This window comes from Panicum virgatum, chromosome 7K (assembly GCF_016808335.1).
Source record: "Panicum virgatum strain AP13 chromosome 7K, P.virgatum_v5, whole genome shotgun sequence".
Taxonomy (NCBI): domain Eukaryota; kingdom Viridiplantae; phylum Streptophyta; class Magnoliopsida; order Poales; family Poaceae; genus Panicum; species Panicum virgatum.
This window is the reverse complement of record NC_053142.1, coordinates 30,463,923-30,533,277: the sequence shown is the minus strand read 5'-3', so window position 1 is coordinate 30,533,277 and position 69,355 is coordinate 30,463,923. Positions and strand designations below refer to the sequence as shown.

At 45.1% G+C, this 69,355-nt stretch overlaps 4 protein-coding genes and 2 pseudogenes across 5 annotated transcripts; 3 read left to right on the top strand and 3 right to left on the bottom strand.

The window, feature by feature from the left end:
* Positions 1-8,753: 8,753 nt before the first annotated feature.
* LOC120640101 lies at positions 8,754-10,901 on the bottom strand (annotated as a pseudogene).
* Positions 10,902-21,873: 10,972 nt separating this feature from the next.
* On the top strand, positions 21,874-25,292 carry LOC120640870 (chloroplastic import inner membrane translocase subunit HP30-2-like). The gene is made up of 6 exons (XM_039916791.1): positions 21,874-22,359; positions 23,426-23,541; positions 23,927-24,053; positions 24,315-24,463; positions 24,839-24,901; positions 24,983-25,292. The coding sequence occupies exons 1-6, from the start codon at positions 22,024-22,026 to the stop codon at positions 25,008-25,010; spliced, it is 819 nt and encodes a 272-aa protein (XP_039772725.1). The 5' UTR covers positions 21,874-22,023; the 3' UTR covers positions 25,011-25,292.
* Positions 25,293-25,462: 170 nt separating this feature from the next.
* On the bottom strand, positions 25,463-31,086 carry LOC120640869 (chaperone protein ClpD2, chloroplastic). The gene is made up of 12 exons (XM_039916790.1): positions 30,130-31,086; positions 29,452-29,621; positions 29,128-29,357; positions 28,921-29,029; positions 28,703-28,833; positions 27,984-28,085; positions 27,616-27,897; positions 27,404-27,525; positions 27,018-27,312; positions 26,681-26,914; positions 26,179-26,409; positions 25,463-25,970 (listed from the first exon to the last, which is right to left on the bottom strand). The coding sequence occupies exons 1-12, from the start codon at positions 30,738-30,740 to the stop codon at positions 25,659-25,661; spliced, it is 2,829 nt and encodes a 942-aa protein (XP_039772724.1). The 5' UTR covers positions 30,741-31,086; the 3' UTR covers positions 25,463-25,658.
* Positions 31,087-34,092: 3,006 nt separating this feature from the next.
* LOC120640868 (heparan-alpha-glucosaminide N-acetyltransferase-like) lies at positions 34,093-41,657 on the top strand. 2 transcript variants are annotated; one of them, XM_039916787.1, is made up of 13 exons: positions 34,093-34,282; positions 34,401-34,606; positions 39,240-39,377; positions 39,509-39,590; positions 39,699-39,775; positions 39,883-39,989; positions 40,079-40,190; positions 40,305-40,421; positions 40,512-40,603; positions 40,693-40,759; positions 40,861-40,939; positions 41,028-41,263; positions 41,395-41,610. In XM_039916787.1, exons 2-13 carry the CDS (start codon positions 34,427-34,429, stop codon positions 41,419-41,421), a joined length of 1,314 nt encoding a protein of 437 aa, XP_039772721.1. In that variant the 5' UTR covers positions 34,093-34,282; positions 34,401-34,426; the 3' UTR covers positions 41,422-41,610. The 2 variants fall into 2 exon arrangements, with proteins under 2 accessions (XP_039772721.1, XP_039772723.1); XM_039916789.1 differs by lacking the exons at positions 34,093-34,282; positions 34,401-34,606 and adding an exon at positions 38,636-38,686 and having other exon boundaries at positions 41,395-41,657.
* A 1,575-nt stretch (positions 41,658-43,232) lies between these two features.
* LOC120640867 (acetyl-coenzyme A synthetase, chloroplastic/glyoxysomal-like) lies at positions 43,233-48,554 on the bottom strand. Its single transcript, XM_039916786.1, has 18 exons — positions 47,935-48,554; positions 47,415-47,561; positions 47,168-47,323; positions 46,941-47,063; positions 46,688-46,856; positions 46,342-46,424; positions 46,026-46,127; positions 45,860-45,948; positions 45,659-45,749; positions 45,437-45,550; positions 45,016-45,092; positions 44,864-44,942; positions 44,703-44,771; positions 44,447-44,622; positions 44,299-44,355; positions 44,096-44,186; positions 43,898-43,996; positions 43,233-43,721 (listed from the first exon to the last, which is right to left on the bottom strand). The coding sequence occupies exons 1-18, from the start codon at positions 48,235-48,237 to the stop codon at positions 43,536-43,538; spliced, it is 2,211 nt and encodes a 736-aa protein (XP_039772720.1). The 5' UTR covers positions 48,238-48,554; the 3' UTR covers positions 43,233-43,535.
* Positions 48,555-61,236: 12,682 nt separating this feature from the next.
* On the top strand, positions 61,237-69,156 carry LOC120640866 (annotated as a pseudogene).
* The last annotated feature ends 199 nt before the right edge of the window (positions 69,157-69,355 follow it).

Here is a 69,355-nt window from a genome sequence, read left to right as displayed (position 1 = left end):
GCTCATATCAGCATGAGCAACCTCAAGAAAGCCCACAAGAAAGGGATGATCACCGGCTTGAAGGATGTCACATTTGACAAGAACAAGCTATGTAGTGCATGTCAAGCCGGAAAGCAAGTTGCAACACATCATCCCATCAAGACGATGTTGTCTACCTCCAAGCCGCTCGAGCTACTTCACATGGATCTCTTTGGACTAACTACATACAAGAGCATTGGTGGTAACCTCTATTGCCTAGTAATTGTTGATGATTTTTCACGTTACACTTGGGTTATGTTTCTAGGCGATAAGGGTGAAACTCCGGAACTCTTCAAGACATTTGCAAGAAGGGCTCAAAGGGAGTACAACTCCCCAATTGTGAAGATCCGGAGTGACAACGGCACCGAGTTTAGGAATATGAGAATTGAAGAATGGTGCGATGAAGAGGGTGTCAAGCATGAGTTCTCCGCCACCTACACGCCTCAACAAAATGGAGTGGTGGAGAGAAAGAACAAGACATTGATCACTCTAGCAAGAGCAATGTTGGATGACTATGGCACGTCCGAGAAATTTTGGGCGGAAGCAATCAACACGGCGTGCCATGCGTCCAACCGGGTGTATCTCCACCGACTCCTCAAGAAGACGCCATATGAACTCCTCACCGGGAAGAAGCCAAACATCTCCTACTTTCGAGTCTTTGGTTGCAAATGCTTCATTTATAAGAAAAAAAGGCTCGGTAAGTTTGAAAGTAGATGTGATGAAGGATTCTTTCTTGGTTATGCATCAAACTCCAAAGCATATAGAGTATTCAATCAAACCTCCGGGTTAGTTGAAGAAACATGTGATGTGGAGTTTGATGAATCTAATGGCTCCCAAGAGGAGGTTGTTGGCTATGACATTGTAGGTGATGACGAGATTGATGAAGCTTTGAAGAATATGTCAACTGGGGATATCAAGCCGGAAGAGGTGCATGAAGGCAATGATCAAGGGGGAGGACCTTCCTCATCTACACCAAGCACCTCCATGGCACCCCAAGTGGATGAAGATCAAGACAAAGATGATACACAACCTCAAGAAGATGTGCCAACACCAACACCCCAAGTCCAAGAACAAGAAGAGCAAAGTGTTCCACCACAAGCACAAGTCACCCATGATCCACCCCAACAAGCATCCACTCAAGCACCGCTAGTGAAGCATGGTCGCATCTCCAAGGATCATCCAATTGGTTAAATCATTGGTAGTCCTTCCAAGGGAGTAAGAACTCGCTCCAAGCATGCTTCATTTTGCGAATATTACTCGTTTGTTTCTTGTATTGAACCCACAAGCATAGAGGAAGCGCTTGAGGACTCGGATTGGGTGATGGCCATGCAAGAAGAATTGAACAACTTCACCCGCAATGAAGTTTGGGTCCTCGAAGCTCCTCCGAAAGACAAGAACATCATTGGCACAAAGTGGGTCTTTCGAAACAAGCAAGATGAACATGGGGTGGTGATACGCAACAAAGCAAGACTTGTGGCAAAAGGGTTTTCTCAAGTCGAAGGTTTGGATTTTGGTGAAACCTTTGCTCCGGTCGCAAGACTTGAAGCTATCCGCATCCTTCTTGCTTACTCTTCACATCATAACATTAAGTTATATCAAATGGATGTGAAAAGTGCATTCTTAAATGGCGTTATTAACGAACTTGTTTATGTTGAGCAACCTCCCGGGTTTGAAGATCCGAGGAATCCTAATCATGTTTACAGGTTGCACAAGGCACTCTATGGGCTCAAACAAGCTCCAAGGGCTTGGTATGAGAGGCTTCGTGACTTCCTAATCATGCAAGGCTTCAAGATTGGGAGGGTGGACACCACGTTGTTCACAAAAGACGTCAACGGGGATCTTTTCATTTGTCAAATTTATGTTGACGATATTATCTTTGGCTCAACTAATGATTTACTAAGCCATGAGTTTGCTACCATGATGTCTAGGGAATTCGAGATGTCCATGATTGGCGAATTGACCTTCTTCCTTGGTTTTCAAGTCGAACAAATGAAGGAAGGGACATTCATCCATCAAGAAAAGTATACTAAAAATATCTTGAAGAAGTTCAAGATGGATGAGTGCAAACCAATCAAGACACCCATGGCAACTAATGGGCATCTCGACTTGGATGTGGACGGTAAACCGATTGATCAATCCCTCTATCGTTCTATGATAGGGTCTTTGCTTTACCTTACCGCATCTAGGCCCGATATAAAGTTTAGTGTGTGCTTGTGTGCCCGCTTTCAAGCAAACCCAAAGGAATCACACCTCTCGGCTGTGAATAGGATCCTTCGGTATCTCAAGGACACCCCAAGCATAGGCTTGTGGTACCCCAAAGGCGCAAGCTTAGATCTCTTGGGATACTCGGATTCGGATTTTGCCGGAAGCCGTGTGGATCGCAAGAGTACCTCCGGGGGTTGCCACTTGCTTGGGCGTTCTCTAGTTTCTTGGTCAAGTAAGAAGCAAAATTCTGTGGCTTTGTCCACCGCGGAAGCGGAATATATAGCGGCCGGTGCATGTTGTGCCCAAATCCTATATATGAAGCAAACCCTTTTGGACTTTGGTGTGAAACTAGATAGGATCCCACTCCTTTGTGACAATGAAAGTGCCGTAAAAATTGCCAAAAATCCTGTTCAACACTCTCGCACAAAGCACATTGATATTCGCCATCACTTCTTGCGTGATCACGAAGCTAAAGGAGACATATCTCTTCAAGGTGTGAGATCCGAGGAGCAATTTGCGGATATTTTCACAAAACCTTTAGACGAGAGTACTTTTGTTAGGCTAAGGAATGAGCTTAATGTATTAGATGCGGCAAACGTCATGTAAGTTGCCTTGTCATATAGAAAGATGCATACATATAGGACACTTGTCTAACCTTGTCAAGATAGTGATGAACGTGGGTCTTGCATGAGCCGGTGGTCTTCGTTTCGCTCATGGCATGAAGAATGGTTCATCATGAAGAAGCTTGCCAAGGGTTCAAACTTAACAAGATAGATTTAAATTTGTGCAATGCATGTGCTTGTCATATAGAATGCATCCATGTCTATTTCTTGCTTTGCATTGGCATTGCATCACGTTAGTAGTATCACAAGGGAGCAAATCACACTTCGAGAAAGATATTCATGCTAAATATGAAATATCATCTCTACAAGGGTGATAAGATCAATGTTGCGCTTTCATGCCTATTGAGTCACGTCCTATCGAACTTAAAGGTTTAATCTCTAAGTTCATAGGCAAAGTGGCTCATACATTTAGTTTTTGTGTTTAAACCTCGCTTGGATCTTAATTTGCCTAAGTTAATATAAAAGCTTGCGAGCACTTAGTATGAGTGTTTGAGGGGTGAGGTTGTCTCTCGAAAATGGTCCAAAATTGAGTGTTTATGGCTTTGGTGTTGAAATTTTGGTTCAGAAGTAGAGTTTGTAGTTCAGCAGAAATTTTCCTTAACCACCGGTTAAACCGACGCCCTGTGTTTATTCTTCATCGGTTCAACCGGTGCTTAAGTCCTAGTGGTTCAGTTTCTGCATCGTCTCTGGAACAACCTCCGACCATTACACCGACGGCCACCGGTGCTTCCGATGGTTTGCGGATGAACCGACACCTAAGCATCGGTTCAACCGGTGCTACTGCGTGGAGAAATGGCCCTTGCAGTGTCTCTGGACCTTACTCCTGCCGTTGCACCGACGCCCATCGGATGTTCCGATGCCTAAGTAACGGTTCTTCCGGTGCCCCTGTTGACCATGTTTTCTTCTCAATCAGATCTGGTCAAAGTTACACCGGTAATTACACCGATGCTCTTTTCTCTGAACCATCGGAACTTCCAGTGCTTTAGGGTTGGCGGGCCCGCGTGTTCTGTTTCACTTATCCCGCCCGCGGGCCCCGCGTGTCAGCCTCTTTTCCTCCTCTTCTCCACGCGAACCGCCGCGCCCGGTCTCTCTCTCCACCACCCGTTCGCCGCCGCCGCCGCGCCAGTGCTCGCCTCTCCTAACCGCCGCCGCCGCTAGTCCCCTGCGCCGCCGCCTGTGCACCGCTCCACCACCTCACGTGCGCCGCTGCCGCGCCTCGCCCGCGCCAGGCCAGCGCCTGCGCCGCCCCGTGCCTGCGCCGCCTGCAAGCCCGCGCCGCCGCTTGCCTGCACTGCCGCCGACGTGTCCTCTTGGATCTCACACGAGTAGCCCCTCTTGCTCCACTCCACGCGCGAGGTTTAGAGCCCTGTTCTGAGCTCTCTCCACCCTTGTTTTGGGTGCACTCAAGGTGTTCGAGGAATTGCCTCTAAGGCTGTTTCTTCAATTTCTTCCCTGTTTTGCAAGGGTATGACCTACACACTCATTAGCATGTGAAGTTCTTTTGGTTCATCATCTTTTGCACACATGCACATATCACCCTAAACCCTAAGGATCACTCACATCTAATCTCGTCACTTCAGTAGTCCTTTTAGAGTATTAGTGAAGTCGTTATCCACTAGATCTTACCTTGTTAGGCTCATATCATTCCGTTTTATGCCTCTTTGATAGATGGCTGGTGACAAGAAGGGCAAGGGCAAGATGGTTGTGCAAAAGAAGAAGAAACGCACCCGTGAGGACCGCGAGAGAGAGCAGGCTGAGGCAGTTGCTGATGCTGCAGACAGGCAGGGATCACTTCGGATCAGGGATCCTCAGACTCAGGGGGAGCCACAGCAGCAGTTACGTCGTTCAGGACGTACTCGTCAGCCAGAGATGGCACAGACCACACCTGAGTCCCGCTCTCGTCCACGGACTCGAGGTGGTGGTACTCAGAGGGGAGCAGGCCATGCACAGCAGCAGCACACCGGCAGTGACACTCAGGTAGGAGGTCAGGACAGTGGTGAGGAGCTGCCCGAGGTTGAGCTATTTGATCTCAGGGGTATTCCAGGACCTAGGGTCAAAAGACTGAGATACGTGACCCCGGAGCAGTGGTTTCCCGAGCAGAGGGATATTGGAGTTGACCGTCGCTTTCACACTCTGCTCCAGGAGTCTTTCTACCACGCTTATACCCAGATGGATATCAAGATCAGTGAGCACAAAATGCTCCACTGGGTGGCTATGCGCGTGGCAGCAGGAGGCACTCCTATCCTCCCCTTGTTTGAGAGATATGAGGGTTTGCCAGCTCTACTGAATGAGAGGTCTCGGTACATCAGAGAGTGGGTTCACGTTTTCTACGCCACCCTATTTGTTGAGGAGGACCGACAGTTCATAGATTTTATGTTCCAGCAGAGGCATTACAGATTGACTCGAGCACGTCTAGCTACACTGCTTGGAGTTCAGATTGCCGAGGAGCCACACTTCGTGCACTATCAGGCTTATGGCAGCACAGTGCCTCCTCGTCGTCCTCATGAGTCTCACGTCCCATCTGACGAGGAGATCAGCGTTCTCTTTGAGCAGCCTTTCCTGCCTGGCACACCGAGGACCCCGGACAGACTTACTCACGTAGCTCACTCAGTACATCTAGCTTTGAGGAAGAGTCTGTTGTTTCGGATTGGATATAATGAGGGGATCACAGCTCTGCAGCAGTGGCTTCTACTTTATATCATGACAGGTCGTGACTTTGACCTAGTCGACTTCTTTATCTGCGAGCTAGAGGATGTGATTCTGGATGGGATGACAGTTCACCGTCGCCATCCGTTTGCTCATTGGATCTGCTGGATTCTGGCTCAGCTCAGTCAGAATGAGCATATGGATGAGCTGGAGCACTCGAGGACACACTTCAGTTTTTACTCACCTGCTACTCCTCGAGACGGTCGTCGTGGCTCGAGAGGCCAGCGCAGGGCACAGCAGATACTTGATGAGCGTGTCTTGGCTGAGGGCAGAGTTGCAGATGATCCGACAGCAGCCGAGGACGCTTCACTAGCAGCAGCAGAGGCCCAGCTCCCACACTACCTGATCACTGACTCAGAGGACTCGGAGGATGACGAGGACTTCATTCCCACTGTTACCCTCCCTCGAGGAGCTCATGATGATGAGGCAAGATCTTCTGGTGCAGCACGAGCCCCTGCTCCTCCAGTCACCACTGCTCAGGTCACTCAGCCCGATGCACTTGCTGTCATTCTTACTCGGCTATCAGATCAGCAGGACCGGTTTGCTGCAGCTCAGCTGAGCATGCAAGCCGAGCAGGCTCGCCAGCAGGAGGCCCAGACACTTGTTCTTGAGGGCATTCGGCAGCAGCAGGAGGCCATGAGACTACAGCTACAGCAGCAGATGTTCACATTCTTCTCGGGATGCTTCGGTCAGCTGTATCGTCACACTGGACTGCCTGAGCCTCAGCTTCCTACACCCCAGCAGCTCCAATTCGACCCCACTGCTCCCCCTCCACCTGTTGGCGGATTTGTGCAGACACCCTTGTCATCTTTCCCGATGTCACCACTTCTTCAGACCGGGTTGTTTGCCAGTCCTGTTCCTACTGCTGCTCCGGCTCCTGCTCCTCAGCCTAGTGTTTGGACTGCCGAGCAGCGTGCAGAGTTTCACAGACAGCAGCAGATCCTACACCAGCTCCAGCACCCCTCGGCTCAGTCACTCACATTCGAGTCACCTTCACAGCCTGAGGTGCTCCGTCCGTCCGTCGTACGCTCCACTCAGCCAGACCTGACTCCCGTCACGTCTGCTCCTCCGACGGACTCCACGGTCGTCGCCGCGCCAGCTTCTACCGCTACACCAGCTACTTCTGCTGCTCCGATGACTCCGGTCGAGCAGAAGTCCTCTTCGGTCGACGACGACTGGACGGACGACGACGCCGACGACGCCGACGACTCTGCCGCTCAGTTCTCCACCGGACCCAGCCGGAAGACTCCGCCTTCTCCAGCTCAGGATTAGTTTGCCTTCCTTTTTGGTGCTTTGTTGCCAAAGGGGGAGATAGATAGGGGGAGTAGAGATAGGGGGAGCTTGGTGGTTTGTGGCGTGATTGGATCTTCATGGATTTTGTGTATGGACATGTTAGTTGGATTTTGTGTATGCTCTGTGTTGACTTGTCCCTACATGTGCTTTATTTCAAGTATTGCATGCTTGTTTATCGCTTTCATTTTCTTATAGTATGTATCTCTACTTTGTGTTGTCATCAATCACCAAAAAGGGGGAGATTGTAGCGCATCTAGGCCGATAGATGCTAATGGTAAGTTTCGGTGATTTATGACAACCGTATGTGACTAACGTGTGTTTTAAAGGAAAGCTAAATAACTGGATTAGTCTCATATGAAATATGAAAGGAGACCCCTCAATTCGAAACAATCATGCGTACCAAGGACTCGATATGAAAGATTAAGGGCCTTTCTAGTCTCAAGTGTCACAAGGAGTTGAAGGACACTTGATTTAGTTAGGTTTTATAGTTTCTAGTTCTTGATCGTACTATTAAGAGGGGTTCATGAGTTAGTAGCTTGATCAAAACTTGAGTTGGCCTTAGAAATCTTGCACAGTCACTCAAAAACAGCAAAATATGGTCAATAGAAGTCAACACAACTCTTGGAAGAAGAAACAATCAAAGTCACATTCAAATCCAAGTCAAAATAGCTGAAAACAAAGAAAATCGGCAGCACCGGTTGAACCGGTGCTCTAGCATCGGAGCATCCGATGCATGGCGGAAGGACCGATGCCCTGTCGGTCTATCTTCTCTGGATGAAGGCAGAAATCAAGTATAGCACCGGTTGAACCGATGGTCAAAAGATAAGCACCGGTGCAATGGAAGTTCTTTGTTCCAGAAAGCATGTTTTGGTGGACTTCAACTTCTCTTCAGCATCGGTTGAACCGACGCTTCAGAATCAAAGCACCGGTGCATTGGATGTACTTTATTCCAGAACGCTTGTTTGAGTTGATCAGTGAACCTCTTCAGCACCGGTTGAACCGATGCCCCTACAGAGCATGCACCGGTGCAAATGACGCAAGCGTGGATACTGTGTCAGAACTCCAACGGCTACTTCTTTGACACAGAGAGACCGGTTGAACCGATGCCTATACTTTCTATACCGTCGGTTCTTCCGGTGGTCACGGTTTTTCTGCAGAAAACTTCCAACGGCTATGTGACCTCCTCCACTCTATATAAGGGTACCCCCTGGCTCATTTCAGTTGCCTTTGACACCTTGAAAACCTGAGGCCACCCTTGAGAAGAAGAGAAAGAGCTTTGAGCAAAAGAGAGAAGATCTAGTGCTTTGTTTGTGCTTCAACCTTGAAGATTTCATCCTTTGCAAGTGTAGCAAGTGTGCTTGAGCTAGGGCCAACTGAGTGTAGGTCAAGTGAAGGCTTAGGAGCTTGTTACTCTTGGTGTTTGGCAGCACCTAGACGATCTTGGTGATCGAAGTGTTTCTCGCGGAGCTTGCCAAGGATTGTGGGAGCCCGGAGAAGAAGATTGTACGTGACTTGAGCTCCACCACGCCGGGATGGTGAACGGAGACTCTTAGTGAGCGCCCAAGTCTCGGTGACATGGGAGGTGACAAGACTCTTAGTGAGTGTCACAACGTGGATTAGGGGTGTGTGCCAACACATCGATACCACGGGAAAAAATCCGGTTGTCTCTTGCACTCTCTTTCATTTCAAGCACTTACTTTCATGCATTCTTTTATGTGCTTGACCTTAGAGATCATAGCTTAGCTCTACCTTGCTTAGTTTCATATCTTTGTTAGCTTGTGTAGTTTGCTTTGTTTAGCCGGTTGGTGAATTGAGCCTTACTAGCTTTGCATAGGTTAAGGTTGTTTTATCTATCTTAGAAATTTGAAAAAGACCCAATTCACCCCCCCCCTCTTGGTCCATCGATCCTTACACCATAGCCTTGACATCTATGAAGTGAGGAGTTGCTGAAGATGAAGCCTGAAATTTTTTGTAAGTGATTATAACTTCAAGCAACAAATTTTAGCTTAAGGAATATAATTATTTAAATTTACCTGATCTATCTTTTTGGATGATGTTATTGTTACCAGTGGTGGTAGATCTGATGTGTCCATGTTTGATGACACAGATTCAATGTTCGCAATGGTTGGTAGTGTTGCTTGCTTTCCATGTCTTTCTTTGATCATAACAACCTCAAAAGAAGGATCCAAACTTCTGGCGCTTTTTTTTATAGAACTTTTACTATGAAGGTGAATTTATGATTTATCCATTGCGCTATGTCAGGTGGGGTGGAAGTTGGTTCATACTGTTTCCTTAGAGTTTCTGCACTTTTCCCAATGAGTTCTATGCCTTTTTTCTCAAAGAACATAAACTCAAGGCTATATGTGTCGTCTGCTCCTATGAAACAGATCTTGTACCTGAGACATGTAGAAAATATAGTGAAAATATGATTTGCATAATATTACATGAGCTAAAAAAAATTGCATAGTATAGAACCTAAAATTCAGATTCAGCGTGCTACCAACAGAAACAATAAAACGGTTGGAAATTTGCTAAAGGATCATGGGTATAGGCAGCAAAAAGTAGACCCAGACATGGTGGCATTGAGGTTACAGATTGAAAATTGCTCTATTTATTTGAAACTGTTGGTAGGCAGGTATGTGTCAGATTACCATAATTGTTGTACCAATGTTTAGAGTACATTTTAATGAGCTTGGAGCCACTGCTGACAGGAGGTAGGCTGCCACAATGCTTTAAATAGATGGTGGTAATCAGGAAAATTATGTAAATTAGAGAAGCAATTTTTTCATTGTATCATTAATAGTATATATTTAAACAATGGAATGTGTAATAATTGCCTGCCATTGGCTTGTCTAATCAAACTCATACTTAGTATTAAAGTTGATTAAATACGAGATAAATTAGCACCATAATTGCAACAGGGCACATAACAAAAAAAAATGTTTCATGAGCTTTTCTTACTTCCAGTCAAATTGTTTGCAGGAGCAACCAGTTGCCTTTGTACATTCATACCCATCATGACCTGCTACCATTTTTTAGTTGCAAACTTTACAAGCTCTGTAGCACCACTGTTGCTTGTCTGCTAGAGAAAGCAGTGTAACTGTGCACTGGAATCTCTTGTCCTGGTTTTGCATAATTAGGACAGTAGTGAAGTAGTGAGCTAAGCAGCATGTACTACACATATGGGTAACTGTTAATAATGTAAGGATGTGGTTTGCACCTTTTCTGTATAAGGATCAACTTCTTTGAGATCGAACAAAGTTTTTTCTTCGACACCTTGTTCCATGTAGTCTTCGCTCTGGAGTTCTAGCTTTTGAATTGGCGTCACTCTGTAGGGCAAGCTGTTAGCATAATATAATATATTTACCATAAGCATATAGTTTAAGAATTGTCGGCTGTATCAAAGAAAGAAGATTGAAATTATACCCTCTCTGAAATGTCCTTATTGCTGGTATTTCATTTTCATTTATGTACCAACGACAAGCTGATGTTCCACTGAGAAATTTGTAGTTTTCTTTATACACCTTCATTAAAGTGCCCACAAAGATTGCAATTACGTGATGGTTCTGACCAACATCAAATACAACCTCTGCATTGAATTCGAGAGCCCTTTGTCCTGATAATGATAAGTCAATTGTGATCCCCCTGCATATTGATTAGATAATCTGAGTATTAATGTAACAGTTAAGAATAAAACCAGCATCTGAAAAATGAGTAAACGTAGTAGTTTGAAATCATACTTATGATCTTGGAGTTTTATGATTCTACGCATCATGAGATCACCAGATGTGTTGCGCACAATGGCTGCGTTTGAGACGGCTGTAATTTTCCCAAGCACATATGTATGGACAATTTAGGGAATTAGACACAATCTATATTAGGATATTCAAATATTTGGTATGAATTTTCAGAATAAGTATTATTACCTAGGAAACGATCTGTCCTTCTGGCATATTGTGGTAGCTGTTCAATTGGAGTTAATGAAAACACATACTTGAGAAAAGCTGGGTCATCATTGGCTTCCAAGATTTGTGTTCGCTTGTTGAACTTTAGCATGTAAGGGGCATCTACCACTCTGTAGCGAGGCTTAGCTTTTTCAACAATTGGCTTGGAGATATAAAGAATTTTTCCTTCCTGTAGGTGCTCCTTGAATTGGGCGAGTATGTCTTTTGGCACCTCACAGTACATTGCATAACCCTACAGTTTTAAACATTGGAAGAAAATTGTCAACATTAAATTAAAACTGCAGCTGTCATCATGGTACTTGGAGTGGCTATGCTGTGCCTTTGTTGGAGCGCAGCAACCAATAGGGGCCCTATCATTAAGCACAATATATACTTAATTGAAAATATAATTTAAAACAATAGAGATAGTAAAGCTGAATGACTACTTAGAATATGCATAAATATGAAAGTAGTAGCAGACCTGTTTGGAAAATGGCTATGTCAACAAGCTGCTGAGGTTGTACACTAACTGAAGACCATGGATAATGGGTGGTTATCCTGCTATACTGCAGCAAATGCTACTACAAGTACTGAACTGGTTGCGTAACAAATAATTTTATAGTTATCTAAAACTGTGACCCAATGCATATGCTCGTAGAAGTAGTGAATTGGCTGTCTCATAGGACTATGCAAGCATAGAATGAGTAGATATGCTGCCATCTATTTGTAACCCAATAAAAACGAAAATATATTAATCTTATTTCTGTCATGTAAAAAGACAGTGAAAGAACTAATCTAAGGTTCACAAAAAATAGTCCATCTTCATCATTTTGTGTCAGTATATTATTGTTGGCATATTTGATGAAGGAATAAGCTCTTATACCTTTTGGTCGATGAGCACCACGTCAAAATGGATCAGATCATTTTGTTCACTCTTGCCTCTGTATTCCCAGGTTCTTGATACTCTGACATGAATATTATACAGAGCATTTATTGGACGCAGCTCTGAGAGTGGAGTGATATGTCCCTGTACCTGCATTGTTACTGTACCAATGCAATGGAACCTACAAGTAAATAACCGAAAGTTAAATACAAGCAAAGAATAGAATAATGTAAATGATATAGATTATAATAGAGGAATCAAATGTTTTAATCAGACATTTTTGCAATCTGTTTAACGCACATCGAATATTTCTTTATATACAATATTTGTTGTTTTGTTTCCACATGTTCCATCTTCATTTTCAATTAATATTTTAAGGCCTTTTCTCTCTTTTACTTGAGAAACTGCTACATATAGTTGGCCATGCGTGAATACTGGTTTCCTTAAATACACTCCTGCATTTGATAATGTTTGTCCTTGGCTTTTATTTATTGTCATAGAGTAGCATACTTTTATTGGAAATTGTCGACGGCTTAAAACGAATGGCCAACGACAGCCTTGTGTAGTTAGGTTTATTCTAGGTATGTATACCTTTTCTCCGATATGTGTTCCTGTTATAACAACGGCTTCGATCACATTGTGTCCAAGATTTGTTACTATTAATCGTGTTCCATTGCATAGTCCCACACTTTGGTTAAGATTTTGTGGTAGCATAACCGGCACCCCTATTTTCAATTTAAGTATATGTGCGGGAAAATTGTTTGCGCTGAGACTATTTAAATATTCAATAGGATATAATATGTTGGCATCATTGCAAGTATCTATACATTTAGATATGGAATCTGCACTGTAATACTCTATCTCATTCCCAGGTAGCAAACTAAGCATGTAGTCATTTATTTCATCGACTATTTCATCGGTTGTTGATAAGATAGCTCGGTCTCTTAGGTATTCAGCATTGTTGTAGTTTAAGGTGAAATTGGGGAACGTCGAATCTACAAGAGCTTTGATTTTATTGTCAGCTTGCTTTATCAATAGATCATCTGGGATTTCAACTATGTCATAATCTGGATTATCATCCACAGTGCATGAAGATTTATTTTGTATAGTTCCATTTCCTATTTTTAGAATCCATTCACTAAATTCGTTTAATTCATTGTATTCCGATGTCGTTGCATCTAATTTTTTTAATTGTATATTTTCATTTAAGTAAAGCCTCTTTATATCTTTCCATAGGTACGAGCGAAATATTGATGCATTAATTATTTGTGCTCTCGTAGTGTTTTCGATTACCGGCAAGATTTGTTTCGGGTCCCCTCCTAGTACAAGAACTTTTCCTCCGAATGGTATCTCTTGAAATCTTGGTTGTTTTTCAGAAACTATATCTCTAAGTGATCTATCAAGAGCTTCAAAACATTGTCTATTTGTCATCAGAGCTTCATCCCAAATGATAAGGTCTGTGGTAAGTATGAGATCGGCAAGCTTTGTTCCTCTTTTGATGTCGCAAATTGAGAGGTCATCCAAATCGATAGGAATCCGAAATCTTGAATGTGCGGTTCGTCCATTGGGAAGTAGTAATGATGCAACTCCTGATGAAGCTATGGTGAGTACAATTTTTCTTTGGGCTCTTAGATACGCAATTATAGTGTTCCATAGAAATGTTTTTCCAGTACCGCCATGTCCTATGACGAAGAAGATATTGGGTTCTTTAGCAAGGATAGCTTTTATTATAGCATGAAATGCATTTTTTGCTCATTATTTAACTGTTGGTATAATTGGTTTGATTCCTTCTCTAGCATTTCACAGTTGTAACTAAGTTCTTCTTCGATCAGCTTGTTGTTTGTATCTGTAATGTATTGTGCTGATTTGTGTGGGAGGTTATAATTGTACATGTAAGTTTCGTTTTTGGAAAAGATGTCTTCAAGCTCTTCTAATAGCAAATCTTGTAACTCGGTATCTGTTGGGTTATACATAACTGGATGATATTTTTTTATTAGTTGTTGTTCAATATCATCCGTCATTTTTCTCCAGATATGCTCATAAAATTTCCGTTCATCTTGTAAGTTACAATATAGCACCATGGTGAAAAATAGGTATCTCAGTTGTCCAGCAGTTGCCCAATTAGCGGCTTCATTAAAGGTATCATACCATTCTTTATCATCCTTTAGTAGTCTGCGCGCAGCACAGGCTTCTTTGAATGTCGAATATACTATTCCGTTATATGTTCTTATATCTTTGTAGTCCTTAGCTCCTCTAACTATCATCAGTAGCATTCATAGGTAAAAATGTTCTCCCTCTATAGGGTTCACATAGTATAATCTACCCATCTTAAAATTGTGTTGTCTCTTTGTCCATTTTCTATTTTTGTCATCCCATGTCCACTCTTGTGGAAATTCGCAATATGTAAGTTTCCTTGCATCTTCATGCAACTTATTTGCTTTAAACCATTCTGTTAATTTTGTTTTTTTGAAATTTTTGATCTTTAGCAATTGATTTTAATTTTGTGCCCTCACGTAAACATATGGTGTTTTGTAGCAGAAGATGTACCGGTAGTCTTTCAACTGGTGGCCAATGATAATGTATGTCATATTCTAATAATCTCCAAAGTGCATCTTGTTCACATATGTATCGACAATCTAGGTATTCTTTAATTTCATCTCTATCGTTAGTTTGATCCATTGGGTCTGCATGTTGTCCTTTTCGTATGCGTTCAAACATGATTGATGCTTGGTCTGGTCCTTTGTTTACATATTTGCATAGATATTTAAGTAGTTTGCTTTTGTTGACATATTCTACATTTATATGTGCTTGGTATTTTTTTAAGTAGCTTCATATTGTGTGGGACAACCCATCTGTTATCTAAGTTATGATTTCCTTTTTGTATGTAGATGTTATTTTGTCTTCTAGGATATAGAGTGAATCCATTGTCAGTAAAAGTTGTCTCTTCGATAAAGTCTTTTGGATAAAATTTTGAGCACTTTCCCTTTTTCATACAGGGGCATTTTTCATTTTTATGACCACATGGTCCATGTAGCATATGTTCAGATACGAGCACATATCCAAGAGGATCATCTTTTGGATCAGGAATTTCAGCCGATATCCATGAGTTAATTACTTCTGCGTTAATTATGATATTTTTTTATCTATCCATATTATGATGTGAACATGGGGCATGCCTCTTTTTTGGAATTCTATTGAGTATAATATGGCCAAAATTGGTCCAAATAATTGGCCTGACTAGATATCTTCTATTAGTTCTTGTAGTTTCATATGGAACACTCCTACTATGATATCTGGTCTATCACTGGGTTGTTCACCTTGTTTTATAGTATCAACTATTTCCTGCCATTTTGGATTGCATGTGAATGTTACAAAGAGGTCAGGAGGTCCATATACACGGCAAATTGCGATGCCATCATGGTAATTTTGTATGACATATCGTTTGCAACCTATGTGGCTCGAAGGGAGCAAAGTTTTTTTTACCTATTTGATCGCTCTCAGTAAGTCCTTTTTCGATGGCGTCAAAAACTCCTTGCAAATATTCACACCTTAATTTGTCCTGGTTTCTTGCAATATATGCCAACCTATCTTCATCCTCCATTGCCCTAGCGTCTACTATAGCTTGTTTTGAGAGTCTGCCATAGCACAAAAATGGATTAGGTTGATTTGGTCTATAGTGTACTTGGTATTTGTAATATTCATGCATTGTCATCATATTTCTTTTTGTAGGCTTATTACAAGAGGCTTTGTTTTCATGATATGGAATGCCAAGTTGGAAACCTCTTTCTCCATAGGGGAACAGCAATGGATATTGCAAAGCCATGTACGCAGGATGGAAAATAGTTATATGTTGAAGACCTTTGCTTCTACTGCTGATGATAATATCTCTCTTGTGTCGTTCTAAAGTGAGGTCACCAACTATTAACATTGCTAAATCCTCGGGGTGTGGCATTTCATATTGTACTGCATCACCTTTGTCAGCACCTAAAATACGTATGCTTATATCTATGCCTTTGTGTTGGTCTAGCAAGTCACGGGCATGCCGAAATATTTTTACTAATGGGTTACATTTATCTAGCATATTTTTAAGTTCTTCTACTATCCTTGGATCTATATCTATTTCTTGAGGGTCCTCTCTGTGTAGCGCCTTTATTCTATTTTCGATTTCATTTTTTGTGTTAAAAATATATAGCACAGCATATTGGAGTGGTTGACCATTTTCAGGAAGCAATGATTCTATCCGATGATGTATTTGTCCGTTGATACGAAATAAATATGGTCCTTCACCTTTGTTGATATCTTTGATTATATTTGCACCCATTAACGTGAATGCAAAAAGGCTATTATATTGCCTTATTTTTTGCAAGAAATGCTTTGACATTTCATCTTCCTTGTCGTTAACTAAGTGCCACAGAAATGCGGGAGGTTCTTTATATGGTGGTATTTTAATCTTGCCATTTTTACAGCAATTTGTATATGTAGGATGTTTGTTTCGATAGGTTTCTTTTTTGTTACATTCATTGTACCAAAACACAGCTTCACAATGCTTGCATTGATAAGTTGGTAGGCCTAGATACATCGTTCACTATATGATTCTTTCAGTTGTTGAATATATTGTGGTGTAAATGATACCATACCATAATTTGAATTGATATATGTATCACTGTTATACATTTGTGATAGGCATCTTTGTTTTGAGTCTCTTTCTTCGTCTGAATGTTCTTTATTTTCTGACATTCTTCTTTTTCCAAGCAATGATATTTTTTCTTGCCTAATCTTTTTACAGTATGGGTGCACATCGATAGTAGCTATAGGCTGATATTTTTGTTTTGTAGGGGCCATATTTGTCCACTATATATTAGTAGTTATATTTTTGTATTAATATATATATATATATATATTATTTAGGTATATATATGTATATATATTTGTGTGTGTGAATATATATAAAGACTCAACCAGGGGGAGAGACGCCCCCCTATTTTATCTTACAAAAGGGGAGCTTATTAGTATATATAGTATGTATGTATTTTTCTGCAAATATCAATAGCCTTTTAAATTGAACGAAAATGTTTGGAACATAAAAGTTAGTAGCTGCCAATAGAATTGGAGAATCATATTTAAATAGGTAAAGCTAAAAGAGGTAGGTATAACCAAACATAACTTTATGAAAACATCTGGTACTACTTCATAGCTTTTTGGATACATACCTGTTCTTCACTATTATTTCTTTTCAACTTCGTTCGGTTACTGTCCTGGTTTCCTGAAAGTACAAGGCAAATGTGAATCAGTATATCTTTTACAGTTAACAAAAGAATTATATAAGAAAAATTTTGCTTTTGGGTTTCCGGTGCATAAATTGAAAGGAGCTGATCTATCACTGATTGTATTCCTATGTAGGAGCTAGCGGCTAAAGCTGAACCATGTTGCATACACAGAGGTAAGTTATTTCTATATCCGCCAAAACATACCAATTTTATCTTTATTTGGCTTTGTCCTACCTAAGTTTTAACCAATGCCAATGCCATTAAATTGATCCTAAGTGATTGTCAGGGGCAGCAAGATTTAATCGTGGGCGAAGGTTGCACATCCACTGAATAGTAAACTGAGTGTTGATGATATGGACAAATTGTGAAACACATAGCATGCACATACATCAGTTTGATTTTTGTTAAATAGGACCAATTCCAGGCTATGGGAGTTATTAGGTTGTAAGCGAAGCGAGACATGGAAGCTACTCCAGCTAATTAATCGCGCAACGCGAGGGTCGGACCGAACGCTCCTCCACACCCAACCACAGAGAGATATGGTAGTTACAGCCAAAAATCTAGAGAATCAAAATGAGCACGTATATCAGTTAACCAATCACTGCAATGGAACTGACGATGGAGTGGTATAAGTGAATTGTGCTAGGAATCATGGTATTTGTGGTTAATTTTTGTAGGCTGAAAAAAATCCTAAATCTGTTGATGGAGGAACTATCGGAGATGGGATGAGCGTTGCAAAGATAGTGCACTAATGTTCCTATAGCTGCTGCAAGAACTTAATATCAGCAGGGTGACTCTAATGTTCATCAAAGATAGTGCACTAATGTTTTTTCAGTCTGTGCTAATGGAGGTGGTTACCATGCTGCATGGGATGAGGGATGTATATTTCACAGGAAGCTGAAGTGAGCAGTTTTGTTACTTCAGAAGGCATTTCATCGAGTGGTTGGTGGGCGGCTGGGTGTCACATTTTTTTTCCCACCAGTAGATGGTGCATGGAAGGGGCTTTAGGGTGTCGGGAGGAGTACTGGAGGCGAGCAAGAGAGGCAACAAGGTTGAGTGCGGCCGGGTGGACAGCTAGAGGGGTCGGGGTGTTCGGGCTCGACATGGGAGGAGGATGGAGGTCTGAGGTGGAGTGGAGGGGAGCATTGACCGGTAATTTTAGGCGCATGGGCCGGCCTGAAACTCGGGAGCCGGTGGCTCCGTGTCCGACGGTGATCTGGCGGCGCCGTGGCTCTTGACCAGGCGGTGGGGTAGTTCGATGTCGCGCCGCGGCTCTGCTCTATAGGGGAGTCCATCATCCGGCTGTGCACATGGAGATCCAGGCAGGGATACGGGACCGCCGGCGCGGAGGAGCCGAGTAGGCGGGCGTGAGGCCGGCCGCGCGGCCTGGCAGAGTCGCGGCGTGGACACCGGGTAGCAGAGGAGTGTGGAGGGAAGGGGCTGAGCGTCCGGCTCGGAGCACAGGGCCGAGGCATGGACACCTGGGCGGTAGAGGAGCGTGAGGGAAGGGGCGGAGCGGCCGGCTCAGTGCGCGGTGGTACGGCGGAGGAGCAGGGGCGCCGCAGGTTCTGTTCCCTGGCGGCAGTGGTAAGGACTCTAGGATTTAGGGAAAATGTCCCCTGTCAGCGGTGGCGAGCACTATGTCGTGTGGGAAAACTTAGATGGATCTTATTCGAACTTCAGAGTTTTAGTGCAGTAATAGAGTAATCGGATCCAGGAGCAAAGAACACCATTGTAGCAAAAGAAGAACAACATTACAGCAAGGAAAAGAAGACCAGCGAGATGAAGTTACCTGGACGTCGACACCGGGAGACGAAAAGGTACAGGGAAGGCAAAGGGCCCCAGTGGAGATAAAAAGCAGAGGGAAGGTGAAGAGATGTAGCGGCCCGTTACTTGGCACGGTAAACCGTAGAATTCTTTGGACTATTTTGGAGACCCCGTTTGTACAGATGAATCATGGGACGCCCGATTCTGATCTGACGATTTTTAAAAGCTCTATGACGTGGCACAACTGCAGCCCGTTTTATTAGCCACGAATCGTTCGTAGAGATAGTTCATCATTTCCTCACTCATTGTCCTTCATAGATAAGACACTTGGTCACTTTAGTTACACAAAATATCTAGGGTCAGTTGGATCCATGCCACTCCAATTTCTTGAAATTGGATCTCATGTTGAAAATCATGCCATTGAGTGGCATGATTTTCAACATGACACCCAATTTCACGGAGTTGTGGTGGCATGAATCGAATTTTCCCAAATATCTAAGGAGACAAGGCAAACAATGCGGTGCTGCTTTGTGTAGCGCCTAATAAACTCTAAACTTAGGTCATGTTTGGATCACTTAAGATCGAATTAAGGTGCCTAAAAGTTATGAGGTGATTAAAATTAATCCATACCTGTTTGAATCTCAAGACTAAAAGATAGCTCGAAGATACAGAAAGTTCATCTGACCCTTTTCTTTTGCATATTTGTGAAGGAATAAGGTGGAAGAGTAATCTTGTCATTTTTCAAAATGGTTGGTTCTTTTTAGCTGTTTTTAGTCCGAATTAGGTGGATTTGGAAAGCTAGTGGACTAATGGTTAGTTGGGATATGATTAAAGTTTAGCCTACCTTTTCATTTTTATTATCACCAATTAGATGAAATTTAAGACAAAATTTGGTCTAGTATCAAACATATAACCTAAACAAAGGACGCCAAACCTTAAGGCTCTCTACCAACCATCCATTCATCATGTGAAATGTCGTATACGTAGAGAAGGTCGTCCAAAAAAAATAAACTTGGCTGGACTTTATATATAAATACGGTATTACATCTTGGTCCATCCAAGGTAGTCCTTGAAATAAAGAAATATTATATTAAAATCCTTGTGAGCACCTCCTAATCGCCGTCGTCTTCTGCGATTGTAATTGTTACTCACTCAATGCTTTATAGAAGGTGTATCTAAGGGTCACCAATTTACACCTGTAACACTTTGCACCCCCACTGCTCGATAGAGAAGAACGTCGAGGTAAAGGCATAAAGCTGATTCCCATAGTGATGAAGAAGCATCAAACTTTGTAATAGGCACGAATGGTTCACCGAGCACGTCGGTCAGTGGGTGGTATACACTCTTGAAACATTAAGGCCTCCTTTGGAACACAGGAAAGAAAAAACACAGGAATAGGAAAAACATAGGAATGCCATAGGAATACAGGTGCAAAACAGAGGATTTAGAAACATAGAAATTTTGTAGGAATGATTGTTTGGATGGGCTATAGGAAAAACACAGGAATCTTAGTTGAGTGTTAGCCATAATGCCTTGTGTTACTTTATTAGTTTATCTAATCAGTAGTAACTATTTCATTTGATGCTCACTGGAAAATGGGCCCATGAGCAAGAGGCATGATTAACCGCAGCAGTAGCAAGTAAGTTTCTCGTTCCTTGTGCACAGGAATTTTACAAAGAGGTTCGACTGGATGCTAAAATTCCTATGGAATTGGTGTGCAAAGGGAAAGATTCCTATGGAATGCTAAGCATCGTTCCTGCAATCCAAAGGATAGGAAAGGAAAAAAATCCTATGTGAACAGCATTCCTCCAAAAATCCTACAAAAATCCTATAATCCAAAGGAGGCCTAAAACCTCTAACAGGCAGCTTCAACCGTCGCGGGAAAGGGTTGGAACACATCAAGCCTCCATGGAAAGCTTCTCCGTCCCCGTCTGAACACGCGGCCCGATGACTCACCGGCCCAGAGAAACCGGCCCACGTGATCCACGGGAGGGCCGGGGGGTTTGGTGGGAAGTGGGAACGTTCAGCTCGAGCCCGGAGTTTTTTTTTATTTTTTTATTTTTCAAAATTGTTTTTTTATAAAAATATATTTTCAGTTTCACAATTTACAGGTTTATACCCGCCCCCGGGGCCTACCGCCCGTCTGCGGGGCGGCCGGCCCCCTGCCAGGCGGTAGACCCCCTGCCGAGGCTTATATGTAATTAAAATTTATGTTTTATCGCATGGAGACCCCTACCGCCCGGCAGGGGGCGGCATGCTCCCCCCAATATAAAAGCCGAGGTCCCCACACCACACCTGCATTTGCAGCAAACAACATCCATAGAGGGAAAAAAGAGAGACGTGGGGTGAGGGAGGGAGTTGCAACAGCGAAGTCACCATTTGTTTCCCAGGAAGTCACGGTATGAACCGTAAGCAAATAAGTCTTTGGATTTACATTGAACTTCCCGTGAAGCTATTTGCGTATGGAACCAAAACTCCTCTCTAAGGGTTTATCTAGACTGCACTGTTTTTGTTCCAATGCTAATAGATTTACTCCATAGAAATCACGAGTAATTCTATAGAAATCACCGTAATGAACTTGAAACGCCACCTTGCTCGACATATCTGGCCATCCAAAGACTTAATTTTAATTAAACCAGTTTCTAAAACCATGGTACGGCTTCAATTATAACTACTAATCCGAACACTAAGCGGTTACAATTATAAAAAACACTAATTGTAGAATTAAAAATATAAAAAATTTAGAATGATAAAGTTGAGAAATATTGGTTACATGCGGTTCGGATCCAAAATCCGGCAGGGCTTCGCTGTTGCAACTCCTCCCCTCACCCCACGTCTCTTCTTTTTCCCTCTATAGATGTTGTTTGCTGCAAATGTAGGTGGTGGGACCTCGGCTTTTATATTGGGGGGAGAGACTGCCGCCCCCCTGCCGGACGGTAGGCCCCCTGCCGCCCCCTTGCCGGGCGGTAGGAGCCTCCATACGATAAAACACAAATTTTAATTACATATAAGCCCCTACCGTCCGGCCGCCCGCCCCGCAAACGGGCGGTAGGCCACTTGTAAATTATAAAACCGAAAATATATTTATGTAAAAACGATTTTGAAAAATATAAAAATAAAAAAATGCTCGAGCCCGAGCGAATTTTAAGGCGAGGCCGACGGGCTCGCAACTCCCTCACTCCCCAAGATTCCTTCCCAGCCAGGCTCCCAGCGCCGGAGCATCCATCCAAGGGGAGAGCACGGCATACACCACCAGCAGACCAGCAGCTATCCTCCCCTGACCTGCTCTTCCTCACCCCTTTCGACGAACCGGGGAGATGGAAGGGGCGACGCAGAAGCGGCGGCCGCTAACGGTGATGGCCTCCTCCTCGTCGCAGGTGGCGGCGGCGCGGGGCATGGGCATGGGCATGGCCAACCCGCTGGCGGAGTGGAGCGGCCGCGTCAGGTCCCTGGAGGCCGGCCTGCGGGCGTGGCTCGCGAAGCAGCCCACCCACGTGGAGGCCGCCGTGTCCACGGCGCTCGGGGCCGTGCAGGGCGCCGCGCTCGGCGGGCTCATGGGCACGCTCGCGCCCGACGGCGGCGCCGCGCTCCCCGTGCCGCCGCCGCCGCCAGGGGCCGACCCCAAGGCCCTGGCCTCCCTCAGGCAGGCGCAGGTACTGTCCTGTTGTCCCTATACTCGGCCGTTTCCGCGGTGAATATTTACTTCCGCGAAATTCTTGCTGCTCTCAAGTGTGATTGACTGATTGTGGGGAATGCAGACCTGAAATGCTATGCCGCAAGGCATCGTTTAGCTAATGTTCGTGCGAATCTGTTTAACTTCTGAAGCAGTTGGTAATTCTTTTCTTGTTTATATGCAGTAGGGCACCGGTAATGTTATCTTTCTTTACTGAAACTTGGTCGCGCTCGCGGCCAGGGAAAGGGGCCACGTGGGCTCCGAAAACATCGGCCGTCGGATCGCGATCCGATGGTCAGAAATAGATAGGGATGTAAATTTTGCAAAAAAAAACCCCGATCTTTGTTAAAATGAACATGGAGTCCATCAATTTAACGGAAAACCCCTCGGACTTCGTGGAGCCTTACTTTACAAAAAAAACCCTGAACTTTTAGTAATCGTGCCATACTCCGTGAATTTTGTAAAAAAAAACCCTAGACTTTGTTAAAATGATTCTGAAGTCCATCAATTTTATGAAAACCCCCTTGAACTTTTCAGTAATCGACCGGTACTCCGTCGACACCAAATATACCAAATAACCCCCGCAGTCTACCAATTTTACGAAAATCCCCCCGGACTTTTTGCAGTTCAATTTTTTAAAATAAACTTGAACTGAAGGGCATATTTCTGCGCGGCAACGCCGCGCAATGTTCTAGTGAAATATGAACCGCGTGTGTGCCATCCCTATGTTGAGATGATGGATTTTTTTAGTTTGCCCAGCAAGCAAGCAAACTCTCTCTCTTTAACTCCTTTTCGAAAAACAAAAGCAAGATACTAGCTTCTTTTTGTGTGCATTTTTCTTAAGGACAAAAGATGGATGCTCTTCTTTTGATTTTATTCAAAGTGACGCAGCAGTTACTTTGCACAAATCAACGAATGAGTGCTTCTAAATACAACTTTCATATTTCGTTTCAAAAAAAATACAATTTTTATACACCTAAGTCTGGGAGAAGGAAAATGTTCACCCTTTCCAAGCATTGAGTTTAAGACATAGATTTGAATTATAGGCTCTAGCTGGTGGACCCCTGGTGCAAGCACGAAACTTTGCAGTCATGACTGGCGCGAATGCAGGTATATCCTGTGTTATGAGAAGGATAAGAGGAGTGGAGGATGTCCAGGGCAGGTAAGGGTCTCCTAGCTCTTGTCAACTGTTCTGTAAATTTCAGCACGTACAATAATAGCCTTCTTGTGTTGTTGCACAAGTCACCTTACTACTGCAGGTGTTTCGTATTTTTGCCAACATGTGTTGTCAACTTATTGATTTTACAAATTCTTTTATTCTGAGTGATGTTGCGGCAAACCATTAAACTTACAATAGCTGTAAGGAGTGCAGTAAAATTCCAAGAAAAGGACACTGGAATGCATATTCAATTCCATATGTAATCAGTCATGCTTATTTGCAGTATTATATCCACTTGCAGTTATGTTGGATAGGTTTGTTTATATGTCTAGTTGAGTTTGATCATTTTTTCACTTTATATGATTGATGATTTCTCTTTTGTATATAGCATGGCAGCAGCTTTTGGTTCTGGGGCTCTGTTCTCCATCGTGAGTGGAATGGGAACACCAAATCCAGTAGCTAATGCAATTACAACTGGTGTTGCATTTGCTGTATTTCAAGGTGGTTTTTTCATGGTAAGAACCTGGAAATGTCTATTACTGATGGAAGTTACCTCGTTGTTCATTGAGTTTGGCACTGGATTTGGTATCATGTTGATGTTGTTTCCTATATGTTGCCAAGTTACCATTACTCTAGCTGTATTGCCTTTGTATTTTTGTACTTTAGCCAAAAAAAAATTCTGCTTGATAAACTATCACCCAAGCCAAGCCAATTGATGTGACTTTGATCTACTATTATTAGATGTTCTGACCATTGTCAATCTATCGATGTTTTAGATCGGTCAAAAGTTTTCACAGCCACAAAGTGAAGATACATACTATTCTCGTGGAAGAAGCATGTTGCAAAGTTTAGGCCTTCAGAACTATGAGAAGAATTTCAAGAAGGGTCTCCTGACTGATCAAACTTTGCCCCTCCTTACTGACAGGTATAAAATGTTTTTCCTTTTTTCTTAAAAAAAATAAATTACAGAGTCACAAGCCACGTGGTATATTATGGCACAGAAAACCCTAGGTGTATCTTGGTAAGCAGAAAAGAAATTATGTGTCTTGCCTCAATGTTGCACAAACCACAAGTAATTCAAATCGAAGCCAAGTTCCCATTGGCATGGTTCTGCTCCTGATGATCACTGAATGGTTCTGATTATCACATGGGTTCTTTTGCAACCTGTGCCATAACACATGGGGTTTATGCAATTTGTTCTTATTTGGCTCATTTAACCTCTCCCATGGCAACAAAGAAAAGTCAATCTTAGGGGCAGAGTTGGTGATGTGCTTATTGAATTACACGTTTTTCATGCCAGTGCCCTCAGAGATGTGAAGATCCCTCCTGGTCCCAGACTACTCATACTCGATCACATTAAAAGGTCAGAATTGCAGCTAAAGTCATTCTGGTTTACATCCTTTATTTTTTCTTATATCTAATCTACTTCTTGTATACTTTGCAGAGATCCTGAATTGACAAGAGTGAACTAAAATGATTGGCACTTTCTGTCGGAGCCACTTTTTTTTCTTCAAGTTGCAGAGATTAAGTTTTTGTGGGAAACCTAACTATTCAGGGATGAGCTTTAGGCAGCAGTATTTCAGTTTGCTTGTGCTTCTAGTATATGTTTTGTAGTCATCAGACAATTATCAATTTGAATGTGTCGATGTGTATTAAAGCAAAGTTTATATGAATCAATCTGGTCCTCTTGTAATGGCAGAATTTGATGTTCTCAATGTTATGCTGAGCCATGAAGGTACAATTAATTTCCGGCATGTCAAGTTGAAAGACGAACATCAGTTCAGACATTTGTTCTGACTTCTGGATGTGAGTTGTTCTGTATCGCACGCTAGCATAATTTACACATTGCTCCAATCAATGTGCGGACATGGATGGCCCGCGGCACTGGGGAGATCAATGACTCCCGGCGGCCTGCCTGCTGATCAACATAAATAATGTTTGGCTTCTATGGTGAAATTATGTACAATTGGTTAAAGATTTACATTATACGCAGGAGAGGTTCCAGCAATTCTAGATTATGTACAGAGTGCTGTCGATCCTATGTACGGAGGAATCAAGAGGCATACCACTTTGTGAAAGAGTAAATGGGTAAGCCACTACTATACAAACAATGGTGAACTTCACAGCGTTGGTGCGGGGTCAGACAATTGGACGGTCTGATCATTCAGACGGCTCAAGCAAGGTTTTCCTGTGGCATCTGTGTCCATCAGTATCGTGTCACCAGGCTTGAACTGTCCAGAGAGGATTGCTTCACTGATCACATCCTCAACCAGCTGGGTGACGGCCCTCCTCAGCGGTCGTGCACCATAGCTTCTGTCATATCCTTGCTGAGAAATCAGATTTTTCATTGAATCTGATATCTCTAGGCCAATCCCAAGGGCTAGAAGCCGACTCCTGACTTCTTGCAGAATTATATTAAGAATAGCCACCATCTGCAGAATGGTCAGGAGTGTGAAGGGTCTCATTTGCAATCTGCCACATGGCTGAATCACATGCGATAGGGAAAATTTATGCACATTATACTATTATCAAACTCGTTGCATCACGTACAACTCTACTTCTTTCTTTCCATAACTAAATGATACGATATTTAAAACCACAAACTAAAAGAAGACTATAACATGTATAGAAACAACAGACCTGAGTTTTCTCAAGAGGACGGAACACAACCACTTCATCCATTCTATTGAGCAATTCAGGCCGGAAAAATGCCTTCAACTCTTCCATTACAAGGGATTTCATTGCAGCATATGTGGTATCCTCTGTATCCTTTTGTGTTGAGAAACCTATACTCCTCCCACTCGAGATTGATGCAGAACCAACATTTGACGTCATGACAACCAATGTGTTCTTGAAGGAAACTCTACGCCCCTATAATCAACACAAACATTCAATAATGCATGCACATTGCAAATGACCAAAGAGAGGATAAGCTTAAGTGAAAGAAGTTATAAAACGACTTAAATAAATAGATTTATGTTCATAGAGTTGGACCAGTAATTTGTTTCACTAAAGAAATTAGCAAGGGTAGAACTATAGCAATCTAATTGAATTATAGCATAACTCTACAGCTGCATGATTTGTAAACAAGTTCACAAAAAACTTGCACCAAAAAGATAATGTAAATGTTAGGAGCTAGTACTTGTGAATCGGTCAGGTGTCCGTCCTCAAATACTTGGAGAAGAATGTTGAAAATATCTGGATGAGCTTTCTCTATTTCATCAAGCAAAACCACGGTGAATGGTTTTCTTCGAACTGCTTCAGTCAAAGTACCACCTTCACCGAATCCCATGTACCCTGGAGGAGAACCTATCAGCTTGCTCACAGTATGCCTCTCCATATACTCGCTCATATCCAACCTAACCATAGCTGACTCCTGTTAAATGAAAGAAATAACTTTCTCAAGACATAATTCCATGAAACATGTCACAAACTCTATAAATAACAATAGAATATAAGAGACGGAAAGTGTAACCAACAGATCCAAAATAACTTGCTGCTAGTGCTTTGGTGAGTTCAGTTTTTCCAACTCCGGTTGGGCCACAGAATAGAAGCGTAGCAATAGGCCTGTCAGGATCATTCAGGCCAACACGTGATCTCTTCACAGCTTTAGATATCGCAACAACAGCATCATCTTGACCTATGACACGCTTTCTAAGCTCATCATCTAGTCCCACTAGAAGCTTCATGTCATCTGCAGTCAACTTCTGGATTGGTATCCCTGACCACAATGATGTGACTCTTGCAATTTCCTCCGAATCAACCAGAATTGGTCTGCATATTAAGAGTGACTGTAAGTTTTGTGGTTCTAAGTTGCAGGATGCGAAGCCTCATCTATGTGAAATGACTACATGACAGAACCTACTCATCAATTGAAGTCGGAGGCGTCAATGGCGAAGCAATCTTGTCCTCAGCTATTACGTTCGTATTAACAATGTCCTCTTTGTCATTCTCATCTAGAGAATACTTCAACCTGTTAGTCAGTGCCTGAAATTGTGGTGTGCAATGAAATATAAACATCCACGAGTATATGGAATATTGCAAGTTGCAACTGTTCTATTGTGAACACTGTATTACCACTTCATGCATGTTCTGGACAGCTCTAATCTCCTGCCAATATTCATCTGGTGACTTGGAGAGAACAGAGCATTGTTCTTCCTTCTTCTTTTTAAATGACTCCATTCGGGCTCTACTACCAGCTTCATCGATCAGATCAATAGCTTTATCAGGAAGATGTCTGTCAGGGATGTATCTTGCTGACAAGTAAACTGCTGCATTGATTCCTTCTAAAGTGTATTTGCATTTGTGGTAAGTTTCATATTTCTCACGCAGACCAAGTAATATCTTCACAGCTTCCTCCTGTAGGTGGGGTGTCACAAAGGATTAATAAGAGAAAACTGATGCACACCCTACCATGTGACTTCTGAAAGAGAAATCCGAGCTACCTGACTAGGTTCATTCACAAATACTGGCTGGAATCTGCGGGCCAACGCCTTATCTTTCTCAAAATGCAACCGGTGTTCATCAAGAGTTGTAGATGCAATGCACTGTGAGCAAATAAGAATAACCACGGTGAAAGAAAAATAAACTCACGGCTGAATGGCATATGGAATGCTTAATAGTCTGTCACAGATTGACAAAACAACCTGTTTTATCCCAAGCATGGATGTGGATCATGACTATGATATTCATAAACATTTTAGACGTCTTCATATAGATTAAATCTCACTCAACAAACAAAGTGTATAGTAAACAGTATAACAAGATGAATACAGGAACCATCAGTCTAATCACTAACTATCATTCACAATTCTTCATTGACATTCTATTAAAAAAATAGAAACCTTCATTGCCAATAAGATATGCAGTGAACAGGTGTCACAGCCTCACAGGAATAGAGAATGTATGGTTCTCTAATGGACAAATAGTGCATGAGTGGTAGACTACCATCTGTTTAGAAGTCACAGGTAACTAAATCATATGATGTAACCAAATGTTCAGATAAAACTTAGGGCAATATGACAAATTATATGCCTAGACAGTATGTGAAATGGTGTAATGCACACATAGTGCATCAATGCTATCTATTCAGGAACCGTCACACATTAATAAGTGCAAAGAAGGAAGGTCAATGTAGACTAAGCTAGGTTTGTGTAATTCGAACCTGCAATTCACCTCTAGCGAGTGCAGGCTTCAGCAAATTGGCAATATCAAGGCCAGCTCCCTTACTTCCTCTTCCAGCAATGCCAGATCCAATAAGAGTATGGACCTCATCGATGAAGAGAATAACATCACCTGCATGAAATTTGGGAGCTATTTAAGATTGTATACCAAGGGAAAAAAATCACTATCTGGTGATTTATAATGGATGAGTCAGACGACCTGCTTTGCGCACTTCACGTAGTAAACTAGTAATCCTGGCTTCCAGTTCACCCCTCTCTTTTGCCCCAGCCATAAGTAGAGCAACATCCAGTGATAATATACGCTTCCCCTACAAAACAATGTAAATGAGTGGTAACTATTAACTGCAGCTGTTAATCAATATGTTACAATATGAAGGGTAGTCCATCACTGGCCGCTGGATCTTACCACGAGGAAAATTGGAATATCTCCATTAGCAATTTTAAGAGCCAAACCTTCAGCAATTGCGGTTTTACCAACACCTGCTTCACCTAGAAGAATTGGATTGTTCTTTGTTCGCCGGCATATAATCTGAACTACTCTTTCGATCTCCTCCTTGCGACCAATAACAGGATCAATTAATCCTCCACTTGCCCGCATGGTTAAATCCACACAAAATTGAGCTAGTGCACTCTTCTCTGAAATGACATATAAAAAAAAGTTCATTTCTTCAATGAGCTCTATTATCAAGAATATTGGCGTAAACTCCAATAAAGTAGCTCAACCTCTGACCTTTCTTTTTATTCGAATATTTGACAATTGCAGACTTGCCAGCTCCGGCAGCAGATTTATCACGTAACTTGAAAGAAGATAGCCTGACAGGCTCCCTGCCATCTTTGACAAGCTCCCCTTGGACCCGGGAAAGTGCCTGCTTGGTTAGCTGACTTGGATCTGCTCCTAAGCTGCAACGAATGCGATGCATCAGTAATTCAGTAAAAAAACAAAATTTGGAAATTTCATCTATTTCTCGCTACAATGAATGCACATTTCTTTCCAAAGTCTGCATTGTCTGATCATCGAATGCATTGGTCAGTTGAGCTAGTGGTAAACTTAGTTGCATTTCCAGATGGTAGCCTGCTGAACCTTCGAATGATATATTTTCATGGTGCATTTTAGACAAAAATATAGCCTGCTGAACTTTCGAATAATATATTTTCATGGTGCATTTTAGACACAAATATTGCTCCTTATCAACGAAGCTTATCAGCTGATTTCGCTCCATTGTGACTAACAGACAATGTGCATCCATAACGGTCCAAAGAGGAGTATGGCTTACTTAGTACACGATGAAGAGGTTGTCGTGTTGTAGATAGTTGATCACATTAATGTGGATCATTGGCCAACAGGGATAAAAAAATAGCAGGGTTTCCTTTCCCCGGAGCAGATATGGAACAGAAGACCAGCACCAACCTCTTGAGGACGCTGTTGGTGGTGGGATCGTCGAGGTTGAAGAGCCCGAGCGCGATGTGCTCCGGCGAGATGAAGTTGCAGCCCATGTTCCTGGAGAAGTCGACCGCGGCCTCGAAGACGCGCTTGCTGGGGCCCGAGAAGGGCACGTCCGTGGCCAGCCCCGCGGCCGGCTGCGCGGGCCCGGGCTTGCCCAGTGCGCCGCGGCACGCCTCGCGCGCGCGGTCGGCGCGGAGCCCCGACCCGAGGAACCCCGCGGGGGAGCGGTCCTCGGCGACGAGGCCCAGCAGGAGGTGGTGCGGCGCGACGGCCTCGTCCCCCATCCCACGCGCCTCCCGCTGCGAGAGGACCACCGCCTTGACCGCCCGCTCCGTGAACCGCTCGAACACCGCTCTGACGACGCCCGCGCCGCGGCGCCGCCGCTGCTGCCCCCGCCGCGGCGCCGCGGGCGCGGCCAGCGTCGCCGCGGACGCGCGCAGCGGGCGCGCCGGCGCCAGGGACGGCGCCCTCCCGCCCGCCACCCACGCCGGCGCGGAGAAGCGGCGGCGCAGGGCCGCGTCCGGCGCGGCGGCGAGGATGGGCGCCGACGAGGACGAGCAGCAGCACGCCTCCATCGCCAAATCCGCCCACTGTTCTCGTTTCTTTCTCCCGCTTCTTCTTCGATCGGTCCGGCCGGTGGACGAGATCGAATTATAGGCTCCTCAAACCTGCCACCCGCGTGGCGTGGCTGTGAAGCTGGCGGGGCACGAGGTCGAATCGAATAGAAAAATGGCGGCGGTTCGTTTGCCGCTGCCCGGGAGCGATCGGGGAATCGAGTGAGTGGGAGGGGAAGTGAGGCGGCGGCACGCAAGGAAGGAGGGGAGGGCGGGTGATCGGAGAAGCGATGCGGTGGGCGCGAGGGAGGAGAAGAAAGGGATTGTTTTTCTCCTTTTGCTCCCTCGTTTCGGCTTTCGACCTTCGGTTCCACCGCGCCGACCGCACGCCACCACCGTGCCGGTCGCGCTCGCGGGCGCTATCCGAAGGCGAGCGGGGTGTGTGTCAGTGTGTGGACTGAGGCGCGCGTTCCGCGGCTGAGCCGTGCGGGGGCGGGGCGCGCTACAGCTATGTATCGCGCGGGCTACAAATTAATCAATCATCGCCTGAAAAATTCAGGCGCGCCAGCAGTCAGGTGGGCCGGCGTGCAGCAGCAGCCCACGCGGTGGCGCGCAACAGCAGCACAGCTGGGCCAGGCAGCCCACGTGGACTTGTGCGTCACAGCAAGCCCACAGGAGGTGCAGTCAGGTGGGCCGGCGTGCAGCAGCAGCCCACGCGGTGGCGCGCAACAGCAGCACAGCTGGGCCAGGCAGCCCACGTGGACGTGTGCGTCACAGCAAGCCCACAGGAGGTGCAGCGCAGCACGCCCAACAATTCCCGTAAGCTAGTTTTTTATTCTTTATTATTTTTTCTCATATTTTTATTTAACTAACTTATTAACTATGAATCTATGTAAGTTGTAGAATGTGAACGTGTTGTCCTGTAGAGTTTTTTTATAATTTAATTTTTATATATTAACTTGTTTAATATGTATATATATGCTTATAAGGATATTTTCAAAATGTGGATACATTATTATTTGTGTCTATGTATAACTAATTTGTTCGTGACGCTTATTTATTTGTTCTCTTTGTAGATTAAATTGTTCGACAATGTTGATTCATTTGTTCGCGATATTCATTTTCCAGTAGTTATCCTATATAATCAAATGTTCGCACCGTTTACTGTTTTTGTTCATTGTACATCATTATTTGTTCGTGACGTGTAACTTTGTTGTTCGTATGAATAATTATTTATTCGTGGTGTCAAAATATTTGTTCCCTATTTTAAAATTAATTATTTAGTGTTAATAAAATGTTTTAAAAATATCGAGGAAATATAGGCAAATGTGGTCTTATTTTGAAGATCTTATCATAAAAAAATAATGGCGTAATCTAAATTTAATTTGGATGTTCGATTTTACAGTTATAACTTTTTTTAGTTTTTAGATTATGCATGCACATGGATGATGTCAGCATTTTTGTCTATATCTGCATGCATGTCAGATTCTCTTTTCTATTTTATCTTGTTATACTGTTTATTGATTTGGCAACCAGTATTAAATTCCTGATAGTGTTTATTAATTTGGTAACTAGTATTAAATTTTGAATCCAAAAAATTCGAATCAGGACAAACACGGAACAAAAGTGGAAACAGCGGGACAAACGCGGAACAACGAACAACAACATACGCGCGTAACACGAACACGAATGCACCTCTGGAATGGGCCGGCTGAGAAACAGCCCAAACAGACGAACTGCGTGCAGCCGCTCTGGCTTCAGGCGATGGCTTCGTCAGACGTCACCTCAAGTGACAGGTAACGACACCCGGCGGGACGGGCCGTACGATATGGATTACGTTGAAAGCCATGGACTATGAATTGAGGCTGGAAGCCCAAAGGCCCACCACAACAACGAGCGCTTCGTCAATGAAGCTCGGCTGTTAGCCCAACGAGCTACATGGGCCATATAAAAGGCTTTTTTACGTGGCCCATGTAACTCATACGCCTTTTTTTTAGTTTTTTTTAACAGAAAAAAAGTTCTATTTACCTCCCTTGCTATACGCCGAGTTTAAGTTTCTATCTGGACTCAAAAATCGGGTATTTTGGCTTCTCGGACTCGCGATAACGAACAAATGAACCTTTTAGCTGGTTTTCTTAGTGGTTTTTCTCTTTCTCTTTTATATATATTTTTGAGTGGAAAATCTAATTTTGTTGGACTCCGCATGAGTAGATCTATGTGTTAAACATATGATACGATATAATTAAGTAAAGAAACTTTTGTCGTACTTTTGGGTACATACTTTTATGTAATTAATCCATATCTACATTTGTGCAATTATGGTGACATTTTTATGGTAGCATGATCATTATATGATTGACCTGTAGTAAATATTAGGAGTTGCGCTAATTGACAATCAAGTCATTATATAAGGCAGAACATTTTTGTTATATTACTATAACAATTATTTCACCTTAAATAAATGTTCCTCATTACTCATTCATGTGTGTGGTTGTTAAGATTTTATTGGAAGAAATACGGTGGTGCAGTCGAATTTTAATTTAAATATACGATTTTAGAAAATATAGCTGCGTGACACCTTAACCGCCGGTCACGGCCGTGCAGGGCGCTTAGGGCTAAGGGACATGAACCGAGAACGTGCCGTGGGACTTCTTCTGCTGGGTACTACTGGGGGCATGTATGCGTGTGATGATGGACTGAACGAACATTGGATCCCGAACCGGGCATTTCGTCTCCACATCATATCGCCTCTCGCGACCCGCGCCGTTGTCGCCCCACCATCACAGCGCATCATCAACCGAACCGCAATTTGCAGCAAAAACTTCTCGTTCCAAAGCAAGCACTCGCAGGCTATCAAAACTGCTGCCACCGTGTCAAAAAAAAACAAAAAACTGCTGCCACCGCTTGGTACCCAACACTGGCACGGCGTCGGTGCACGGCAGGAGACTCCGGGCGCGGCACAGCACCGAGCCATCTCTTCCCTCTTTTCTGCTGTACGGGGGAAAAAAGGGCGTGTCTTTTCTATCCGTTTCCGATCCGGTCCCTCCCATCTTGAGCTTGAAGAGTCCCTGTCCTTTAACCAAACCACCGCCACCGTAACCGCATCCACCACAAAAAGAAAGCCATCAAATCCGACGGCCGGGGCGAGATCGATCGGAGGTCGGCCCGTGATCGGAGCGCCGGGACGGGGGGGTGTTTGTGCCGTGCGCGCGATTGCAGTGCAGAGCCACCGCGCGCCACGGCGGATAGAGGAGGAGCGCCGTCAGGAGGACGCCGAGACGGAGCAGGAGGAGGGACCCAACCCGAGCCCCCGAGGAGGAGGACGCCTTGCCATATATACTTATAAATATACAGCATCGCGCTCGGCAAACTCTCGCGCCGACCACCGAGACTGCAGCAGGCTTTGCCGTCGCGGGTGCAGAGAGGCGCCGACGAGCGGCAGCGCAAGGGCAGGGGGGATCGTTGCGGGGGCGCGGCAAGCTAGCTAGCCAGGCGCCGCCCGAGCGGACAGGAGGAGGAGGATCGGGGGCGGGGCAAGTGGTTGGCGAGGCGCGCGCTGTCAGGTGAGCGGGCGCCCTCCGCGCCGCGTCGCGGCGGGTCACGCGCTTGTTGCCGCCGCGGCGGCGGTTGCTTCTTGTCCCTCCTCCTCCGCGCTGATGGGCGCCGCCGTGGGCAATGCAGGGGGAGCGGCGCCGCGGCCGGGCGCCATGGGGGGCTACGAGCTCGTCCGCAGCGACGACGCGCCCGCCCTCGCGGTGGATCTGGAGGCCGGCGGCGGCGGCGGCTGCGCCAAGCGCGGCGCGGGGACGTCCCCGGCTCCGGCGTCGCCGTCGCCGGCGCGGCAGCGGCTCGTCTCGCTCGACGTCTTCCGAGGGATCACCGTGCTGGTACGTCCACAACAAAACGCTCCTTAATTCTTTTCCTGATACTATATGCTACTGATTGCCGAACCTCTCGTTTTAATTCTCGCCGTTTAATCGATCCTCCGATGCGCTAGTTCTTGGCGCCGACCGCGCATGTTCATGAGCAATCATGATGCGTGGCGGTGCCGGCACCGCGCGGTAGCAGTTCTGTTTCCTTTTTTTCTTTTTGCCCTTTTTGTTCGCTCCAACTTAAAACGGGATTACGGGAGCATAATCAAAACAAACCAGGGCTGCTCAAACCAACCCATCCGTGGAAGCTTTTGCTTCAGCGCCTCACCGTCACCGGAACATCACCGGCCAGCGAGGCCTGCTCCGATGGATACGGCGGCTTCCGCTTTCCGCTCGTGCCGCCATGACCCTGTAGCCCCTGCTCCTCCACCTCGGCTCTGCTCTCCTCTTCCTCAGACCCACACCGACTTCTCGTTCGGTGCTCTGGCAGTCCACCACCCACTTCTCTTTCGTTGATGATAGCCCGCCACCGCAGCCATTGCCAGCAGACACTAGAAGCTTAAGATTAGATCGCCATCCTGATGCCAGTGGGGATATGGTTGTTTAGGCCCGACGAGGATTAACAATCACCGGCACGGCTTGCCGGGCTCGCAAGGGGTGCCCCTAGCCTTGCTCCCGTCGCATCACCCCGTCCAGCCCGAAGACCCCAACGGGGTTACAACCGTCGGTGCCTTGGTTGTGTTGCGTGGCCCACGCATTTTTCGCAGCAGGAAAGGCCCCTGCTTAGCGTACGGAACTTCCTGCAGACGTTGAACTCGGGCCGCCGAGCTGCACGGACGGGACGAGACGAGACTGCGAGAGTTCTTGCGTCAGAGTGCTGGACCCGACCCTCTTTTTTAACAAGTGGCTTACGTCTCTGTTGCTTGCTGCCTAGCCGGACAAAAAAAAAATGGTGAAATTGTCAACTCTCGCTCACCTGTCCATGCTGCGGTCTCGAGATAAGTAGATGAGCGCATGCACCGCTTATAATTGCCACCTAGAATAATGGGAGAATCACGTAGTAGTAGTGGTACACTTCAGATGCAGATTAATTACATGATGCAGCCTGTAATGGCAGAAATATCCTTGCACAGTGAGCGACATGGCGCGTACTGAATTTAGAGTGTAGAATTAGGAGCAGGGGAGCGGAGAGCAGAGACGAGTGCTCTGGTTACTTGATGCCCCAGGCTTTCTAGGATTTTTTGACCTTTCCGATATGCTTGAAGCCACGCAGGATGCCCGAGATACGAAAACGGTGTCGCTAGATTTGCAATTAGTTTAGCAACATAGAGTAATATCCTGCATGATGTCCTTTTACAAAAGTAGCAACCGAACCACCTCGGAAAAGGACAGCGAGGGCTCGGGAGTCGGGACTCGGGAGGCACCCCAATTACAGTAACCAGGAGCACCGGGCGGGCTGCATGTAGCGCGTCCTATGATTGCCTCCTGGTATGGGAGCTCCGCCCTGTTGCCTCACCAGTCGGGAAGGAACAGACAGTCTCCGGTCGTTGCCCGAGATCCGCCGGCCGGCCTCTGCCGGCGCGGCGCTCGGAGAACAGCTGGAGGTAGCGGCGGCGGCGGCCGCGTGCGGCGGCGCCGGGCCAAATATTCCCAGGCCCGGCGGGAACGCCGAAAAGCATATGCGCGCGTCGCGTCGGCGCGCGGCGAGCGGCGGGTGGCCTCTCCACGTCCGGACAAAGCCCCCATGGGACGCGCCGTGCCCTTTTCTTTTCGTCGCATGTGGCGGGACGGCGCGCTGCCGGTGCCCCTCTCCCGGCGGCGCCGGCACGGCCGCGCGGCGCGGCGCAAACGCAAGAGGAGGAGCCTGTAGCAAGCCAGCGCGGGGCGGCGGGCCGCGTTAGCTTTTGGCCAAACTTGTCGTAGTGGTTGGGGTGTTGCTGTTGGGGAGGAGGAGGGGGAGGGGCAGCAGGCTCCGTGCTGCGATCGAGGGCGGGTCGGCGCACCGCGTCACCGGGAGGGACGAGCGGGGAGGGGGGGTGGGAACGCCGCCCACTCCCGGCGTGGGTTCGCGCGGCGGGAGTGGGCGGCGGGGGTGGGGGGATCGGTTCCACCTGTCGCACCACCGGCGGGCGCGCCTGCTCCACATGTTCCGTTCCGGGGCAGAGCGAGCCGCGGCGTTGCTTGCTTGCTCGGCCCGCGACGGGGGCCGACACAAGGCGCGGGAATCAGGGGGACGCGTGAAGGGGACCCCCCCTCTTGTTCTCCATCTCGCCACGAACCAAAAAATTCAGGCTTTCAGAATCGCCTTCCCTTGCTCGATCGTCCATGTGTGCGACACATGACACGATCAGAAAAGATGGGATCTTGCCGCTCCATGGCCGGTCTCGGCGGCAGCCAGGTGTGTGGCGCGGGGCGTCGGCACGGCCCACCCACCGGCACCAGACGGAGCTCGATCTCCTGTCCCTGCCGCCGCGTAGCGGCGTAGGTCGTGCGGCCCGATACGGTTCGCCCTGCCCTGCCACCCGCACCAGCTCGGAGCTCTCTCCCCTCCTCCCTCGTCTCCGATCCCGGTGGTCGCGTCGCGCCCGTGACCATCTCTGCCCGCCGCGGCGGCTGTAGCGTTGCCTCGCCTATCTTCTTCAGCACACGCACAATTCACGCGTGACCCCCGAGAGGAACGAAGGAAAGGCTGTAGGGTAGTAGCAGCAGCTAGGCGAAGGGAGCAATGTCGGTGTCAGGCCAGCGCAGCACACGACTCTAGCTCTACGACTCTACGAGCGACGACGACGACGGCGACTCCTCCTACCGCCACGGGAAAAGGTCCTCCAGGCTCGTGGTCTCCGACACCCTGAAAGCAATAGGACCCTGCGCGAAGAACGCGGATCGAGTCAAGATCCACTGATGATAGATAGGCCTGCACTGAAGCCTTCCACACGGATGCAGATTAAGGCGGTCGAGCAACCTTTTCGGCCGGTGTCGCGTCAAGGACGGACGACGATCGTCGATCCGGTCAGGGAGATGGAAGAACTTTTCCTTTTCCACGACGCGATCTTGAACGCGTCAGGGCTCTAGGTCCAGGTGTGGTCGCCACCACTCTGCCCCAGTCCATGCTACGGTGAGCTGTGAGCAGCAGAGATAACAGCGCGACGGGCACGGACGGAGCAAATCAGGAGGGGGATCGGATCCCCTTGGGCGGGGGCGCCTCTTGAGCAGTAGCTAGCTGGTCCCGGTTCGGCAGCTGCCAATGCCCCAACGACGACGTCCATGGCCGGGCCGGCTTCAATCCGGGGCATGGCTGCGTGTGTGTCTGCGCGCCCAGTGGACCGAAAGCGACAGCCATGTTGGTATCCGCATTGCACACAGCACCTGACGCGTACCTGTGCTCGTATCACACCTCTTGCTGACAGTGATCGCCGTAGCTCTGCTAGCTGCCGTAGCCTAGCTCGGCTCCAACGAGGCAACGGCCGTACGCGTTCTCCTCTCCCAAAATATCGAGCATCACCTCACCTTTGATGGAATTTTCTTTAGGGGGGTGGGAGGAAAAAGGGAAACACCATTAGTTAGTTCATGGCGCGGAGCACGGCACGGCACGGCCAATGAGGCGAGGCTGATTGCTCCTTGGCCACCACGCGAAAGGTGACAGGGTACTAGCAGCAGCAGGAAGCTATGGGCCAAGATTGCCCGCGGCCACGGGGAGCGAGCGAGCGGTAGGTTAGGTCCCCGTCGCTGTGAAGCTTTGGTGATTCACCGCTCCACCTGCTGCGGCTAAGTTGCTCGCCATGCTCGGACAGTGGACAGCAGAGCGGAGAAGGGAGGTGTTTTTTTCTTCTTCTTCTATTCGACCGCGACAGAATTGGCGATGGCCGTGGAGTTGCGTGGACGGCACAGATGAGGTCACCAGCTGAAAAAGAAAAAAAATACTCGTAGGATCAGGCATCTGCGTCACGAACAGGCTCGGCGCCTCTTGTTTGGCTCCATGGCTGCTAGTGCGTGCTTGCCACGACACAAGCATGCGGCGGATAGTGCCAAGCTACTGGCACCGCACGCAATGCTGCTGTCGACTTGCTGCACCTGCGTTTGATGGTGTTGCCGACGGTAATGGCTAGGCTAGCGTGCGCGCTTTCTTTCTTTCTTACCCGTTTAGAATATTTTTGCCTTTCGAGGGTGAAATGCATTTGGAGGCCGGAATCTGATGCCACGGCCCCCAAATGCAACGTGAAGCTTTGCTTTTCGTTTTCCTTTTTCCTTTTCATCAATCGAATATGCAATGTGAAGTTGCTATCACTTTCCGTCGAATAATGAATCCTTACTTTATTTGTTTCCCAAGACATTTTTTTAGAAAAAAATGGTGAAAATTCAAGAGCCACGAAAGTAGAAAATAATCATTGGCAGTCGAATCGTATTCTTCTTTGATCTTTTTTCCCCGTGACAATATGTGCCCTAGAGCTTCACCAAGTGATTTATTGTATTTTAACCTCTACATTAGATTTTGCTGGTGCTTGCTTTAGGCTTTAGCCACCGGTACTTGTCAGTAATGACTGATGACTGATGTTGTACTGGTTCTCTGTCATTTTCATTGAAAAACAGAGCGCTCGATTTAAACAAATTCAAACATAAGTAAACCAAACGTTTCTTTTCCCTGTTGCAGCTGATGATCATCGTGGATGACGCCGGGGCATTCATCCCGGCGCTGAACCACTCGCCGTGGGACGGCGTAACAGTGGCCGACTTCGTCATGCCTTTCTTCCTCTTCATCGTCGGAGTCGCCCTGGCGCTTGCGTACAAGGTAGCGCACGCCGGCAAGAAAGCGAGATGGCAATAGCCCGTTTCTCTTTTTGTTTCTGAAACTGCCATCGGTGACCTCTACAACTCGCTGAAAGCTAATGGTCTCGTCACCTTATTAATTTGTTTTTACAGAGAGTGCCGGACAAGTTGGACGCCACGAAAAAGGCGGTGCTCCGTGCGCTGAAGCTGTTTTGTCTTGGGCTTGTTTTACAAGGTACTAGGGCTGCTGCTACTTTTTTTGTTTGTTCAATGTAACTCAACTATGGTACACTCGTGATGAAATGCTTACTGTTTGGATTTTTTTTGCTGCCACACTATGCAGGTGGATTCTTCCATGGTGTTCGTAGTCTAACTTTTGGGATTGACCTTCAAGAAATACGGCTCATGGGTATTCTGCAGGTATATGAAATGCTTCGTTTTGTTATATATGCTATATGTTTTGTCTATTAACAACCTAACTGGTGTTTGGTAAGTTCGCAGCTGATGTCATATATTCTTGGTTTCAGAGAATTGCAATAGCTTATCTATTGACTGCCCTATGTGAAATTTGGCTCAAAGGAGATGAAGATGTAGATTATGGATTCGATTTGCTCAAGAGATACCGCTACCAACTGTGAGTTTTCACCAATAGTACTCCCATTTTGGACTATAAAAAAAGAACTCTAATGTTTCTAACACTGTAATATGGTTCTGTTCGTTCAGGTTCGTAGGCGCAATTGTGGCGATCACATACATGGCCCTGTTGTATGGTACCTATGTTGCTGATTGGGAGTATCAGACATCAGGTCCTGGATCTGCAGAGAAGTCTTTCTTGGTAAGTGCTACTTCAACATATCCTTGTGCTAAGAGGTGTTCAATGAAAGTTGTTCAGTATTATTATTACTGAGAGTGGGAACTGATGGCCTTCTAATTCCAAAATCTTTATCAGGTGAAATGCGGAGTAAGAGGTGACACCAGCCCAGCTTGTAATGCGGTTGGCATGATCGACCGGAAAATCTTAGGCATCCAACATCTCTATGGTCGACCGGTCTACGCGCGATCAAAGGTTTTATAGCATTTTGTTGTCTCATTTCGTCTGGAGATTTCTGTCTCCTGTTTATTCGGTCTTCTGATTATTCCTTTTGTCTTGTGGCAGCAATGCAGCATCAATTCACCGGAAAATGGGCCCCTTCCTCCTGACGCCCCCTCTTGGTGCCAGGCTCCTTTTGACCCTGAAGGCCTTCTCAGGTCAGTGAACGTCATTGCTTGAAATCTTGGTATTGGAAAATGCAGTTCAAGTTCTGCAGCTGAACGTCCTTTCTCTCTTCTCTCACCAGTTCCGTGACGGCCATTGTTACATGCTTGATTGGGCTCCAGTACGGACACGTCATTGTACATTTCCAGGTACTCGCGATATCATTTTGATCAGCATATCATCCAGTTGACTACCGGCTTTGTACAAAAAAAAAGTCTGAAATTTGTTCTCTCCTTAATCGTCTTTGCAGAAACACAAGGATAGGATCATGAACTGGTTAATCCCTTCCTTCAGCATGCTAGTCCTAGCCTTCTCCATGGACTTCTTTGGTAAGCACTCTCCATGCGCATGAGACAACTAACCTCTCTGCCATCCGTTCCTGAACATCGGCATTGACCGCCTCGTGATCTTCCCCAGGAATGCACATGAACAAGCCACTGTACACCCTGAGCTACACCTTGGCCACCGCCGGCGCGGCGGGCCTCCTCTTCGCTGGAATCTACGCACTGGTCGACCTGTACGGCTACCGGCGGCCGACCGTCGCCATGGAGTGGATGGGGATGCACGCCCTGATGATCTACGTCCTCATCGCGTGCAACATCCTGCCCATCTTCATCCATGGCTTCTACTGGAAAGAGCCCAAGAACAACCTTGTAAGTTATGACCGTTTGCTGTACCTTCGTTTCGACCGCGTTTCAGTAAACGTAACTGAAACCCTGAACTTCGAACCTGATTCCGTCGGCATCTATCTAACGAGCTTGGCTTTGATGGTCCTGTGCTGCAGCTGAAGTTCATCGGAATTGGGGCATGATGAGGTGGTGGTGACCATACACGGATACATATACAGTATTGTTTAGGAATCTATTGGGACAGACAGAGATAGAGAAGCACGTGCATTCAGGCCTAGTTTTGCTACACGGCCAGTGCATCATTGTTGCTGCACAGAGTGCCTCTCTCTGTGAGCTCTTGTATATGATAAAGAAGCCTTGTGTATATGACAGTACGATTTTTATATAAAGAAAAATAGAATAGTACAGAGATTCGCCCTGTTTAGTTCTAAAAAAAAATCTACAATACACGTCACATCGAATGTTCGGACACATGCATGGAGCATTAAATGTAGTTAAAAAGAATAACTAATTACACAGTCTAACTTGTCGTGGCTCTGAGAGAAGGGAGCCACAGTCGGGTGGCGTAGTGCACCCGCCTAATCCCAGAAGGTGGTTACTTGGGAAAGTGCAAGCTATTCCTCAGATCAACTCTCGAAGCACGAACACAAGATCATACGAGGATTTAGAGTGGTTCGAGCCGCCGGAGCGTAATACCCTACGTCCACTGAGAGTTCTATTGCTCTAGAGTTCGTGGATGAGTCTATCCTCTGCCTCTAAGCCCCTTTTGAGACTTGAGTCATTCTCTAGCGGGCGCCCCCCCTTTTATAGCGCAAGGAGGACGCGTATACAGGCGTTGGACCCCGACAGGTGGGCCCAACAAGGATTTATATTTTACTATCAAAAAGACACTAATGGTGCTACAGTGGTTGAGAATCTCTTCCCGGATACGCTTCATTGCTCTGTAGACTCTCTGACCGAAGGGAGTCTTCACTTATCCCATCGACGAGGCGTCCGTTGAGGCAGTGTAGGTTGCGGCGTAGACTGTTTGGTCTACCGCGTAGGCGTTATGATACTCCGTTGCCGAGCTGTCGTGTCTAACTGGCGTAGCAGACTGACGCGCGTGGTGTGGGTGGTGCCAGCGGTTGTACTGTGCGCCTTGGTAACGCGCGATCAGCAGTACAGCCTGGCAAAAGTCTCCTCGGGCTCTGCTGTGGCAGAGCGCACTTAACATCTCCCGCACTGAATACGGTAGGTGGGCGAGTCTTCCCGAGGAAGCTAGGTGGCCGCGCGCGTGCCTGCGCCTGCGGACACATGGCGGCTTCGGACCCCCTTAGGCGGGGTATCTGTTCCCTCCCTGCTGAGGGGTCCGGATAGTATATGGGGGTCCGGGACCCCGTGGGAGGTCCGGGCCCCCCGGCTGTTTTGGCTCAGTGCTCCCCTCTCCAAGACACGTGGTGACACCGGACTCGTCCCTGAACGGGAAGCGGGTCCGGGTCTGTTGGTCCGGTGTGGTGGAGGCGGACCCTAGGGGTCCGGTTGCTCAGCTCCTTAGGGCGTAGTTACAGATAACTACGCGAGTTCTTGACATAGCAAGAGGGGGTACCCTAGTCTAGAGGTACTGACATAACTGATTAGCACGAAATGAATCTTTTAAGCCTAATTAGTTCATGATTGGACATTATTTGTCAAGTAATAATAAAATGTGCTACAGCACCAAAACCAACAACTTTTCACCGACTAAACAGAGTGGAGATTGTCAGTGTGTGATAATAATAATTCTGGATGCAAAATCATACAATGGGCTGACTCTACTGGCCTGCTCTGATAATATCTTGTTCGTACGAGCGGACGAGCCCATGACCAAAAGCACAGAATCACTGCAGCGATGGTAGATAAGCCCAGTTGAATTGGTTAGCCCATTTGGATCAATTATCCTCCTGGACGGAATGTAAAATGGGCCGGTTCTGTTACTGCTAAACTTTTGTAGGTTGATTAGTGAAATTCACAGAAATTCAATTCAAACAGTTCAATTCTCCGAGGGATCTGTAAAGTTCCAACCTGTACCATTATATAACTTTCGATGTACCCAAAACTTGCACTTACATTAATTTCCTTATTTACCAATCTACTACTATCTGTGACTTGATCCAACAATTTACAGACGCACCGCATCATCTCTCTTTGGTTGCCATTCCCCCAAACACCAAAGAAACCAGAGAATCGTGGGTCGAGCGCTGACCTGACCGCACACAAGTTGAGTTCTACACAACGTGTAGCGCATGCAGTGACCATTTCAGACTCCATAGCCCATAGATCAGCTGTCGCTGAGCGCAATCAGCTGGTCGACAACACCAGGGTCAGCAAGCGTGCTCGTGTCGCCGAGCTCGTCAAGCTGCCTGGATGCGATTTTCCGCAGAATCCTTCGCATGATCTTCCCGCTTCGTGTCTTAGGGAGCCCCGGTGCCCAGTGTATCTTGTCAGGAGCAGCGAATGCGCCAATCTGCACAAGAAAAGGTACAAAGATTATGCAGCGGAGAAAATTTCCAATTGATAATGGCCTATGCACTCGCAAAAAGGAGGTGAAAAACATAGTCATGGAAAATTGTAGGTTGTCAAGAAAAGAAAATGGCAATTAGTAATCAGATTATTTGACCAGACATCGTCCAGTAAATGTACCTGGCTGCGGACTGTCATAATGAGGCTTTTTCTTAGATCATCACTGTAGGAAACGCCATCCACCAAAGTCACGAAAGCATATATTCCCTGGCCTTTAACCTACAAAATATAGTTATTTTAAGACCAGATTTGATTAAAGAGGGGGAGTAAAAAACATGGAGCACTAAAGAGAAAAAAAGGTTAAGTTCAGGACTTCACCTCATGGTCAATGGCAACAACAGCGGCCTCGGCGCATTTTGGATGTGAAACCAGAGCAGACTCAACTTCAGCAGTCCCAATCCGGTGTCCACTAGAATATACAAAGGAAGTTAATAAAATATTCAAATCTGGGCAACTTCTTTAAACCATAAAATGAATCAAAATCAAGCAAAAGAATTAATCAAATAAGTAGCTTGGTTTACCTCACATTGATAACATCATCAACTCTTCCGGTCAGCCAGTGGTAGCCATCTTTATCCCTGACATGCATATTCAGTTTGTTAAGATGTAAACATATCCTTGGGTGTAAACATGCACATTTACTGTGTCAGCAAACATATGATGCGTTACCTGCTGCAACCATCACCCGAGAAATAATACCCAGCGAATGGTTTAAAGTATGTTGTCTCATATCTGTCTTTATCTCCATAGAGAGTTCGGAAAGCCCCAGGCCATGACTTCTTTATGCAAAGATATCCACTGCATTCTCCTTCCAGTTCCCGCCCTTTCTCATCAACAATGGCTGGCTGTGAATCAGGTAAAATTATTAGAAAATAAAGGGATCATGAACTTCTTTTTTCATAAAAGTCGTGTTTATGATGTCTACCTGCACACCGAAGAAAGGAAATGTTGCTGATCCTGGTTTTTGAGGCCAAGCACCAGGTAAAGGAGTGATCTAAAGCAGAAGAATTGCACATCAATCTGATATGTAAGATGGATGGCAGTCCCTTTATTAAACTCCCTTGAAAATTATGAAGACACACTTACCATGAATCCACCAGTTTCAGTCTGCCACCAAGTATCTGATATGGGGCATCGTGAGTCACCAACTACATCATAGAACCATCTGAAATAAAGAACAGAGCATGTAAGACCTTTTCAGCACATAGGAATTTTAAGAGTTCGCTGTGATTACAAACCTCCATGCGGTTGGGTTGATTGGCTCACCCACACTTCCAAGCACTCGGAGGGACTTGCGAGAGTACCGATCAACATACTATAGAGAGAAGGGAAACTCAGAAGGTTAAACAGGATGGAAACATTGACAATCAAAATTTAAATTATTTGAACCATATCACTCTGAAGATATATTTTCTACTATTAATAGTGGATAGTGCATGCAAGCTCCATAGAAAACTGCTAATAGTCAATGGACATTAGCGATCAAGTTGATAATTTAAAAGTAGAACAAATTAAGAATTTTTTTTATCTCATATCTAGGAACTGGACCACAAAGAGTAGGGTTGAATAAAACACTAGGCATTTCTAGGATGATTACAAAGATCTACCATATTTAACTGAGAATACAGATAGTATCAATCAAGCAGCAAGCTATGTTACCTCAGTACCATCACGCATGAGTGAGCGTATAAGTGTTGGTGCAGTATAAAATATTGTCACTCCATATTTGTCAACGATGTCCCAACTCCGACCGGGATCAGGGTAATTTGGAGCCTAGAAGTTGCGTTCAGGAAGACAAATTAGAGATAGAACAATTCAAAAGAAGCAGAAATCACAAGTCACAGTTAATAACAAATCATCTAAATGAAGTTCTGCACTTACCCCTTCGAAAATGAGAACTGAGGCCCCATTCAATAGAGGACCATATGTCACATAACTATGTCCAGTAATCCAACCACAGTCTGCAGTGCACCTTATTTAAGTGAAACAGAGGAACAATAGTAAGAAAATGGCAGCTGCTAGAGACCCGATGACTTTAGAGAAATGTTTGCTCTGCCCAAAGGCCCAACAAAGATATATTACCAGTATACATCTCCGGGCTTGTAGTCAAATGCATGCTTAAACGTTGTAGCAGAGTAGACCATATAGCCCCCAGTTGTATGCAACACACCCTGTATGGTTCATAGTATGTTGATAGTTTGGTTAAAGGGGTAGAGGAACAATCTACGAGGTTAAGAGTTAAGACTACCTTCGGCTTCCCTGTGCTGCCACTTGTGTACAGAAGAAACAATGGATCCTCTGCATCAACCCATTCCACATCACATTTAGTTGGGAAATTGGGTACAACATCCTGTGGGACATAATCATGTATTCAGTAACAAATAACACATATTCAGTGGTATAAGCGTTCACTGTTCAGGGAAAAAATGATCTATTGATACAACATGAAATAGAAGTGTTCGGCAAGAGAATTTCAAGATGATATTGCAATTACACAGATGTTCTGCGCCTAGCAAATATGATGTAACATCAAATATAATTGAACTTGTTTGTCTTGGACATACCTGCCACCAAACATCTCTTCCTGGTTTCCATTGTGTGTCTACTTTATTCAGCGCTGACTGATTTTCATATGTCAAGCAAATACCTTCTCGGCACCAGAAAATTTCATATTAGATTTGTTCAAACAATATCAGTACATACACACTGAACAAACTTCATGCTGTGAGTTGATCAAGAGTATACTGGTGCTTTGAACTTCATGAGATATTTCATTAGTAAAATTCCCTAGAATCTAAGAGCCTAAGATGTAGAACAAGAGCAAAGTAGACTAGATGCAATTTTATTGAAGCCAAGTTTTGCAAACAGGTCTGACAGCCATTCGCAGAAAAGGCAGATTTTAGTGCATACCTACATTAACTCCATTCTTTGCACTTTCAACCAGAGAAGTGTCAACTATATCTTTCAGAGGGATGAGTTTCAGCCCCCTTTTCACAGCGTTGCAGGTAATCACAGCCTTAGGCTTGCAGTCAACAATTCTCTGTGCTAGTGCATCAGCAGAGAAGCCAGCAAACACAACCTGAACATAATCCAGCATCATAACAGGCAAACATACACAGGATCATTCAGAACAATTAGCAGAGCAAAATGGTATAACAGTTACCGAGTGAACAGCACCAATCCGAGCACATGCAAGCATTGCAATGGGCAGCTCCATCAACATCGGCAGGTAGATCACCACAGCGTCACCCTTTCCAACGCCAACGCTTTTCAGGTAATTCGCCAGCTACCACAAAGCACAACAAAATATATTAGGCTCCTCTGGCCTCTGTAAACATCCCTGTCACACCGCATGCATTTGTGTTGGTAGAGAAGAGAACGGAGGTTTACCTGGCAAACCTTGTCCAAGAGCTCAGAGTATGTGAGCTTCCCGTCCTGACTGGGCTCGTTCCCCTCCCAGTACATGGCAATCTTGTCCCCGTTCCCTGACTCCACATTGCGGTCCACCGCATTGTAGCATATGTTGGTCCTCCCACCTTTGAACCACTGCCAGTTCCAAGCAACAAACAGCCATCAAGATCCACTTACCCTCCCCCCACCAGCAAGAGACAATCATTGAAACCAATCAACCGCTTACTTCGATCTTGATTGGTCCCTTGGTCACGTCGAGGTTCTCGGAGCAAACTTCGTCAGGGTTCCACCGCTGCTCCCAGTAGAACTCCTCCGCGATCTCCGACCAGAATCCGGCAGGGTCGTCGATCGACCTCTGGTACATCTCCCGGTACTGAATCACAGTTCATTCACGGTAAAAAGTATCAAAGTTACTCCCCACATTCACCACCTAAAGCAATTCAGCAACTCGCAGACACCGAAAGTTCTCGGATCCAGTACATGGACCCTACGAGAACTGCGAGAGGCCACAAATAAGAACGGAAAACAACACGCGCGCACAGGTCAGCAAGGTCCCAGTCCAGAGCCCAGCCATATGCAGCAGCTTGTTTTCTAGTAGTCCCTGTCCGCGTTATCTGACCACGCAACGCAGGCGCGGCGGGGCTCGGATCACGACCAGCCGCACACACAGACCCCCGCGGCGCGAACGCGCGCCACCCGTTCCGTACACGCGGATCGGGACAAAGAGAACGCGGTGGAATGATCACCTGCTGCTCGGAGGAGACGAGGGCGCGGGCGGCGAAGTCGGCGCTGGGGTGGACGAGGAGGCCGGCGTCGTCGAGCGCCGGCAGCGGCTCGCCCAGCACGGCCGCGCACGGCCCGCGGCCGCTCCGCGGCTTGGCGGCGGCGGCGGACAGCGCGAGGTGGCCGGTCGCGCCCATGGGGCTGGTCCGGCGCCGCGGCAACCGCGAGGGGAGGAGGGGGTGGAGGTGGAGGAGGGCCGGCGCGGGGGAGAGCAGCGGGGTCGCGCACCCGCTGCTGCTGGTGGTGGCGTATATATGCTGGGCCATGACGCCGCGTGGCCCCCCCCTGATGGCCTCCGCTCACCTCACCTCGCCTCGTCCCGGCTCCGCTGCGGGCGGCCCGGCCGTGGGCCAATTCCCCTCTGACTTTTTGGGTTGCTCCCGGCCGTCGGCCGCCGGCTGGTGGAGGAGGCAAATCAAGCGGGAATCAAGCGGGCGGGAAAGCGGTAGGCGGCGGCTCTAGCGTGCTCTTCCTGCTGCTGCTGCTGCTGCTGGTTGCCTACTCTACTACGACTGCTGCTGCGGGTAGCCCTGCGCGCGCGTCGCCGGTGACGGGAGCGGAAGGCAGCCTATTATACGTGCGCGCTGGGGTGGGGGGGGGGGGGGGCTTCGATGAGCGAGCCCATCGGCGGGCGGGCCGGGCTGTGTGGCTGGGATTTGGACGGTCTTTGACTCGCCTGCCTGGGTTTTGTTTGTTTCTTCCGTCGCGAGCGGCGAGCGGCCGGTCCGGTCGTTTTTCGCGATGCGCCAGGGGATCGGCTCGTGGCCGTCGTCGCCCCCGTCGTCACCGAACTTGGCAGCTTCTCCTCCCCCGTCTGTTGCCACCTCGTAAACATAAAAACACAAAAATGTAAAATTTTACGAAATTTTTTTGCTAAGGGTGCGATTAGTTCCCAAAAACGAAAATTTTTGGGTGTTCCATTAATGTTTGACCAGATGTCGGGAGGGCTTTTCAAACACTAATTAAAAAACTAATTTCAGAACTCACTTGGAAACCGCAAGACGAATTTTTTGATGCCTTTGACGCATCATTAGCACATGTGGGTTACTGTAGCACTTATGGCTAATCATGCCCTAATTAGGCTCAAAAGATTCGTCTCATCGTGTACATCCAAACTGTGTAATTAGTTTTATTATTTAATTACATTTAGTGCTTCATACATGTGTTTCAAAGGGGAGGTGAAAATTTTTGGGAACTAAACGGCCCCTAATTTGAAGTACTAAGGCCCTGTTTAGTTCCTACCCCCATAAACACAAAATTTTGCGAAGGAATCTTACTAATTTGAAGTACTAAATGAAGTCTATTTACAAAAAAAATTGCATAGATGGACTGTAAATCGCGAGACGAATCTAATGAGCCTACTTCAAATTAGCAAAATTCCGTCGCAAATTTTTTTTGCGTTTACACTAAACACGGCCTTACTGAATCAAAGAAATGGTGAAGTATTGCTACGCGCTGCTCCGTTCCAAACGGGGGCACGATGCTCTCTGATCTCTGCAGTTTTTAATTTCCTGCTGCTGGTGGTGGGCGCTCCTGCTACCGAACAACACGGTGTGTCACCCAGGGTTTTTTTTCCGACCGGTTAACCCAAACTGCCGGCCACCAGTTCCGGTTTACCGGACCGGTTGGATCGGTAACCGGTGGAAACCGGTTGAATTCAAATCCAAATTCAAATAAATTCAAAAGCTCCTGTGCAACCGGTTCCGACCGGTTTACCGGCCGGTTTTGAATGGTTTACCGGCCGGTTTTACCGGTTTACCGGTCAGTTTGACCGGTTTGAATTCAAATTCAAATTCAAAAGCTCCCATGCAACCGGTTTACCGGTCGGTTTGACCGGTTTGACTGGTGGGCCTTATTGGGCCGGCCCATTTTTTTTCTTTTTCTTTTTTGATTTAATTTTAAATCCCCGCAAACTATACTAAATGAACGAATTTTTGAGAAAATTTGATACCATTAGATTCATCGCAACTTGAAGTATTTTTAGGAATTTTTTGAGAATTTTTCATTTTTTGAATTTAAATTTAAATTTTGGATTTTGGCCGATTGGGCACCAGCCGAAACCGGAACCGGTCCGAAATGGTTTCACCCGTAACCGGTTAAACCAGACCGGTTCCCCCGGTTTGGTGAACCCTGGTGTCACCTAGACAGCGAGCAAATTTGACGCGAGAGGGCAGCAGAACTGGAACAGCGGTGGCATCCGACGGCGTTACCTTGCTTAGATCGGAAGGCTTGCACCTGCGGGCTGCGGCCAGTCCACCTGCGCGTGGCTCCGCGCGGCTCGTGGAAACGGACGGCGCACCTCCTCGGGCGTCCCCGTCTCGACGACTCCGACGAGACGGTCGCATCGCGCGATCTGATCGGCGGTGTTGGTCAGTGGTCGCAGTTGGCATCTCCTCCCGGCGTCCCCTGCCGCGGAAACCCGCGGCGGCCAAGTCACCTGCCCGCTCGCGGTCTGCGACGGTCGGACGCGGAAGGAAATTTCGACGCGAACTTTTGGCCGTGTTCGGATGGCCCCTATGAAAACTTTTCAACTATTAATTAGGGGTGTTAAATAAAGTTTAATTACGAAACTAACTTCACAAATATGGTACTGTAGCAGTTGTTGTAACTAATGAGGTTTTTGACCGTACGGTCTGAGAATGATTAAGCGTGGTTACTGTAGCATTACTGTTGTCAATCATGGCAAAACTTGGCTCGTTAGATTTGTCTCAAAAAATTACACATATTCGTAAAAAAGTTTCGCAAATAAATTTCGTTTAATACTCCATATATACATTCATCTTTTTGTAAAAAAAAAAATTAGACTACGAACCAAACACGACCAAAGCTGCTCCCGAACTCCAAGCGGCCGTGGAACCGAAACAAGCTAACCGCGACGCTGGAACGGGGTCCCGTCCATTTCTCGACAGGGCGCCGGAAATGTGACCGGTCGCCAGTGCGGCGGACTTGTCACGTAACGGGCACGCAACGCAAGTTATAGTATTATCCAAAAAGAAAAAGTTTTGTTAGTTGGGCTGAATTACCTACGGAGTACTACAAAAATTCAGCAATTTGCAGAGTTGAGTTAACGCAGTTCTATCTTCAAAATGCACTTATCATGCTCTACAGGTGTAGCTCATATTTTCCACGTGTCTCATTTCCATTGCCGTTTCACCTACTATGCAGCAGCTATGCTTGCGCACGGTTGTAAAAATAGTCGCATGATGGTGGGCTACTGGGCTGTTGGGTGCCGCAGCGGCTATGGGCTACAAAACTTCAATCCATCGTTCTGAACGAGATCCACTACCTCAATTCGGCCCATCACAGCCCACGGCGGCCCAAGCGTTGTCGCCTCTAGCAGCTCCACCATAGCTAGGGTTTGAGAGTTTGGTGTTCGGGTTTCAGGGTTGCCTGGGGTGGCGGCTCACCACCGACCATAGAGGGAGGGTCGGCAGCGGTAGGCCAGCCTGGTGGAGGAGGCGGATGCGGGGTGGTGAGGCCGGCAGGAGACGGTTATTCGGGTGGCGCCGGGGCGGAGGAGTCGAGGGCGGAGGAGGAGGTAGCGGCGGCAACAGGAGAGCAGACAGCACGAGCGGGCTAGGATTTTGTATGGCTTGTGACAATTTATATGACCCTACATTTCGAAGGCTTGTAACATTTCTAGTTAATGAAATATTGTCGTTGCTATAGCATCTGCGTCTCTTCCATCTCCATCCTTTCTGATGGACCATAGCTGTCGGCTTATAGAGAACTGGGTCCCCTTAGCAAACGATTTATGGAGACGATCGACTGCCACCACACCTAAAGAGGATGGCTCTTTAGCCACCAAACTCAAAGGATCCGGGAGCCCGGGGCACCCCGGACTGCCCCTGTTGGAAGACCTCGGGGAGCAGTTTAACACCCCAGCCCGTGTTCAGTTCCAAAATTCAAAATTCCAAAAAAAATTTCGGCGCTTGCATGGAGACTTAAATCTAGACGAAATAAAAAACGCATTCCGACTGCTGTTTTTAAATGGCGAGACGAATCTAATGAACCTAATTATGCTGTAATCAGATGCTAAATTGCTACAATAATGCTACAGAAAACAATCTCTAATGACGGATTAATTAGGCTCATTAGATTCGTCTCGCGATTTACAGATGAATTCTGTAATTATTTTTATGATTAGTCTATGTTTAATACTTCAAATATAAAAAGATGACTTTTCAAAAATTTTACAACGCACAAACAGAGCGCCAGTATGACACCGGGGCAGGACCCCGAGGCGGCAGATGCCTTCGCTAGGAAGGTAGGGTTCCAGCAGTTGATGATACAAAGAGCATTAAATGGCCCCTAGCTGTGGCTGGATTCTATCAGTTGATGACATAAAGAGCATTAAATGGCCTCTAGTTGTGGCAGTCTCAAGAATGAGGCAATAAAATTATTTTGACTGTATTTAGATCTGCAAAAAGTATTAAAAAAATTTATATCGGATACTGTAACATACTGTAGTATTTTTTGTTTATTTGTAGTAAATATTGTCCTATCATAAAGTAACTAGGCTCAAAAAATTCGTCTCGCAACATATATCAAAACTATGCAATTAGTTTTCTTATTTATCTATATTTAGTACTTATGCATGAGATAAAAAACTTAATGTGATAGATAAATAGTGAAATTTGAAAAGAAAGATTTTGCAATTAAACACAGCTTCTGTCTGGTTTACTCGGTCACGGGTTCCAGCCCCAGGTGGACCTCTGCCACACGCATGCAGCAAGTTGCAAGGCAAGAGAAGAGGCTATGCATGGTGCATGAACCCAGCAAGCATTTAGGGCGTGATTGGTTGCCCGGATGCAGCGCAACCAGGCCCCCTTCATGCGACTTGCTCGTGATTGGTTGCCCGGACCGATGCTTGGACCTGGCTCTCGCGATGCAAAAACCTGTGGCAGCCTGGCTCAGCAGATACGAGGGAAACGAGCGTTTCCCCGCAGCCTGGCTCGCGCGGGCGCAACAAGAGCTCAGGCACGTAGAAAAATCTGTCCGACACACGTGCATCCACCCATCCAATCACTTTCTCCTCTCAGCCTGGCTACAAAGAACCAGCCAACCAAACTACTTATCTCGCATGCATCGGGCCTGGCCAACCGTGGCCTGGCTCCCTCATGCGAGCCAGGTTCACTCGAGAAGTGAACCAATCGGACCCTTAAGAAGTCCTGCCGACATGCTAGTGCTGGGAGGCCCCAAGAAAGGAGAGAGGGCGGCGCCAACCACAGGCATGCTTGAGGCCGCGTGTCCTCGGCTGGGACGCGTCACCTGATTTTCGGATACCGCCTCAGAGCTGATGCTGAGTGAGCGGGCGACTCAGGTTCCACGTCAGAAAAAAAAATACAGCTGGTGGAGAGAGAATAGAGAAGAAAGAAGGAGGTGAGCGACTTGTGAGTCGCCGGCGCAAGCAGGCGTATGTGCTCTCCCACGAATCTTACTGGTTCACGCGGCCATGCAACACAAAAAGCATTCAAGATGTTGGAGCCCACCACTACAACATCTCGTTAGCTGTGGTGAGCTGGAACGCGAGTCGCTCGCTAGACCAGCGACTCCATTATCCTTTATCCTTGCTCTCAGGACGTCCGCAGCAGCATGCCGATTTGAGCGAGCGATGTGGAGGAGAGAGAGGAGAGCAGCAGGCGCTTGGGACGTGCGCGTGTGAGAGCGAGCAGCATCGGCGAGCGTGCAAGCTAGCGACCAAGGAATCGCTAGTTGGCACTGTGCGCAGGATCGGTCCTGACTTTTTGGTGGTCCAATGCGAAAATAAAATAGAGCCCCCAATTCATCATAAAATATACAAAAAGTTAAATTAGCAATTGGGCATGATAAGTATGCGGCGAATCGGTTATCTGCAGACTAAGGCGGGGTCTGGCGAGGAAGTCAAATAGACATTGAGGTGTGCACTGGCGAGGAAGTCAAATAGGCATTAAGGTGTGCACCTGTGCAGACGGTGCAGGAGTTATCGATTGGTCTTCTTCTTTATTAGATATACCCTCTATGTTGAGTAAAAAAAGCTACTCTCTATGTAAACCTGCAAGTAGGTTTTGTTGGCACTTGCGACTTCTTTTTTGTCCCAACACAGCTTGTTTTATTCATCCAACTAGGTAGAGATGTCACGCCCAATAATACCCCAACAATGCGGCTTACAAATTTTGGGAGGGGATCATGCCAAATTGGATGATTCAGTCTTTTTCAACATCTAAACAAGCTAACATATAAGTATAAATATTACTTGTGATTTGACAAGTCTCTTAGCATAGTATTTTTGGAGGCCTTTAAATTTTGGAGATCCGGTGCGGTCGCACCATCCGCACTCCCTGAGGGCCGGTCCTGACTGTGCATCAACTGTTCATCCATTAAACAAACCAAATCGCTGGCCAAATCACCCGCCGTTGCGGACGCCCTCAGAGCAGGTATTATGGTGAGCGCCGAGCAGACGAAATGGCGACGTGGATGAAAGAGAAGGCATGAGAGAGAAGGCAGCGGGCGTTCGGCGAGACGGCGACATTCAGCCGGCGGAAGCACTGTCAGCGCCGCTACGTCCGCTTTCCATTGGCTGCCGTCGCTTTCGTGCTACAGCTGCTGAATAAAAAAAAGGCAACCTCCAGCTCAGCTGGAGCTCGCTTCCGCCGACAAGCGGGCAGCGTTACAAGTCTTGCTCTCACGCACATAGAGTGTATTATAAAAAGATAGATCCAGGATAGGGGAAAGACAGCTTCTCCTCCCTGAAGTAGACTGCAGAGCTTGTGCTCGAGCTCTGCTCATGTATTTTTTGATTTATGCACAACCACAAGATATACAGAAAGACAGGACATGGAGCTATTATCCTCCGGGAGGTCTGAACTTGGGTAAAATTCTATGTGTGTTCTTTATTTTTCACAATTCATCCCTTGGCCAAATATCTAAACGAGTCTCTAAACAAGATTTAAATTTTTGCTAGCGGTATTCACCCACCGTCAATAGCAGTCTGCAAATCGCCGTTAGCCAATCATTAGGACCATCCCCGCGTGGCCAACCACCAATACTCCAGCAATCAGGCTCATCAGGACTCCTATCCGCACACTGCGGCGATGAGACTCAACAAGACTTTAGGTGAACATGAGGTGAGCAGCATTGCCTACCACCGCCGGCCGAATTAAATCGATGAATTCAACTATTTTTTCTTTTATTTCTGAAACAGACGTTCATTGGAGGATTTTTAGGGCCCCATTGCATTTCGCACTGGCCCCCCGAATTCCTGAAGACATGGGGCCCATTGCATTGCCGATTCGAGCTGCAAAATCTTGCTTGTTACTTGCTCGAGAGGATAGTATGTTTCGTTGAACCATTGCTTTGTTTTTTTGAAAACATGGGGCACTTACTCTTATATGAATGTAAGCGCGCACACACTCTTTCGCCTCTCTGAGATCAAGGGACTAGCTAGAGCGCTTGTTACCGCACCTGCTGTTAATGTCCTTTATGCAGGCAAATTAAAACATAGCGATAGGTTTTCTCTCCAAAAGCCCCCCTGCCGTGGAAGTCAATCTTTATTCACCGCTTCACAACAAATGATCTAAACCTAATGATGGCTTTGAAGTCGCGGAATTCCTTACCAAGTTCCCAATTAGAATACCCAATGTAAATATAGGCATGATAGGAGATTTGATAAGAGCAATGTCAATAACAGAGCTAACTGTTTAGCTATAGCTATAAGTTAAGTTATATATATTGACAACGTTTTTTCCACACATGTCAATCTCATGGGCAGGCAGTCGATGAAGAATACACCGACGCTGGACTGAGAGAAAAAAAGAGAGCATATTGAGCCTCTGGATCAGGATGGGCGTCGCAGCCGATGAAGCCATAGAAGGAGCCAGCAAGATCGCGTTAGCAAGTTATATCTTAGGATTTGTTATAGCTTGCGTTAGGAAGATTTGTTTCGTGGTTTGCAGGTTGTAATCTCGCCGTATTGGCAATGGGGTCTAGATTTAGGCTATAAATAGCAGACCTCCGTCATTCGTAAACGTTCACCAACCACATCCAACCAAAAACCTTTACATTGAGCACATCTATTTTTCATGTCGGTGACTTCGCCAAACTCTTAATGCGATAGATTTTCTCTTTACGGGTTCTTCTCAGTAGACACGTTCATCGTTTGCTGGTCAGTATCGAGTCGAGTTGCGTAGATAGGCTCAGGTTGACGGCATATTTATTTCTTCCTCTGTCTATAGCGCTCAAAGTTATCGAGCACGTTAGATCCATCTAGCGGGGTCTAGTTGTCACCAATTTATCGAGCTTGTTAGATCCGTCCGGTGGGGTCTAGTTTGTTCACCACCTATAGAAGTTATTAATCTTTTTTTGGGAACGTAGAAGTTATTAATCTGTTAGGTTAATTGATCCGTTAATCTAGCTTATTTTTGTTTTTACCACAAGCTATCGATATCTGCTTAGATCTTGCTAGTTTAATATGTTTATTGTTTTAAGCTTTTATCACAATTTATCCAGCCTAGATTTGCTCTCTATCGGCTTCTTTCATGTCGTTTCGACTATGGCCGATCGGATCCGGATCTAGGTGTTGTCTGTAGGTCACGTTGTCCTAGGCACGGCTTGCCTCCTCCTGAATCGGCTGAGCGATAGCCAATTTGTTCACGTCATCGATATCGGCTGGCTAGCTGATAGCCCCGAAATTTTATATTTATCTTTCTTGTCAATTGCAGGTCAAATTGATTGGCACGCCGAGCGCACCACACGCGCGCTGGTTGGATTCGGTACGACGGAGCGAAGAGATCTCCCCAGCTCTAATGTACGTGAAGCGTGAAGGTCCATCCGACAGGATTCGTGTCGACAATATAAGAGCTAAGCTATATAATACTTAGTCTTCTATTTATCTAAATAATTTTCTTTACTATTATATGTTTCTATTATATTTTCTATTCTTCCTCACATACATCTTTATTGAGACTTATTGCTGTCTATGTTTTCGGGCCTAGCTTGTTGCTTGCATGAACTCTCTTCTCTCTTCTTCCTTCTCTCCACATTGGCAAAAATATTAATTAGTTTGGCTATAAGATAATTGTTGTACCTGCTATATTGAAGATGTATTCTGACGATGTTTTGCTTTCAATGGTAGGCGACATTTCCATTGATAACGAGACGTCTATGGTGAATTCGTCAATTTTGAGAATTTGTCTGCTCAGTCTTCGAAACTGCTAATAGAGGTAGGGTTTTTACTTATGTGCTTTTATAAAAATGAGTGTGCGTGCATTGTTAGTGTTTGAGTTGTACTGTGTAATTAAAAAAAGACAATTCTGACGAAGCGGGCGTCATGGAAGCCCAACAGAGATCTTCCCTTCGCAAGCATATCCTTCTACAGTTGACATAGTGTAGACATTGTGCTTCAAAACACACTGATTATGCCAACCCACTTAGGCCTTGTTTGGTTCGCACTAGGGGTTCCTAGTGCACACAAGCCGAGAAATTTTTTTTGTATGCATGGAGTGCTAAATGAAGTCTATTTGCAAAATATTTCCAAGGATGGGTATAACTTTTCGTGACGAATCTAATGACGGTAATTAATCGATGATTGGCTACAGTGATGCTACAGTAACCATCCTCTAATCACGTGGTTAAAGGCCTTATTAGATTCTTCAGGGTTCCTAGTGCAGAGATTCTAGAGTTGGTTTTGTAAACTGATTTTGTTTAACACCATAATTAGAGGTCAAAGTTTTCTAGTACTCTCTAGTGCAGGGAAGGGCCTTAGTTTGGACCATCCGATCGGCTTGGGTTGGATCAGGGCCCCGCAAGACCCAATCTTCTTTGACCGTATTCTTTCATCCTCTGTAGCTTCACAAGTTCATACCTGAGAGAGGATCAAAAGCTTTTATACAGGTTCTATCCAAAGGGAATGTATTTGCTCCGGCATTAGGTAGGGTTACGTAGCAGCGTAGCGAGGACCAAAAGGAGATGATGATATAAATATGCCTATCACTGGAAACGTTGGCTCTTCACTTTCTAACCTCCCATGGGTACCTTTTAGTTCACGCATTAGTTTAAATAATTTTATTTCTTCCTTAAAATTATTTTTGTGACTGCGTAATATTTTGTTATTATGTGTAATTATTGTATTGAGTGATTCTCCCTTGTTTAGGGTGTCCAAGCATTATACTATTACCATTATCTAAAAAACTGAGAGAGTACCGTTTCAAGAGGAGTCTATTTTATGGTGTATTTTCGGTAGTTTAATAATATGCAAACTTTAGTACATATTTGTTTTTTACATGTCACATTTGTTTTGTCTTCAGTTAAACTTATCCGATTTTAATCAAGTTTATAGACAAATAAAACAACATCTACACTATACACTATCAAAATCTATACATTCCATGGTGTATTCAAGAAAACAAATTTGTGGACGCTTTAATAGTTTTGGGAAAAAAATCTCATTTACACCCTCTATCATAAAAATCTGATTTTTAACCTTCAACTATATAACCGAATAACGGAGGCCATCCAACTGTCGAAACCAGTTTGACCCTTCGGCTGGTTTCAAAGATGATTTTTTATTTTGTAAAACTAAAAATATTAGATTTAAACTAAAAAATTATATGTAATTCATTTTAAATCTGAAAAATATGAAACTAGTATCAATGTTTTTTTTAAAAAAATATGTAACCTATCTATTGACACTTATTTCCCCGTTATTTGAACCTATTTTTTCATATTCCAAGTATTTATTTTTGTAGTTATTCCTGTTATTTTTGAATAAAAGATAGATTACATTTTTAGAAAAACTTTTGGTACCTAATTCATACATTTATGATTTAAAATTTTGGTACCTATTTTATACATTTCTAATTAATCAATTAGTTTTGATTTTTTAAAAAAAATATAAACCCAACTTTGAACCACTCGAAGGGCTAAAGTTATCCATTTTCGATATATAGTTAGATGGCTCTTGTTATCCAGTTTTGTGGGTAAAGGTTGAAAACCATATTTTTGTGATAGTTTAAAGGTATAAACTAGACCCACCCTCAGCACAGATGACATCGTCGCGACCATAAACTCACACCTCCAGCTTTGGGTTCACTGTACCCCCTTGCAAATCGACACCACTGCGCTTTGGTGGAGCCCACTTAGCGAGTAATCCCCCCCCCCCCCCCCCCCCCCCCGCGTTCTCTTCCTCCCACATGGTTTCTTTATCACAGGGCTCGGTGCCTGCCCTGAACAAACAGGTGACCTCTTGTAACACATAGCTGTATTGACAGCTATAATTTGAATACAATTTTAGGTGGGCATCTTCCCCCTATTGGTTCGTCGGAAAAAAAGTCTGGTGGCAATGCTACTGAAAATAAGCTAGTTTAGACATTTTATTCATGAGGGGATGCCTTCGTGGTTTATTGTTCCTCTTTTCTTTTCTTTAAATTTTTTGTACGACTAGCCTATTAACTCTTGCTCCTGCATGGGCTAATCAGGTACCTCTCATCCTTACGAAGCAAACAAAAGCTAATTCATATTTTCTACATTTTTTTGTATTCTACAAACTAGCATAATGCATTTTTTAATTTCATGAAGGGTGGATGGTAGATGGGTTTTCTGAAAAGTTGCGTGAGAAAGGCTATTGGATGGTGGGTCGTATTTCAACAAAGTTTGGGGGTTTTTTTATGAAAACTTTCCTGTGAGAGAGACCGGTGGATGGCGGGTCGTATTTCGAAGAAATTCGGGAGGTTTTATAAAAAAAAATTTCCTAAGAGAGTTCTTTGGATGGCAGGTGTGATTTTCATAGTCCCGAAGAGGTTTTTTTGCAAAATAGTCAGGCCTCCAATGAACATTCTGTGTCGTCTGAGCCTGGTCTGATGGCTGGTTCTTTTGGCTGACGTGAACGTCTTCCCTGTCCACGAGTGCGACCAGATTTTAGTTTTAAAAGATATAGGATAGGAACGCTTGAAATGTGGTTGGTAATTGGACCCGGATTGGATCAAGGAGCTTATTTTAAGCGAATAAACACCCTGCCACAAGAGGCTTAAAATAAACCCTTGGACTTGTTTGGAGCTGTATGCTTAAAATAAGCACCCATATTTTTTCTACCAATTTTACCTCTAATCAATGTAGCAAATAACCTTTAAACCAATGTTTCCCGCCATGGCCGTTCCCGCCCACCCGTGCTGGGCACCCTGGGCGCCCCTGTGTTCTGTGGACTCCAATTTGTACAAGGCAAATACTTTGTATCTAACATTTAACATTAGCAAACAAATATTCAAGATTAACACTAATAAAATAGTATCCCACACTTACACAAATACTTGTCTCACACAAACAATATAGTATTCAACTTGTACAGAAATATTTAAGTCTCACACAAACAAGGAAAACAACTTGAATATCATTCAAACAATCCAGTAGCTATTTCATCGCCGACATTATTCATATCAAGATTGTCCACTTCTCCATCATCCCATTCTTCATCAGAGTCGAACCATTGTTCCTCCGCCATTGGAATATAATTCTCATCATCATCACACATACCGAAGTCCACATCCCTAATATACTTTCCCTAATAAAATTATGAAGAGCCACGCAAGCTACAATAATTTGGCTTTATTTTGGCTCTGGGTAACTTGGAACATCCAACAAAATTCTCCACTTCATCTTTAGAACCTCAAAGGACCACTCGATGACATTTCTAAGGGAACAATGAGCGTGATTGCAGATCTCTCTTACCTCTTGGCTGTGGTCCATTTCTAAACTCGGGTAGATGTTGTATGGTGCTAGATAACTAGGTGTGTTAGGATAACCAGTTCCCGGCGGCGCCGAGTTGAGCTGCTTGGTACTACCTCAGGTGAGGGAACTCATCCGCCAAAGAGTTCAGATCGAGCGATGCAATGCCCATTCGAAGCTTTGAAGAGGACGGCGCCGGCGGATGAGATGAGGACGTGTGAGAACAAATCAAAATCGGTGGCAGAGGAGTTGGGATCCATATGGGAGTTGAACCACGGGTACCCGCCGACGCCATCGCCATCCATGCCGCGGCGACGGGAGGGGAGCGAGTGCACGGGCGGCATGTGTGGTGCAGGGGCAGCAGCCGGGGATGTCACGGCGCAGGGGAGAGTCGAAGAGGAGGGCGAGAACGAGTGCCTCGTGCGGGAGGGGGTGCTATATGTCATTTGCGCACCGCTCCGTGCGCTCTCAGGATAGCCACGACAGCAAAAACGATTTACACCATCCGATCATGAATCTACGGCTCACCTTCACTCCACCGCGAATCACTGTTCCGGTAAATATCTCTGCATCGAGAGCTTTCTTCTTCCGCCCCGACGCTTTTCCGGTCTCTGGATTTCTTCTAGATCCAGCCTCCCGTGCCTGCTCCAGCCATTGCTCCGCTCTCGCTGTCCAGCTCCACCCGGCCGTCACCGAGGGCCGAGGGCTTCTGACCTCCGCCGCCGCCGTCGTAGCACGCGGAGCCGACGACGGCACCGTGGCTGTCTCACGGTCTGCTGGGCGCCACAGCACCACCTCCACCTGTGGGCCGTCGCCGCCATGCTTGCGTGCTGCGCGAGCGCCAGGAACAGTCGCGGCCGGCAGAGGCGGTGGTGGAAGGGAGATTGGACCTCCCCCTTCCACCCGCACGGGCAACAGTGCATCACGGAGAGCTGGTTGAACGTGAGCCGCACCACGGCACCAGGCAGGGCCAGGTATGGAAGGAGATCAAACCATCCTTTCAATCTGCGATTGCTAGAGGCGTGCTCTCTCCTTGTGCTACCGGCAACCGCCGCCCCGCCCCCCCATCACTGCCTCTTTCTTCGATTGCGGCAGCGTCTGGTTGGTACGACGCCCTCCTACGCCAACAACAAGGGCGGCCCGCTGCCGCTGACAGCACCAAGGTCGTGTCGCTGCAGGATGCCAAGCTATGATGATGCCTGTGTTCGGAGTCCTCTGTTGACTCTCGTGCTCTGTCAAGCAAGATGCAAGGGAAATACCTGATTATCCTCCAAAACCTCTCGTGAGCACCAATAGATTTCCTAGCACCAATAACTTTCCTGCATCGAACTTCTTTACTGATTCTTCCTTGCTCTATTTGATGCATTCATAGATTGAATCTATTGTTCGATTTTGTGAGTTGTATCTTGCTTTCATGAACTGCAGTTCGATTTTGTCATTGTACGTGCTCGATTTTGTCATCGAAATTCAGACTTGCTCTATTTGATGCATTCATAAATTGAATCTACTGTTCGATTTTGTGAGTTGTATTTTGTTTTCATAAACTGCAGTTCGATTTCGTCATTGCAAGTGCTTGATTTTGTCATTCAAATTCAGATGTATAGTTTGTTTCAACTTCGCTGGATGTGCAGTCAGAAATTAAACTGGCAAGAAAGCTATGTATGATCTCATCAACTTTATTTTATACTAATGCTTAGGGAAACAAGAAGCAACTCTGAATTACAAAGACCGTGATTGAGTAAATTGCTGGTACAACACTTTACTTTCTCAGAAAAAAGGGTCAGCAGAAACAGAAAATATAAAGCTGCATAGCAGCATTAGTATGGTTTCCTAAGCATTAGGATGGTTTCAGTTAATGCACTACTTTGTTTAAATTTCTATTATACAAATATCTTCCGTGATTAAATGTTCTACTACAACATATAAATTTTAATTTACTTATATCAAATAAATTAAGGCAAGGAAGCGCAAAGTTAGGCACTTGCAGCTTAAGCAAGCATCTTGCTGGTACTGTAACATCTTTGAGGTGCATTCTGTGTCTGCAGGTTGGAGGATGGTCCGAGGTGTATGAAGGGCCCATGTTCACTTCAGTGAGGGGTTCAGGGCATGAAGTGTTGTTTCAACTCAGGAAGGCGCACAACAGTCTACTCTTGCACTTGAGCAGGTTATATCTGCTAATTAATCTTATAATATTATCTGTTGTCTGTTACACCACATTTGTCATTATTTGTGTCCATCTGTTATTTTAAATTTTGTGGTTTTCAGGAAATTGCTCTCCTTAGTCAGTTTGAACATGAAAATATAGCTTTCTGGAACCGACAAACTACTCTGCTTCTTTCTTTTTTAAATCGAGCATGACTCTGCTATTCTTTCGTTCATTATAGACCAGTGTTTCAGAGCCAATGGGAGGTAACTTTAGGCTCTACTAATTCGATAAAGATCTGCTGCAGCTCTTACATATCCCATGAACCTCTATAGCAGTGCCATCAAATGTTCTGAGAATGGACTCTTTTTTAGTGTTACTTAGTCCCTAGATTTGCTGCCAAATTCTAATATAGTTCACAAGGAACCATGTATTGTGGAGTAACAAACGTTGCGAGTCCAGGTTAGACATCAATGTCAATTTGGAAGCCGCTCTGTAGGTATGCTAACTGCATTCGATACTCAACAATAGAATGGTAGTTTATCTATATGAGTACATTCACCGGTCCTGGCTCCTATGCTATAAAGTTTCATGATTTCATCTATTCTTTGCGATCCATTGAACTAAGCAGGTTTTGTGATCACTGCCTTTGTGACCTTGTCATTCAAAAATTGTTGATGCATGATCCACCAGAATTCTCAGTACCTTATAGAAACATAAAGTGTATAACAGCCTGGATCAGGAACATTTTGTGCAATCAAAATTATATCTTACGGTTAGTTTTGCTGACTACTTCTCTATTTTAATTTGATCTTTTGGTTTTAAGATAGATATCACCAATTTACTTTCCAATTGATTACAAGGCTCTTTGAGTTAAAACACTACACAAGATCCTGATTCATGAAGATTCTCCAACTCTGATTCGCAATTCCCTTTTCCTTTTACAGGTTCTGCATTTAAATTTGGCCTCCTCCATTTTGATTTGGTTTATCTGTTTACTTTGATTTGGTCTGGGAAGATTCATTTTAGAAGGAACTATTCTTCACCGTGGGAAATTCCCAAATCTATTTTGCGTTTGTCCCTTTCTTTTCTAAGCTATATCTCTTTCTATTTTCATTTTCTCTTTTAATACTACTGCTGCCAGTATCCTACACTGTACTAACATCCCTTGTTTGTATTCAGGTACATTCAATCAGGTAACAAACAAGGCTGGAAAGAAGAGTAACCTATTAATGGACAGGTAAAGAACTTAGCTTAGAGATGCTTCTTCATTTTTGAATCATGCAAGAGCAACTACAATGTGCATTGTTTAGTCCTATTGTTGATTCAACGGTGCCTTTATTATATTCACAAACTAAGTTAATATCCATTCCTGAGATTTGAAAGAATAGTAGGCCATCAAATGAGCAATTACAAATATGAATAATTCTGGTCACCACAATAATTTGCATTAACTTGGGAATTTGAGCATGCTGCAGAAATATTTCGACTGGCATTTCTCTCTCTATCTCTCTCACACTCTCATATGGTATTACACATAAATTCAGTCAAGACATACATTTGAACTCTATTGTTTACTACCATTCTAATGACCTGTACCTCCAAATAAGTACACCCTAACAACGGATGGGAACACACAACCAATGCAGCAACAGGTAAGACAAAGGGGAAAAAGAAACAAAATATCTATTAAATTCCACGTATTTATTTGATGAATAGGGATTGCGTGCCAGGCCAACAGCTGGTAAATTTCATCCACGAGCATATAAACAAGGTGAATGCCACATTATATTTCCAGATGGACGGCGGAACTGGACTCCGCTGATTGTTCATGGAGCCAGACATGTATCGAGTACTTTTTCACAAATAGCAGATAGGCTTCTCTCTTGAGTTATTTTAGCAACACCCATAATCTGTCATTGCCGGGCACTATAACTTTACCAAAAGGTAATTCAACTTTTGTGTTTTCTCCCTGTACAATGTGTCCTTTCTTAAAAATATATATACATGTATATGCATAGTGTGCAATTTCTGTTAATATAATTGTTCGGGGGCAGTATATCTGTATACTCACATGAAGCACACAGGAATTATAAACTAAAGGTTCTGTTCTCAAATTTTGTAGAAGCTTGATTATGGATTGGTTGTGTTCCCGGTATTGGTCCTTGCTCTAACCCATGAGCTTGCACAGTAAATTGAGAAGATCATGCGCATCGAGGTTTGTTCTTCCCAACTCTGTTCTTCCCTAAATTACTTTTGTTCAGCTCCAACCCATGACTTTCTTCTTTTCATGCTATAATCGGATCACAATTTCTTTTAATATGGCTACAACAGTATGCTTGAAACCGTGACAAACATCTGCTTGCTCCAAATCCAGACTCCGAATACATGGGTGCTTCAAACTCTTGCTTCAGCTTCTCTTATAATCATATATGGCTTCCCATGCTTGCGAGTAACAAAATTTTCTTCTCTGTTGTCCTCTTCTTTTCAGAGGGATATCCTTCTTACATGCCACATGACCAGACTTTGCAGCAAGGGTGCCATTGGTGCTCATTGGTTGCAGTGCTGAAGCAGGCAGCAATATAGAGCTCATGGGCAATAGCAGGAAGCCATATGTTTTCTATTATTATATCTTTTGATCAGGATTATAACTTCCTAACGACATGAAAGTCTTGTGTATTTACATTCCTATTAGAAGACTAAATAATATCTGCAGATTACATATTCCATTATAAATGTGCATTCTATGTTTGAGGCGCGCGCAAGGGAAAAAATGGTTCCAGCTAAAAGCTCTGCATTTTGGTAAGCTTCTCTTCTTGCTTTTATTTATCCATGATATCTGCTAACAATGTTAGCTGCTCTTGATTACTATTCTGTTCTGAGAAATTTTCATATTAGTATGTGCTATTGTGTATAAGTTCAGTTTAGTATACCATCTAATCTGAATATACAATGCCTGGTTTTGTATAGAAAAACAAGACCAAAGCAAAACCATGCCAATGCTTAGAGCACTAAGCTAAATTGACATCAAGTTATCACTAATTCAAGTTAAATTGCAATGAATGCAGATCAGGAGGACAACCATTTCAAAGACTTTACATTCAGCACTGCCTGTGCCGGAAGATATAATAGTCAGTACTAAGATATAGTTGTACATTGCACATGAGAAATAATTGTACTATTATATATGTCTACTAATATATAGACATGCCATACTAATACTATATTTATATATATTAATGCCGTCCTACCTTAATTTAATAATAGCTAGGCGCGCCAAGGCCCGCGCAATGTACTCGTAGGCACCAAATAAGCACAATAAGGCCGCCTCCAACGGCTGCCTCGCATATTTTAATTGGTGAACAGGACACACTAGCTCTTCTTCACACGCTAGCTCGCACGTTTGCCAAGGAGATGCCCTCTCATAGGCACGCTCGCCCAGGCAGACGTGGGCACTGTGCCGAGCTCGCATGAGCTGGCTGCTGTCTCTTGCCGCTGGAGGTGGCCTAAGCATACTTTGGTGGTGCTTATGGACTTATAGTGTGTTTAAAATAAGCCCATACAATAAGCCCTTGAGGCCAAAAGACTTATTTGGGTGTGATTATAAAGTTATAATAAGATCGTGTTTAGATGTTTTGTAAAAAAAATTTGCGATGAAATCTTACTAATTTGAAGTATTAAATAAAGTCTATTTACAAAACTTTTTGCACAGATGAGTTGTAAATCGCGAGACGAATCTAATGATGCTAATTAATTCATGATTCATTAATAATTAACGGATAATTACTGTAGCATCACTGTTGCAAATCATGGATTAAATAGTCTCATTAGATTCGTCTCACGATTTACAACCCATCTATGCAAAAATTTTATAAATAGACTTCATTTAATACTCTATGTATGTGTCGAAATATTCGATGTGATATTTTTTTTTATGTTTACGGGTTTACGGGGTGGGAGCAGTCCCTAAGCCTCTTTATCCCAACAAGGTCTTGATCTTTTGTTGATGTTAAGTAGGCCGAGGAGAGGAGAAGAAACTGGCAGGGGTGGGCCCCAAGGTCTGGCTGGCTAATTGATTGGGTTGAGCTTGACTGCACCCCGAGGTCTTCTCGTTTCTCCTGTTTCCTCCCGCAGGCTTCTCCTTTCGCTGAAAAGTTGAGCATTTTGCTTCTCCTGCAGGCCTCTCGATTTGTGTGTTTCTCTCATATCCCGGTCCCCGCCGCTGCGCGGCCGCCGGCCGCCGGCCGCATCAACAGGCCAACAACGAGCCTTCTTCTCTAGCTAGCGCTCGACAGCCACGCATGAAGATGAAGGTACACCTATCTCTATCTTATCCCTCTCGAGATTTTTCGCAGCCGGATGGCCATCAGATCCCTTGGAACTGCATTCATCTATCTAGATCTAGGTGCAGTTCGGTGGTTACTGTAACTGAGACTCCCCACTCTATTCGAGAGATTATTATGCCCAAGTACTACAGCAGCATTATTGGCCTATCTTACATGGTGCTAATTTTATGAACTTGGCTGCTTATCCTTCACTAAGTCTTAGAGAGCCGGCTGTGCCAGATAATTTGTAGCTTATATCCTAGAAATTTTAAAGGTGACTGATTGCAGTCAAGAAATTAAGAACATACTCCCTCTGTCCTGAATTACAATTTGTTTTGGCTTTTCTAGGTACATATATTTTGCTATATATCTAGACATAGGGTATATATCTAGGTGTATAAAAAAGATCTATCTACTTAGAAAGGCCAAAACGAATTGTAATTCGAGACGGATGGAGTATATAGTATCTGTGTTGCTCCCATCAGAGTTGGTTTAAGCTTTAATGTTTTATTTCATATGAAATTAGCATAATTAGCTGCATATTATGACGAATTGACAGGGGATTACTTAATTAGGGACTTGGGGAGCCAACCTAAAGTGTCCGTCGCAAATTAAAGAGAATGGAGAAAATATTGGTGAGTGCTTCGACAGGTGTGATGAACTCCCTCTTAGGTAAGCTAACCACCCTAATGGGTCAGGAGTACACCAAGCTAAAAGGCCTACGGAAGGAGGTGAAATTCATAACCGATGAGCTTAGCTGCATGAACGATCTCCTTGAGAGGCTTGCAGATGTGGAGCAGCTAGATCCGCAGACAAGGGGTTGGAGAAACCAAGTGAGGGATATGGCCTATGACATCGAGGACATCATTGATGACTTCATGCACCATGACACTAGGAATCAGAGTGCCAACAATGATGGGTTTATTAGGAAGACTATTCGACGTCTTAAAACATTGAGAGCCAAACATCATATTGCTGGCCAGATCCAGGAGATCAAGAATCTTGTGCATGAGACAAGTGAAAGGCGCACAAGGTATCGGCTTGATGAATGCATCCTTGCATCAAGCCATGTGGCAATTGATCAGCGAGTTGTTGCACTCTATGCAAATTCAGCTGGCCTTGTGGGTCTGGAGGGGCCTATGAACGCGCTTGTCAACTTGGTAGCAGATGAGGAGCAGCTATTGAAGGTAGTGTCGATTGTGGGATTTGGAGGTTTGGGAAAGACAACACTCGCCAAGGAGTTGTACACCAAGCTTTCGTGGAAGTTTCAGTCGCAGGCCTTTGTGTCAGTATCCCAAAAACCAGACATCACAAAGCTTCTCTGCAGTTTACTTTCACAACTTGGGGGACAACAACCTTCTCACAAATATGAGTTGCATGATCTTATTAACATCATCAGAGGACGCTTAGAACATAAGCGGTATATACTCTTGCTTTGTGTACTACTGCTAGTATTTTGTTTAATTAGTTAGATATGTCTGACATATAATTTTTCTTGAACTTTACCAGTGTCTACCAATGAATTAAATCTCTTTTATTACTAATTCTGGAAACCGTTCAATAAATGTTCACTATTCAACTTGGCTCCTTATTGAATTATTTGGCAGGTATTTTATCATAATCGATGACATATGGGATGTATCGGCATGGGATGTTATTAAATGTGCTTTGCCAGAAAATAATAATGGCAGTAGAGTAATAGCAACTACAAGAATCCATAAGGTGGCTAATGAATGTTGCTCCAATTGCCGTCAGTATGTTTTCAACATGGAACCTCTTGGTGACAATGACTCAAGAAGACTCTTCTTTAGTAGGACATTTGGCTCTGAAGAAGCATCACACCAGCGACATAAAGAACTTTCTGTTGATATTCTAAAAAAGTGCAGTGGTCTGCCATTAGCAATTATCAGTATAGCTAGCCTTTTAGCCAGTGAAGGTAACAAGATGAAAAGCTGGGAGCATATACATAAATCTCTATGCTCCATGTCTGGAGCGGGTCTCAACTTAGAAGGAATGAGACAAATCTTAAATCTGAGTTACAGTAATCTCCCTCGTCATCTCAAAACATGCTTGTTATATCTTTGTATGTATCCAGAGGACTATACTATAAGGAAATCTAAGTTAATACGGCGATGGATAGCTGAAGGTTTTATAGGCGAAACAAATGGGCAAGATGTGTGGGAGGTTGCAAGCAGTTATTTCAATGACCTTGTCAACAGG

Bases quoted from the DNA above. Each gene is read 5' to 3' on its own strand.
- LOC120640870 (XM_039916791.1), top strand. From the start codon at position 22,024: ATGGAAGGGGCGACGCAGAAGCGGCGGCCGCTAACGGTGATGGCCTCC. The intron at 24,054-24,314 runs GTAAGAACCTGG...TCGATGTTTTAG, and splicing joins TTCAAGGTGGTTTTTTCATG to ATCGGTCAAAAGTTTTCACA. The intron at 24,464-24,838 runs GTATAAAATGTT...TTTTCATGCCAG, and splicing joins TTGCCCCTCCTTACTGACAG to TGCCCTCAGAGATGTGAAGA.
- LOC120640869 (XM_039916790.1), bottom strand. From the start codon at position 30,740: ATGGAGGCGTGCTGCTGCTCGTCCTCGTCGGCGCCCATCCTCGCCGCC. The intron at 29,358-29,451 runs GTCAGAGGTTGA...ATGTCATTTCAG, and splicing joins ATATTCGAATAAAAAGAAAG to AGAAGAGTGCACTAGCTCAA. The intron at 27,526-27,615 runs GTAATACAGTGT...CCACAATTTCAG, and splicing joins TCCAGAACATGCATGAAGTG to GCACTGACTAACAGGTTGAA.
- LOC120640868 (XM_039916787.1), top strand. From the start codon at position 34,427: ATGGGGGGCTACGAGCTCGTCCGCAGCGACGACGCGCCCGCCCTCGCG. The intron at 39,776-39,882 runs GTATATGAAATG...TCTTGGTTTCAG, and splicing joins GGCTCATGGGTATTCTGCAG to AGAATTGCAATAGCTTATCT. The intron at 40,604-40,692 runs GTCAGTGAACGT...TTCTCTCACCAG, and splicing joins GACCCTGAAGGCCTTCTCAG to TTCCGTGACGGCCATTGTTA.
- LOC120640867 (XM_039916786.1), bottom strand. From the start codon at position 48,237: ATGGCCCAGCATATATACGCCACCACCAGCAGCAGCGGGTGCGCGACC. The intron at 46,857-46,940 runs GTAACTGTTATA...GATTATGTTCAG, and splicing joins GGATTGGTGCTGTTCACTCG to GTTGTGTTTGCTGGCTTCTC. The intron at 44,356-44,446 runs GTAACGCATCAT...TATGCATGTCAG, and splicing joins TCGGGTGATGGTTGCAGCAG to GGATAAAGATGGCTACCACT.